The following is a 72,089-nucleotide window of genomic DNA, read 5'->3' on the forward strand; positions in this document are numbered from 1 at the left end:
CGATGCTGAGGATTACCTTGGACCAAAAAAATATGTCCTCAAACTCTAAACTTCTGTTGGTAGTGCTCATCATTGGTGATATTTGAAACCAGGATTGATTCCGTAAATATGACTCCTGAAGGTCTTGATGCAATAGAAAAGTAATTCTTGTTGAGGCGCATACAAGACCCTAATTGATTAGCTGATGGACAATGATCAAGATTGAGAAGATTGAAAAAATATATAGTATCTTAGAACGGGTTACTACAGATGGATTTTAAACCATATCATAGACGGTTATAGGTTTCATTTCTGCAAAAGTGTATGTGATATCGACCTTGTTACAAATTGTTTTAGAACCATCTACAATACACTTACACATAGATGGAGTTTCTAGATAATTGTCTGTGCGTAGTAAGAGTCATAGATAGTTTTTGTTTAAACCCGTCTGTCAGTACTAAGAGTCACATATGGTCTTTGGTTAAAGCCATCTATGACTACTAAGAGTCACAGATGGGTTTTTTTTTTATATAAAACCGTTTATGTCTCCCTCTCCCCCTATAAGCAAATTTGCTTCCTAGCTGCACAGCCAGGTAGCAAATTTGTTGCGTAGCCAGGAAGCAAATTTGCTTATAATGGGGAAGAGTTACACAAATACACACTTTATGATTCACAAATTAAACACATTGACACAATGTTCAAAACATCGATCACACATTATTCAGCAAACAAAATACAGGAATTTAAATATCACAAATGTTAAGAACATCACACATCGTTCAGAACACATAAACCTAGCTAATTATACATCATTATTGGTCGATCGACACCATATTCCAAAAGGATAAATTGATTGACATCATGGCGATGCTAACTTCCAAAAGGATGAAAAGTGATTGACAAACATAGGTTGATCGACGCCGTCTTTCAAAAAGATGAGATGGTAGACATCATCTCAGCCTTGTGCGTTTCAACACAATGTCAACCCAAGAATCATCTTCAATTACCATCTCGTCGCCATTTGGATTTGGCTACACCTTGATGATTTCACACATCAGTTAGAACCAGACTGTATTGCTGCCAAACTGCCAACCATGATTCAGCACGAAATGGCATTCAAGCCTATCTCACAGTTGACAAAAATGTCTCCATTCTGACGAATAATAATGGACAAATTTCCATCCGGTAGAACCAAATAGAGAACATAGTTGACGGCATACACAAGGTCGATGGAGGGGGCCTTCACAACAGCGAAGAAGACAAACTCTACTAGGCCAAAGTCAACACCAAGCATCTACATTGTCAAAGCCGCTATAGGGACAACCCTATCCTACTACCTCCTGATTGCCGTGAATTGCACCATTGCAGACCTACGATGAAAACAAGGTTGTGCCATTAGTTGCATAGATCGAAGCATTGAAAACCTCTGTGCAGTGAAAGGAACAACATGATACTCACCTCGGCGCAGTTAAAAGGATTTGGCCCCTAGCGAGATCCAGCTTCTCCGACACGAATGGCGAGTGAGGACAGAGAACACTCCTTGAATCTTAATGCGATGGAACACTTGGATATGGTGAGTGAGAAAGAAGAGCACTTTTCATTGCATTATGTTGAGGAGAGACGAGGGGTTGTGTGTGTGTGAAACCAAAAGATCCTTGGGAGACAAGCAATTTATGTATGTTGGAAGCCAAAAGAGCCAAGGGAGATGGGCAATCAAATTTGAAACATTCACGGGTCTTCAAATATAGATGGGTGTTTATAAAATCCGTCTGTGTCTACCAAATAGACATAGATAGATCTTACAAGAAACCATCTGTGACAATATCTCAGACAGATTTTTCTAAAAGCTATCTATGTCTGTATGATAGAAATAGACGGATTTATAAAAACTATCTGTGAGTTGATTCACACCTAGACATTTGGCTTGTTATATACATGTCTGTCTTGGCAATTATCTAAGGATATTTAGTCTATGATAGCTCCTAACAAACCGCGTGTGACATACAATATCCTTTCAATGATTTTGTGGTAGTGATATGTGCTTAAGATCACAAAGAAACACACAATAAATTGAGGGAGTGGATTGGATTGATTCTTTGCCACCAACAATATTTTTTTGGGAAAATCATGGATATGTTGGGAGAAGGACAATGAGGTGATGAGTTAATTATTGGAAAAAATAGGAGAATCGGTTGTTCGGTCATCACCATCTTACCCATAAGCACATATCTACTATAAGAAGGAGGAATGATATTATATCAAAAAAAGTCATAGGCTGATCCTACCATACATATTTCCATCTAGAATATAATGAGTTGATTTCTCGAAGAAAACACCCTATTGTACTTGGCTAACTCTTGCTCTCTACTATCGAAGTTAACTAAAAATAATTTATAAGCATAATCATATTGTTAGCTCTGATCTGATGGCCTCTTATCCCTAATGTCTACTGCAGAATGAATCATCCATGCCCTCTTTTCACCGCTGGTTTCAAAGAGGTAATATGATAAGTCGATTTGGTGGAGTTTTGACATTGATGATCCAAAGGCTCCGACCATGACAGATCGAGAACCCACGCAACCACTACACCAATACTTTGTGGTTACCAACCGTCCCAAAACATAGTTGAACTTACCAATAAGGCTTTTCCTGTAAGTGAATCTAAAATACAAGCAAGAACACGGTAGACACAATATGAATATTTCTAGTTACAAATGAATAACTCAAAATTGGGGTCCCATAAACTGATATACGATAAAACTAATCTAAAATAGAATAATCTAAGCAAAATCGGAGCCTAAACTATGATGGCTATTGTATATATAGGGGGATTTGAGGAGGTCGACCTAGGGTTGTCCAGCCATAAGGGGAGGTATATAAAACCTAGGCTTTGACCCCAACACATTTACAAGAACCAACAAGGTCCAAAATAATGATGTAGCACCTTATTTCAATGACTCTGATTAATTTTTAATGAATTTAAGGGTGAGACTTGTCGATGATTCATAAATTGCTAATCTAACAAACTTGTTAAAGAATAAGGGGATGCTTTGTGTAGACAAATCATAAGAAAATTGTGCAGGGGTTTTTAGAAAGGTTCGGATATACGAAGATAATAACCCTATATCATGTTTGTCTTGTATTTCTCTGAGCCTATTACAAGGAGGTGTAGCCAGCCTCAATGGATTTAAACCTAGTCGGCGACTTCTTCATTTGTTTTTGTTGGCTTGTATGGGCTTGTGGAACTTGTATCGCTCGAGACAAGTTGTTCTCCTTCGCTCTCGACTTGTCCTCCGCAGGGCCTCTTGGATCCATACATATATGGGTGTGTTGTACATCCTTTGGACTCCTTTTTCCTATTCTTGGAGATAGATCTTCCTGGTTACGGATCGCCTTGGATACCTACGAGTAGTTCTCTTTCCTCTAGGAATCCCCTTCCCAGGGATAAAGATATGCCCCGAGTATTATAAGAAACCCTAGGGTATCCGGATAAGGTAACTATCTATTATTCATCGTCAAGCCCCCATCAGTACATGAAATGAGGCTTCGACTGTTCAAATATATAGCCAGCAAATATAAGCATTCTGTCTGACCAAATCATCGAGTAATCTTGGTATTCCTATATGGATAGATCATCTAACTAGATTTCCTAGGTTATAAGATCACCTACTCAGGATTTTGAATGCCTAAGTCCTCACAAGAGTTCTCGAGGAAGTGGTCCGTCTGAGTTGTTTTTCTTGTAGGCCCGAAAAAATTATCCCTTCCTTGCCAAGTACAAGGGAGATAAGGCTCATCGTTGGCTAGGGTTCAGAAGTGGAACCGGGGCAGTGGAAAGGTTACCTAGTGGTGAAAAAGATTCTCCATCATAAACATGAAAGGATCATTTCTCCATCCTTTCAACTGCTCCCATGCCCAAAAAATCTCAATAGGTAAATGACTGCACTATAGTCCACCTCTTTGTACATGTCGGTTAGCTGAAGAGATGTAGCTTTGATGAATGAGTGTCCCTTGGGTGCCCGTGACACATAATGTAGCCGCACCCGAAGTTAAAGCTCATTAGGTTAGGCGTCTCGCCTCCTGACCCATCCAGCTATATAAATCCATGGGTGCTGGAACTCAGTTGAACCAAACTCAAGACTGATCATGGAATTCTCCTCATTCTCTTGAATACACGCCCTCTTCTCTCGACTACTCACTATCTTCCCCTGAGTACACCCCCCTTACTCCTCCGTCATCTCCCACACATTCTATTTCAGTAGTGTATGTCATCGACGTCTCCTCTGATGAAGAGGTTAAGGAAAAGATTGTGACTCGCATCATCCCTGTTAAAGACCAAAAGTCCCTAACACTTCAGGTCCAAGATGAGGTGGACTAGGATTTTTTGGAGGCAGAAATAGAGGAGGAGGAAGTGGCAGTTGAGGCAAAGTAGAAGGAGGTGTCCAACGATGCCGCCATTAAAAATGGCACGATGCCCACAACTTCCTACTCTTCGTCGTCATGTTATTTTGACGAGGGCTGCTGGAGAGAGTAGCCAGAGCAGCAACACCAACAATGACAGTGGAGAGGCAAAGCCTCTCTAAAACCATGATCGTAGAGCAGCAACCCGAGGTGTGGAGCCCAACTCATAATTGTTGAAGATGTCAATGATCTTGGGCTACGACACCGGCTAGTTTAGCCGTGAGTTGGGATGCTACTGACCTTGATCTCCCATTGGGCAAGAGAGTCAGAGTAGTCTCTTCCACTTCGCCAAGTAGCACTTTTTGTAATCATCTCTCCATTTGTTTGTCTGTAAAAGAGCTCCAAAAATCTTGTTAAATGAAAGATTCCTACTTCTACTAGAATACCTGTGTATGATTGTAATCCTTCTTTTGAATACAAGGAAGTTTTAAGAAGTGTCTGAGATCTCTTTCGGATAGTTTCGAGGTTTGTGAAGTTTCTTATCGGGATATTTGTTGTGACAACCTTAGGCTCGATTCCAAGCAGAAAACATTTGAGTTTTTATGCACTCGGAGATTCGACAATGTCTTGTGCCATCCCTAAAAGAAAAAATTCTTCCCTTCTTAATAAGAAAAAGATATGCACAAAAGTTTTGTACTCTCATTACATATGAAGCCCCCTGACTAGCTATCGGGGAATAATTCCCAGATGGTTAGTCCAAAAAATCGAGTGTGCACGTAGGTACAATTTCCTGAATTGCAGCTTATCTCAGTTCTTTAAGGTATTCATTCGAGAATAGGCGAAGATGTATATTAATAATATGAAAACTAGTATATATAAAATTTTCTAAGTACTTGTACATAGAAGTTACAAAGTTGGTTTATATTCTAAGAATTTTTAAGGACTTGGCCATCTTCCATAGCTATCCTATACGACCCTGATCGATTTGATTCAACCAACCTATTTGGAGACAGTTTGTTGTTGTTTCTCTGGCTTTATATGAGATGTAGAACTAGATCTCTAGGTTTAAAAGAACTTTTACAGATGTTCTGATCATGGTAGCGTCAGAGAGCTTGTTGTTACCATGCTGATCTTATCAACGCTTGTGTCCTTTTTTCTTCAAGAGCATTAAGGTCATCTTGTCTTCTTGGAATTTTGTCATATCAGCGTATAACTTGACTCAGGGAGATTCGATCTTTAGTTCACAAGGCAACATTGCTTCAACCCTGTAGACTACGAAGAAAGGTATTTCGCCCATCGCTCTATGGGACATTGTTCCAAGTGCCTAGAGTACATTGTGCAACTTGGAAACCCAGGCTTTAGCGTAAGTGGATAAGGTGTTGAAGACGCGGGTTTTAATTCTGTAAAGTACTAGGCTATTTTCCTCCTGACCTGTTCATTGCTTTGTGGGTGTGGTATAGATGCAAAGCAATCTGTAGTGTCGAGTTCCCTACAATAATTGATGAACGTCGTGCTAGAGAACCGAGTATCATTTTTGGTGATGATTCTACTTGGTACACCGGATCTTGTCATGACGCTTTTGATGATGAATTTCTTGGCGGCTGTCAACGTGATTTTTCTTGGCTCAGCTTCAATCCACTTGGTAAATGTGTCAATTGCAATGAATGGGAACTTAAAGCCCCCTGGTGCTACTGGGAAGAGCCCCAGAATATCAAGCCCCCAAGTCACAAATGGCTATGACAAAGGGATCGTTTGTAAGGTTTGAGCGGGTTGGTGTACTCTTCTAATGTGAAATTGATATCTTGTACACTATTTTACAAGTTCGTTTGCATCATGGAGAGTCGTAGGCTAATAGAAACTAGTATGAAAGCCTTTCTGTCTAGGGTTCGTAAGGAAGCGTGAGCTCCAAACACACCTCCATGGATTTCTTCTTGTAGTTTTCTACCCTACTTCTAAGAGATACATTTCATGAGCTCTCTGCGAGTGCCTTTTTGATAAAGAACGCCATCCACCAAGGTATACATCTTGGATCGACAGGAAATCAGCTCAGTTATTGCATCATCCTCATTCACAACTCGATCTTGAAGGTTCTTGCGATTGCAGTCATCCACAAAACTTTACTTTTGAGTTGAGCCATGAGTTCACCCGTTACTCTATTTGGAGTGTCAATCTCTAGCGAGCCCTTGAGTTGGTTATAGGTCTTGTGGATCACCACTCCTTTGGCTGTGTTCTTTGATGATTTCACAGACGGTTTCGAGAGTTTCTCTATAGAAATCACAGATTGCCAGGAGACTATGACGATGCTGTGAGGGCAAGACTATCTGTGAGGCAGTTATCCTTTCTTGGGATATACTTGACTTCGAGTCCAACAAATTTCTTTTCCAGCTTCCTCACCTCCGTGAGATTGTCTATCATGGTCTTATATGAGGTTTCATACTCTTTGCTAATTTGCTTCATCACCAACTGTGAATCCCCTTTCACAAGCAGGCGACGGATGCCAAGAGCAAAAGCTACTTAGAGTATAGTGAGTAGACCCTCTTATTTGGCTACGTTATTCATAGCCAGAAAACCTATCTGCAAGGTGTATTGCAGTCTTTCCCTTATCAGAGATATCAGTATAATTCCAGCTCCCATGACTTGAAGCATGAGCGATCCATCAAAGAATAAAGTTTATACATCTCATAGATTATTGTTGTTATCCTAGGGTTGATCTGGTTCTATCCATTCGACCATGAAGTCAACAAGTGCTTGTGACTTGATTGCATTTGAGGTACGAAATGGACATTGAAATCTCTGAGCTCAACTGACCACTTGGTACTTCTGACAATTGCATCTCTGTTATGTAGGATCTTGCCCAATGGGAATATTGATGGTATAGTAATCTTGCGAGGCTGCAAGTAATGTCGCAACTTACAAGAGGCCATCATACCGCATATAACAACATCTATACTTCCGAAAACATTCTTTAGGACCATGGAGCACTTCATTAATGTAGTACAACAGTCCTTGGCTTTTTTCTCATTTATCTTGCACTTCCCTTTCCACCACCAATACCTCACTTACATCTCGTGGACTGGCCGCGATGTATAAGAGTAAATCTTCATTAAGGTTGGGAGCGACCAGCACAAGGTGGGGGGATAAAAGATACCTCTTTGAATTATTGAACACCTCATCTATTTCTTTTGACCACTCAAACTTGTCAGATTGTCTTAACAACTTGAAGAAAGGAAGTCCTCAATCTTCGAGCGGGAAATAAATCGACTAAGGGCTACCATGTATTCGGTTAGTCTTTGAACTTACTATACTGACTTGAGGGTTGCATTTCTTCAATTGCTTTAATTTTTTGGGGATTAACTTCTTTTCCCCCATAAGACACTATATATCTGAGCAATTTCCTTGCATTGACTCCAAATGCACACTTTTCTGGGTTTAGCATGAGCCAATTCTTGCACAGACTGTTGAACATTTTTTGTAGGTCAGAGATGAGACTTCTCTTCTTTTTATTTTTGATGATGACATCATCGACATAGGCATCTACATTCTGGTCGATCTGTTTATGGAGTGTTATCTGCATTCCTCTTTTGTATGTTGCACCGACATTATTCAATCCGAAGGGCATTTTAATATAGAAATAGACCCCAAATGGGATAATAACGAAGTTTTTTTCCTTGTCTTATGGATTCATGCTAATATGTTGATAACCAGAATAGGCATTAAGAAGGCTTAGATAGTCATAGACAGAGGTGGCATTAATTATCTAGTCTATTCAAGGTAGAGGAAAAGCGTCCTTAGGCAGGCTTTGTTGAGGTTCGTGAAGTCAACACACAATCGCCATTTTCTATTTGATTTTTTTTAACCATAATAGGGTTTGTGAGTGACTTGGAGTGATCCACTTCTTGAATGAAGCTTGCCTTGGTAAGCCTTTCAATTTCCTCTTTAATAGCTTCTTTCCGATTGGGTGCGAATCATCAAAGTTTTTGTTCAACTAGCTTTGCATCGGGCTAGATAGCTAATTTAAGCTCAATCACTTCCCTGGGGATCCAGGGCATGTCTGACGGTTGCCAAGTGAACATGTCAGTGTTTGCCTGGAGGAAAGTGGTAAGCACGAGTTCCTGTTTGGGATCCATTTTAGAGCCAATTCAGACAGAATTAGATAGATCCATTGGATCTAGAGGGGCTAATTTGACTTCGCCATCAGACTTCACAATTGCTTTTGGCCTCGAGCTCTTCATCCCTTTATCGGGTTGATGCTGTGTGGCCATATCTAAAATTCATTTGTCACAGCGCAAACCTATTTTTGTGCACACATGGATGGTGATGTCTCCCTCAGGTCCTGAGATCTTTATGAACTGATAGGCGTAGTGTGTGCCTATTTTGAATTCGGCAAGAGTAGGTCTTCCTAATATGGCACTATATGGCATCTTAAAATCGACCATGACAAAAAGGATTTTTTTCTGTTCGGAAATTGTCTTGCTTCCTGAAGGTGACGGGTGGCAATATCTGGCTGATGGGAGTGGCCAAAGATTCAGGTACTATACCATGGAGGGCTTGAGGAACCGGTGTGATTGCAGACCATGAGATCTACATCCCTCTGAGTGCATTAGCGAGTAGGATGTTCAAAGAACTTCCACTATTGATAAGGACTCGGGTTACCCTGCAATTGTTTATTGTAGGCTCGGCTACCATCAGAAAGTGATCCGGTCATACAAAATTATCAGGGCAGTCTTCTTGGTTGAAGGATATTTTTGTATTTGACAACTTCATGGCTTGTATTGCCGTTTGGACTCATAGGACGCAGAACCACCAAACATACTGTTGATCATCCTCTCGCCCTACAGAAAAGACATCATGTCTGTGTCATCCCCGTTGCTATCCGAGTTTGAGTACCTATTTTGGGTCTCGACTTGGACCATTTTTCCTTTTGACTTCCACCTTGACCAACTTTTTCCAAAGGCAGCATCCATAGATGTTGTGGTTGTTGGTTTGGTGGAAGTCGCGCCAAGACATCCCTTCATGTTCGCCCGAACCTGATGTAAAGCTTTTGCCCCGATAAGGACTAGAGCGCTGGTGTTCTTCTTGTGCTTGTTCTGCAAAAACTCCATTAGATTTGGTGGAGTTTCGACGTTGATGATCCAAAGGCTCTCACCAAAACAGATCATAGACCTAGGCAATGACTACACCACTACTCCGTAGTTATCAACCATGCCAAAATGTGGTTGACCTTTCCAAAAAGGCTTTTCCTGCAAGAGAATAAAAAACACTAGTAAGAACAAGGTAGATGCAAGAACTCGAAGTGCATCATTAGTGTGCTTCTCATAAGTGTAACACCTTAATTTTCAAATTTCTCAATTTCTTAAAAATTTTGTAGAAATTAATAAGGGTTTGAGTAAATAGACTATGATAAACCTATTTTATAATTAAATCTAATTAGACATAGGATATATTTTGCTTGAAGTGCATTCATGCTATTATTAATCATGTAGGGTTTTATTGGCTTTTGTTGGCTTTTGTTTGAAGGTTTTGCTCAATTTGGAATAGAATAGTGTTGGGGGAAAAATAACCCAGCCTGAGGACAACGATTGAAGATCACCATCTAGGTCCCTCCGGAGCCTTGATCTCTGAACCCTTTGTTAAAAGCTCTATCTTCGATATCATCAGATCCTTTCATGGTACCCCTTCGCACCTATGAAGCCCTCCCTTGGCTGTGCCGGTTTGACCTCCCGAAGCCTTCCAAAACATGACCTCCCGAAGACTCGGTCCTCCAAAGCTTCAGCCTTCCTAAGTCCTGGCCCTCCAGGGTCCCGCTTCCCAATGTCTTCACCACCATGTTCTATGCCTCCCGATGCCCCCGCATCGGGATGATCAGGCTACCTTCCTGAAGGCAGCGAGGTGAGCCAGCAGGCCCTGGAAAGATCAGCCAAGAGGGGAGCGTCGGTCGTTCTTTGTCTGCAAGGAGGTGACCCGCATTAAAGGCCTTGGCTGAATAGACGCCACTCTGACACCTCGGTGTGATGATGGCTCTGCTGACACTCCTGACAGTGTGGCGCCAGGCTGCAATTGGTGACCGGCTCGTCCCCTTTAGGGGGCAGGCACCACGATAATTACCACGGTGGATATTTATCTCCTGATAGAATAGAAGGTAGTCATCTGGGATAAGGCTCGGTAATTTGTCTAGATCTCGGATATTTGTACATCATGATAACTTGTACGCCAAGCTATGCATGGCCGTATAAATAGGAGGCCATGATCCTCTGGGCAGGGGATGGACACAGAACACACATCATAGTGAACCTATGATACTCCCCCCCAGATCGATCCATTTTTCCTACCATAAAGACATTCGTGGTGTTCCTTCCTCTTAAACTTCATCTCCAAGCTTGAGTCTCCTCCTTAGAAGAAACTCTCGCCATACTTGCTGGGGCAAGGTGAACTCTTGCTCCAACAGTGGCGCCGTCCGTGGGGACTCGAATACAGAAGTGCTAAGAGAGGTAGGAATCCACCAGGAAAACCACTAGAGAATCGGCTAAAGCCGCCATACCCACCATTGCAAGCATGCAACCATATACATGGCGGTCTCAGCCATACGCACCGTATGCATGCTCCAGCCCCGCTGCCGTGTGGGATGGCGTTCCTATGACTTTGGCCAACCCAGAACCCTGGGTCGCTACAGGAACTCCAAACGGCGTAGAGGCCTTCCAGCCCTTCCACAACGAAGACCTCACCGCCTCAGGAGAGGATGCGTTCGAAGCCACTGCCAAGCAGGCTGCCTTCCAATGGTTCTAGGCGGTCCAACCCAGAAATGCTCCCAACTGGGCTAGGTCCCTAGGTATCCCCTTCGACCACATCTGGGATACCCCGAGCGAGCCAACATCTTCGGAAAGTCTTTCCATCCAGCACCCTCCTTGGGCCCCTCAGGCAAAAAAGGGTTCCAAGGAGACAGAGGGCTTCGGGGGGGGGGGGGACCCCGCTAGCGCCTCAGATTTCTCCCTCGCAACGCCAACCGCACGCAGGGAACTCCAAGCCTGCCTCATCCAGGGAGGCATAGTTAGAACCACTTCGGCACCAAAAGCCGGTTCACCAGGCGACCTCGATGGTTTCCCAAGAGGGAAGGAAACCCTAGGGAAACCACAGGCTCCGAGGCACACTGCCTTTGGCAGCGACCCCAACGACAACTCCAAGCTCCGGTGCCCCCGGAGGCACACGGGTGCGTCCTACACGAACCAGGGCGTGGCCACAACACTAACGAATGTCGCACCCTCATGACCTTCCAGGAGGAATACCTCGGAAGGCAAGCAGAATACCGGGCCACAGAAGGAGTCAGTGAAGGACGACGCAGAGATCGGAGGCCTGGGGGAAACTCCCAGGCGAATCCTCGACCCCTCAACCTAGCACCATCAACACCAACCCTACTACCAATGGTACCATACCCAGCAATGAGAACTGAGTCGGGGACACGCCGTCGCCAGGCTCCGGACGAAGTATCTCTGGAGCCAGGCAGCGGCTAGGGGCCGAGGAGATCAAGGATCGCCTCTCCCGACCAGCCTTTGACCACGCCTCCCACGTGCCACTGCCAGGCTCCGGACGGATTACCTCCAAAGCCAGGAAATGGCTAAAGGCTGAGGGGGTCAAGCACCGCCTCTCCCAGCCTTGCCACAGGCTTCAGGGCCACCAAGCCTCATAATAAAGGCCTTATTCCTACCAAGGTACGCCCACTGTTAACTACCCAGTAGTTTACCTAGTGGTCCGTCTTTCATGCGCAAGGTTAGAGTCCGTTGGAGGCCTCCAACCATATTGTAGAAGTATTTTGCAATATGATAGCTACTAAGTAGATGCAGTAGTACTTAAGTTACATTCTCATTTAGCATGAGTAGTTGTTTAACCCAGCTATGTTTTATACTACAACTAGCTTCTTATTGCCAACAGTAGACTGCAAAACTTAGCTAGTATAAACCATGCAACATCCCTGCACTCTCGCTGACGCATCATGCCTAGGTCGCCTGGGGGGCGAGTCTGCCCAGGTTTCCTGGAAGGCATTGTGTGGCCTCGGAAGTGTAGTTGCCACGTATCAAGGGATTTCCTTGATAGACCGTGTTGTGGTGCCACCTGTGCGATTAGTCGACAATGCCCTGGATCAACTTTAGGAACAACAAGACCAGGAGCAAGAATACAGTGAGCAGCAGCAAGGAGAAGGCAAGTGTCCTTGATCATATTGAACCTATGTTTTTAAATGTTTCATTTTATAAAACTGCATGCAATGTTTGTCAATTTGATGGGTAGTCACCTGTGTTAGGGTTTTTACCTAGATATTTCCTTATCATCCCTTGGAGCCTAAGTGGTTAATGGTTAGGTGTCTTATGGGTAGAATTGCTTAGCCATGCTTTTGGGATGTTAGGAAGTGTCATATACATGTTTAGTGGATATATGCAATGGTGATGATGAACTTATTTTAGCAACATGGAACCCTAGGACTTGGGCAAAGAGTTGGTTTGATTATGGTGGTTTATGTGGCGGTCTTGTGGATACATTCCATGAAATTTGTTGGTTTGATAATGGTAGTGGGCTTGTGGATACGTTCTGAGCACATATGTTAGGTTTTGCTGGTTATTTCCCTGTTGGATAGTTGGAAAGTCCTTGCCCAAGTATGACATATAAGGACCGGTTCGTGGAGCGATAATCCAAGAACTACCGTACCAACTACGAGGCCGATATGGGTAGGACTTAGCATATTGATTAGACACCTGGCTAGCATTTGTTGGAGTACCAGGACCTGATCAATGGACAATGCTTCGTAGTGATCTCCTGGCGGCACACCACTGGCGTGTGTTAAGTGTGTCATACACACGGCAACATGGAAATCACGACTTGTGGGTAAAGTTGGACAATTTCTACAAAGTGTAAAAACTGTTATAACAGCCGTGCCCGCAGTTATGGGAGACTTGGATCCTCACATGATTAGATGGTTATGGTTATGTACTTGTTGGTACAGGAGGTACTGGATGGTGATGGCTTAGGGATGGTTACCTTGGATGGATAGTTGTTGGAAGGTTTGGGAATAACTTTCATTTAACAAGTGCTTAATGATTTTCAATACTTTACTATTTCACTTACTCGCATTTACGCAAATATACCATGTGTTAGCCTATTCTTGATATAAGACTGCATATCATTATTTTCCCACACTTGCTAAGTACTCTATGTGCTCACCCTTGCTATCTCCTACAAAACATATGCTGCTCAGTGGAAATTTGGGAGATTTCCAAGACGATGACCTGGTGTTCTAGCAGAGTGTCTTCCGGTCAGGGCCTGTGGAGTGCTTGGTTGCCGAAGCTTTCATCCCGCTGCCGTCGTTTAGGTACCATCGTTTAGTTTTTAAAGTTGTTTAGGTGAATTCTTTTGTAAGAAATGAACGATTGTAAGTAAAAGTATTGCTTTTGTTACTTCACCTATGATGTCCTTATGTATGTTGAACTTTCTGGCCACACATAAGCCACACTTGGTTTTGTCAGTTAAAACCGGGTGTGACAGATGTTTTCCGGAAACTCCGTCAGGCAAAATGGTTCTGAAAAGACCTAACAGGAAAAGTACCCCGACATCTTGAAGGCAAAACGCCTCCATGCCGAAGGGGTACAAAACCCTCTAGCCTCTAAAAAGGCACAAAAAACAAATTAGAGGGGTATAAAAACCCCCTACCTATAGGGAAAGGTATGACCCACGTGACTCCAAACACGCATGGTAAAAGGTAAATCATTACCCTACCATCTCCTTTTAAAGACACATTTCATACGTCATTTTCATTATACTAACATTTAATAAAAGCCACCGCCTCATTGCACGGGAAACATAGTGGAACCCTCGACTATCCATTGCAGAGACAGCAAGGCCGGGCAGCAGCTAAGGGCCGAGGTGTCATGGACCCTCTCTTTCGCCCGGCCTTCTGCTTCACCTCCAACGCGCCGTCACCAGGCTCCAGATAGAATACCTCTAGAAACAGGTAGCGGCTAAGGGCCGTGGGGGTCGCAGACCCTCTCTTCCTCCCAGCCTTTGGCTTCGTCTTTGACGCGCCATCGCTAGTCTCCAGACGGAATACCTCTGGAGCTAGGCTACGGCTAAGGGCCGAGGGGGTCACAGACCCTCTCTTCCACTTGGCCTTCAGCTTCGCCTCCAATGCGCCTTCGCCCGGCTCCGGATAGAATACCTCCAGAGCCGGGTAGTGGCTAAGGCGAGGGGTTCGCGGACCCTCTCTTCCCCCCGGCCTTTGGCTTTACCTCTGATGCGCCATCGCTAGGCTCCGGACGGAAAACCTCTGGAGCCGAGCAGCGGCTAAGGGCCGAGGGTGTCGCGGACCCTCTCTTCTGCTCGGCCTTCGGCTTCACCACCAACGCGGTGTCACCATGCTCTGGACAGATTACCTCCAGATCTAGGCAGCGGCTAAGGGCCGAGGGGGTCACGGACCCTCTCTTCTACCTGGCCTTCGGCTTCGCCTTTGACGCACCATCACTAGGCTGCGGATGGAATACCTCCGAAGCCGGGCAGCGGCTAAGGGCCGAGGGGGTCGCGAACCCTCTCTTCCACCCGGCCTTTGGCTTCACCTCCGACGTGCCATCGCCAGGCTCCGGACGGAATACCTCTGGAGCCAGGCAGCGGATAAGGGCCGAGGGGGTCACACACTGCCTCTCTTGCCTAGCCTTCGGCTGCGCCTCTGACACATCATCACCCTAAACCCGGGCAGTTGGTAAGTACCCGAAGGGTCAAGGACCACCTGAGGAGCTCATCTCCAAAGGTTCAAGAGGGACTTTACTGAGTCGGAAATATGGAACAAATTAGGAAGGAGTACACAATAACCAGAGATGACGAGATCGCCACTACTCCACCCAGTTCTCCTCAGTTACCCTAAGTATCCACTGGTCGTCAGAAAAACTAGCCATCACCTTCGAAAGGGACGAAGAAGTACGGTTTGGAGGCATGAAAGCACACGCGCACGCGGCCACCCATTCAAAAGGTCCTCTTGCATTGCGATACGGAAGGAGACACGACCGTTCCCGAAGGAGCCATCAAGATCATCGATGTCTCCGAGGAGGATGAGGAGGAAGACGATGCCATACTCAAGTCATGGTTAACTGCTTGCTCATGGACTGTGGAGACTCCAACCGGGTAACCCTGGCTTTATACCTGAGCCACGGAGCCACGTAGGTCCAGAAGATGAAGCTGGACGAACATTGCTGTGTTCTTCCATTAAAACTCCTAGGGAGGGGGCCATGGCCATATCCGGTTTCCCGCCATCACGTGGCAGCACTCCACGATGAAATGCCTCGTTTTCTCGCATGGATGTCCTATCACATTGATGACCCAAACCCCTTTCGGCGCATGACAAGATCGTGGGCACAATACCCTAGTGACCCCTCGCATTATCCAGTCAGAATGTAGCAGCGGCACGTCTTGTCCTGCTAGGCAAACGTGTGGGATTCTCCAAACCCACACAAAACTTCTACTCTGGCGACTTCGAAGGACAGAGAAACGCCACGTGGCATCCTTGACATGGTACCAGGCTGGGGTTGATTTTTCCCCTGCATCCTCTCCCCCCTCCAAAACATTGGGGCCCAAGAATGAGGGGGTACTGTTGGGGGGAAAATAAACTAGCCTGAAGATAACGGTCCCTCCGGAGCCTTGATCTCCGAACCCTCTATTAAAAGCTCTATCTCCGATATCATCGGATCCTTTCAATGTACTCCTTCGCACCTATGAATCCCTCCCTTGGCTTTGCCGGTTCGACCTCCCAAATCCTTCCAAAACACGGCCTCCCAAAGCCTCGGTCCTCTGAAGCTTTAGCCTTCCTAAGTCCCGGCTCTCCAGGGTCTCGCTTCCCAACGTCTTTACCTCCCTGTTCTATGCCTCTCGAGGCCCCCACCTCGGGATGATCAGGCCACCTTCCCGAAGGCAGTGAGGTGAGTTAGTAGGCCCTAGAAAGATCTGCTAAGAGGGGAGCACCGGTTTTGCTTTGCCTGCAAGGAGGTGACCGGCATTAAAGGCCTAGGCTGAATAGACGCCACTCTGACACCTCAGCATGATAAGGGCTATCCTAACACCTCTGATAGTGCAGCGTCGGGCCGCAATTGGTGACCAATTGGCCCTCTTCAGGGGGCAGGCACCACGATAATTACAATGGTGGATATTTATCTCCCGTCAGGATAGAAGGTAGTCATCCAGGATAAGGCTCAGTAATTTGGCTGGATCCCAGATATTTGTACATCATGATAACTTATAGGCCATACTACGCATGGCCCTTTAAATAGGAGGCCATGGTCCTCTAAGCAGGGGACAGACATAGAACATGCATCACAGCGAACCTGTGATACTCCCCAGATCGATCTATTTTTCCTACCATCAATACATTCAAGGTGTTCCTTCCTCTTAAACTTCATCTCCAAGCTTGAGTCTCCTCCTTAGAAGAAACTCTCACCGTACTTGACGGGGCAAGACGAACTCTTACTCCAACAAATAGAAATAGATAACAAAAAGGAATAAATTAGAAAAGAAAAAGACCTAAAACCTTGTTGGTAAGGGCAGGCTACACTAGCCTAAAATAATTTTTTTTTACTGCATTCACCCAGGAAATCATGTTAGTAGGAGATCATAGATAGTTACTGCTTGACGCGCAATGCAGATGAAGAAGAGTTGGAGTAGATTGTTCCAAAGTAGTGCGTGTCAAACTCCTCGAGGAGCTTCTCGATCAGATCCACGACTAGCCCCGCGCAGGTGGTCAAGCTCCCAGACCAACTCTGAGCATGTGGTCGTGCACCTCGACCAGCTCCTAATCAGGTCTGTTGCATCATCGGCCAGTTTTGAGTGGTGGTGTCATGTTGTCCAACTAGATCCAAGTGGTTGCGTTGTGCTCCGTGATCAGACGAGCATGTACTTCGACCAATTCATCACGGCCGGCGACCAGTCCTGAACAAGTCGCGATCACCTTGCCTAGAAGATTAGCATCGCAATAGTAGCAGTGCCTCTACGGTATCCACACATACTGGGCAAAGGTGTCGAGCACCAATGTGCTAGCACCGCACATGCGACTAGGGTTTTGGGAGATCGTGTAGAAGGCTGCGGCTAGGGTTTCGAGTGGGCTCAACCTAAGCACGCCCTAATCACAACTCTCCTTATATAGAGCTCGCCAATGGGCTCCCATGTTGGAGGCCCTTTATGACTCTAAGTTCTCTTGGATCACAAACCAATCAAAACCCTTTCCAGTACAAATGGCTACGACTCGGAAACCCTTTCCAAACCGAAATCAATAGCGGTCCCTAGTAGGACATGTTGACTCTCGAGTATACACAAAAAATCAGATTGGCTGAACCCTGATATACACATGCATTGATCCCTTTGCCTCAAGATACCCGTCAAGCTCAAGGCGAGATACGTGCCACCCTTGTGATAGCTCGACCATTCACTCGATCAAATAGTGGATTCATCACGATTAACTCTTAAATCATATTGGCATGGCCATGCACATTCTCGATCCAACTACCTCGAGGGGGCTAGAGATATCTCTCCTGTTATCAAGGTGGGGAAATTCCATCTTGATCGCTCAGACCCCAAGACATGTTTCATGACAAGCCCAAAAACTACCTTTATGACTATCCAGTTACGAAATAGCGTTTGGCAGCCTCAATGTATGCCACTACACATTCTGGAATCAATAAGGATCTCAGGTCTAAGGATCCTGCAGGTAGACCATTTGAGATAACAACTGATGGCACATCATAAATAACAATTCTAGCAGTATCTCAAGGTGGGTCTATCCAACATCATGTTCTCTAACATAAATTTCCACATTATTGACTTATTATCTCTATACCTGTGATCCATGAAATGTGATCATCAAGCAATACATGTGCTGGTCTTATGTATCATCACAATGATATGTGATGAAGGATCGACTAAGAATAACATCATGATAGAAACAAAGAGTTTCATGAACAAGTAACATACTTGTCAATCAATGTAAAAGGTAGTCATTCTTGGAATAACATATTATTCAAAAGTACATTAACATAGAGATGTGATATAATCATCTTTATGATTGCCTCTGGGGCATATCACCTTCAATCTCACACTTGCTCTAGAGGCAGTCCTGTAAGTATCTAATACACATAGCTCTCATGTGCTCCTCATTCTTTGGCCATGGGAGTGGCTTTGTCATTGGATCAGAAATATTCAAATCTGTGTTCACCTTGCATGTCTTCATGTCACCCCGATCTAAAATCTTTCGAATAAGGTGATAGCGCTGCAGTATGTGCTTGGACTTCTGATGCAACCTAGGTTCTGAGAAGAACTATGGATATGTTCCTAGTCTATGGAGGTGAGGAGGAGCTCGTTGCAAATGGTTACACCGATGCTAGCTTCCAAACTGACAAGGACGATTCGAGATTGCAATCTGGTTTTGTGTTTTGCCTCAATGGAGTAACAGTGAGTTGAAAGAGTTCCAAGCAAGAAAAGATGACCGATTCCACAACGTAGGCCGAGTATATCAGCTTCTGAACCTGCAAAGGAGGATGTTACCCAGTGAGCTTCACCCCGGTTTGATTGGTATCTACTTGTAACACTTAGAGCATAGGAGACATCTAGGCATGTACAATGCATGGCATACATGACGGATCCGATAGCAGAAGCATATGGGATCGCACTCATTTTCTCAAGCTCATCAGTGGTCGAAGGACGCTGACTCTTGCTGAGAGTGATGCCATGTGACATCGGCAAGAAACTCATTTTGGAATCCTGCATATTGAACTTTTTCAATACCTTATCGATGGATGTACTCTGGCTTAATCCGATCAGCCTTCTCAACCTATCTCTTTATGCCCAATATGTATGCTTCCTCTCCTAGATCTTTCATTGAAAAACTCTTTTGCAATGAGGATTTGACAGCATCAAGCATCTTAATATCATTCTCGTTCAATAATATGTCATCTACATACAAGACCAGAAACACACGTGCGCTCCCACTTGCCATTTTGTAAACACAAGGCTCTTCTTCATTCTTGTTGAAAGCAAACCCTTTGACCACCTCATCAAAACGAAGATTCCAACTCTGAGAAGCTTGCTTCAGCCCATAGATGGACTTTTATATCTTGCATATCTTCCTAGCATTTTTTGGATCGACAAAATCTTCAGGCTGTATCATGTACACATCCTCACTTAGGTTTCAATTAAGGAAAGCCATTTTGAGATCCATCTGCCATATCTCATAGTCATAATATGCGGCAATTGCTAGGATGATTCGGATAGACTTTAGCATTGCGACGGGAAAAAATGTTTCATCATAATCAACACCTTGAATCTACCAGAAACCTTTTGCCACCAATCGTGCCTTATAGATGTGAACATTTCCATCAACATCTATCTTTTTCTTAAAAACCCATTTGCACTCAACTGCTTTGACACCATCAGGTGGATCAACCAAGTTCCAAACTTGATTATCGTGCATGGATTCTATCTCGGATCTCATGGCTCCAAGCCATCTCTTAGAGTCTAGTCCCACCACCGCTTCCGAGTAGGTCTTAGGTTCATCATTGTTGTCACACCCAGTTTTAATGGATAAAATCAAGTGCGGCTTATGTGTGCCCAGGAAGTTTAACACACATAAGGACGTCATATGTGAAGTAACAAAAGCAATACTTTAACTTACAATCGTGTACTTCTTACAAAAAGACTTCACCTATACAAATTTAATAACTAAATGAAATCATCTAATTGACGACAGCGGGACGAAAGCATCGGCGACCAAGCACTCCACAGGCACCGACCGGAATATACATTCCTAGAACACCAGGTCGTCATCTTGGTAGCCTTCAAAGTCTTCCACTGAGCAGCATATGTGTTGAGGTAGATAGCAAGGGTGAGCACATGGAGTACTCAGCAAGTGTGGTAAAGTAATGACATGCAAGCTTATATCAAGAATAGGCTAACACAAGGTATATTTGTGTAAATGCGTGTAAATGAAACAGTAATGTAATTAAAAAGCATTAAGCAGTTGATAAGTGAATGTAACCCCAAACTACCCAACAACTAACCATCCAAAGGTAACCATCCCTAAACCATCACCATCCAGTACCTCCTGTACCAACAAGACTATGTCTATAACCATAACCATAACCACAACCATAACCAACTAATCATGTGAGGATCCAAGTCCCCCATAACCACGGGCATGGTTGTTATAACAGTTTTACACTCTGCAGAGGTTGTTCAACTTTACCCACAAGTCATGATTTCAATGTTGCCGTGTTCATGACGCACTTAACACACGCCAGTGGTGTGCCACCAGGACATCACTACGAAGCATTGTCCATTGATTAGGTCCTGGTACTCCAACAAATACCAGCCAGGTGTCTAACCAATATGCTAAGCCTTACCCATATCAGCCTCGTGGTTAGTACGGTAATTCTTAGGTTGTCGCTCCACGAATCGGTCCTTATATGTGATACTTGGGCAAAGACTGGTTACTACGGAAGATATTTATCTCCCATGTAGGGTAGAAAGTAGTTATCCAGGATAAGGCCCAGTAATTCGGTCAGATCCAAGATATTCGTACATTATGATAACTTGTACGCCAAGCTATGCACAGTCCTCCTATACATAGAAAGACACAGAGGTGAAAAAACACCGAGTCACACTGTGATCCTCCCCCAAGATCGATCCATTTTTTTCTACCATCAATACATTCGCGGTGTTCCTTTCATAAACTTCGTCTCCAATCTTGAGTCTCCTCCTTAGAAGAAACTCTCACCGTACTTGCTGGGGCAAGACGAACTCTTGCTCCAACAACGCGCTATCCATGAGGATTTTGAATGCAAAAGTGCCAAGAGAGGTAGGATGTCACCCAAGAAGAAGACCACCAAGGCCGCATCGACGGTGGCCGACCCCCCAGTCACACCTGCGCGGTAGTCCAGCCGGCTATATGCAGGCATCACCGATGATGGCACCCCAGCCGGGGGGAACCAGAACCTTACAGCCACCGCTGACCCAACCATAACCACAGCTACGGGCGGCACCAAAGGGTTCTCTAGCCTAGAGACCTAGCAGCAGCAAGGTGAGGTCCCCGTCGCACCCGTAGGGGCTGCAGCTGGTGCTACCGCCGAAAACACCGTTCTGCTCGGGCGGCAATCACGCTTGGTGGCACTCCTGGCCTAGATGAAGAAACTACAGGCAGCCCTGCGGGTCGAGCAGTAAGCTACCCACACCTTCGCCGGCGCGATTCTGACCCAAGCTCCACGAACCGACGAACCCTTCGATGCAAGGACCTGGCCCATTCAGTCTTCGGAGCCTCGGAGCCGGCGTCGTGAGGACCCCCTGCAAGATCAAGACTCTCCCCTGTGGGCTGATCTGCAGAACACGCCCTTCCCAGAGGGTTTTCGGACCCCGAAGTTGCCCAAGTTTAAAGGCGATTTGGACCCTAATGAGTTCATCTGATCCTACGCCCTATCCATAGAGGCTAGTGGGGGCGGACCGGCCACCATGGCTAAATGCTTCCCCTCGCCTTAGAAGGGGTGGCCATACGCTAGTTCTAGGCGCTGGACCTTGGCACCATTCACACCTGGTCCCAACTCCGAGACCTCTTCCGCAACAACTTCCAGGGCACCTTCATGGAGCCTGTAATCTCCGACAGCCTGTTCACTATCACGCAAGTGTCAGACAAAACTCTCCGGGACTACTTCCGAAGGATCTCCCAGACCAAGGCCCAGATTAGGGGCATATTAGACTCTTCGGTGATTAACGTCGCAATCCAGGGCCTGGTCGAAGGCCCCCCTATACGATCGGCTGAACCGACGTTCAATGCGCATGGTAGAAGTCCTCATCAGAAAATTCGAGGAGTATGCGCGGGCGGAGGAGGAAAAACTCCGCCGGAGGTGCTCACAAGCTAGTGAGGCTTCCCATACCAATTCTGAGAGGCCGCACTCACATGCCAAATCGTCACACGCCCCCGCTCCTCTAGCAAAGAGGGGCTTTAAGGAGGCTCTTACCGCTGGGTCCTAAAGGGGGTGGCAACGACAACGCCGAAACATCAGCAATATCAGCCTGGGCCGTGGGGCTCCAAACAAAAGCCACCCTAGGGGACACAGCTGAGGACGCTCTAGAGGCCTCCCGGAGCGAAGCCATGCTCCAAACCAGCATTCCGAAGAAGAATCCTGGTGCATTCTACACGGCGTAGGGTGAGGACATAATACCAACAACTGCCAAATCCTCACCACCTTCCGAGAGGAGTACCTCGGGAGGCAGGCAACCTTTACCTCAACTGATGGGGCCGCCAAGGGGCGGTCCAAAGATTGCTGGCCATCGACCACCCGGCGGGTCGACCATCTAGCCCTGCAGAATCCTCTGAAGCTAGCCCTACCTTTGCCACCCCAATCATCCCTAGAGCGGTACAACAACGAAAGGGAATGGGGCAAACAGATCGTCCTCGCCATAACCGGTGGAGGGAGCTCTAGTTACACTTCAAAATGATAGTGGTGGGACTACGCACGCGGGGTACACCACATCGGAGCAACTAGCATACATCAATAGGCCCACAACTGGGCCGACGCCCCTGTGGCATTCACCATCGATGACTCCGAGGTGGTGAAATTGCCCCACTCCGATGCCCTGGTCATCTCAGCCAACATCACCGAAGTCAAGGTCCGAAGAATACTAGTCGACGGAGGCAGCTCAGCGGACCTTCTATTCGTGCATACCTTCTACCAGCTCCAAATTCCATGAAGCCGGCTCTCACCATGCAGCAGACCCCTCCAGGGATTCAATGGGGGCCCCCCTCAACGCCCTAGGCCAGATGGAACTCCCGATCATTTTCGGCGAGGGCTCTGCATCATGATTCGAGGTAATCACCTTCAATGTTGTGGATGTATTGTAGCCTACAATGCCATCCTAGGACGGGGACCTCTGAACGGATTCGGAGCTATACCACATCACAATTACCTCTGCCTGAAAATGCCTGGACCCCAGGGGCTAATAACCATCCACGGTGACCAAGAATTGGTTGACACATCGAGTGGGCACCCTACTCCGCTCCCTAGTCGCCACATCCACACTATGACACAGGAGGACTCGGAGGACCCTCCGTCGGCTCATCCCGTGCATCGCTGCCCTCCGATGCCACAACCAAAGGGGGACATAAACCTGGTCCCCATGCACCAAGACCAACCTAACAGGACCTTCCGGATAGGGGTGTACCTCACCACCAGGTAAGAAGCCCAAGTTCTAGCCGTCTTGCAGGGTAACCTCGACACCTTCGCATGGTCCCCGCAGGACCTCCCAGGAGTCGACCGCAGCATTATCGAGCACTCACTTCAGGTCGATCCGAAGGCAAGGCCCATACACCAAGGGCTTCGCAAGCTGTCTCCAGAGCGAGCAGAAGCCGCAAAGGAAGAAGTCCAGAGGATACTAAAAGCCGGTGTTATCCGAGAGGTCATCCAAGATTGGCTCTCTAACACCATCATGGTCAAGAAACACAACAGCAAATGGTATATGTGCATTGATTTCACATCACTAAACAAAGTATGCCCCAAGATCCGTACCCCCTTCCTTGCATTGACCAGCTAGTGGATTCCACCACTGGCAGCAAACTTCTGAGCTTTCTCGATGCTTACTCCGGGTACCACCAGGTGTGGATGGCAACGGAGGATGAGAGCAAAATCAGCTTCATTAGCCCCTTCGGAGTGTACTGCTACGTCCAGATGCCCTTCGGTCTTCAGAATGCTGGGGCCACCTTCTCTCGCCTAGTGCACAAGGTACTGTAGCGGCAGTTGGGCGCAACGTTGAGTCCTACATAGACGATATCATGGTAAAAAGCCAACTAGAAGACAACCATGTTGCTGACCTGCAAGAAACGTTCAACAGCCACTCGGCCGCTGGTGTGCGGCTAAACCCAGAGAAGTGCGTATTTGGCACTAGGGGTGGAAAGATGCTGGCATATCTCGTCTCCCAAAGAGACATCAAGGCCAATCCGAGCAAGACTCGTGCCATCGTAGAAATGTCTCCTCCCACCAATCCGAAAGAAGTACAACACCTGGCCGGCCACCATGAGCCCCTCAGCCACTTCCTCACAAAATCTGCTGAGCGCAGCCTCCCCTTCCTCAAAACGCTAAGGGGCTCAGAACCATTTAGCTGGACGCCAAGATGACAGGCGGCATTCGAGGCCCTCAAGGCACACCTTTCCCACCTTGAAACACTCGTGACGCCCCTCCCCGGCGAAGGACTACTCCTATACCTATCCATCTATACATCTGCCATCAGCGCTGCCCTGGTACAGGAGGAAAAGAGTAACAGTCGCTCCACTCAAAGGGTTGTATACTACATCTCGGAGGCCTTAGGTGGGACCAAGACACGCTACACCGAGCTCAAAAAAATAGCCTACGCCCTGCTGATGGCCTCACGCAAGCTCCGGCACTACTTCCTTGCCTACAACATCACTGTCCCAACCTCGTACCCACTTGGCGACATGTTTTGCAACTGGGAGGCGATGGGACACATCGGCAAGTGGGTGATAGAGTTATCCCCCTTCGTGGTAAGGTTTGTGGCCCGCAAAGCCATCAAATCCCAAATCTTGGCAGACTTCATCGGCAAATGGACTCTGGCACCCACCGAACCCACCACAACACCCTCCCAAGACATCTAGACTATCTACACTGACGGAGCATACAGCTCCATAGGCATCGGAGCTGGCGCCGTCCTCATCTCTCCCACAGACCAGCAAGTGCAATACGTTGCTCGCATGGATTTCAAGATGACCAACAATATAGCCGAATACGAGGTTGTCCTGTTAGGCCTCTGAAAGGCCCGAGCCTTGGGGGCAGCCAGAGTCATCATCCGTACCGACTCTCAACAAGAGCTTCAAAGTTCGGCATCTGGACATGACAAGATAACTCAAGGCCATTCGCAAGGCCAAGGCACACTTCCGCAACATATCAATACGAAGCATACCGTAGGCAGACAACAGTCAGGCAGACGCGCTGGCAAAGGCCGTAGCCACGGGCAAAGACCCACCGATAGGCACCTTCCTTGAGACCCTACACCGGCCGACCACCAGATCTCTTGAAGAGATGGCCGCCGCCATCCTCCCCATCGAAGCCACAAAATGGAGGGCTCCCCTCCTATCCTTCCTAAGAGGAATAGAAGAACCGGACGACCCGATTGTGCTTCGTCACATTCAACATCGCGTCAGGGGATACCGTCTCATATATGGTGCCCTTCACAAAATAGGTATCTGCGCTCCCCTCCTTCACTGCATTACTAAACAAGAAGGAGCCAACCTCCTCTGGGAGACACACGAAGGCATTTGCGGCATTCATCTGGTGCCTCGTGCCCTAGCCGGTAAGGCACTTTGCTAGGGGCTCCATTGGCCTACGATCATGTCCGACGCAGAAGACCTCATCCGCACCTGACAAGGATGGCAATGGATGGGACGCTGAAGCCACCGACCCCTAACTCCCTTGCAACCAATCGCCCCTATTTGGCCATAGCTTGTTGGGGTATGGACCTCATCGGTCCATTCCCCCGTGCCAAAGGCAACCTTCAGTACGCAGTGGTGGCATTGGAGTACTTCTCCAAATGGGTCGAGGCCCCTGGAAGAAAATAATCTGCCACTTCGGCGTCCCACGACAGCTCATGGTGCACAACGGAACACAATTTGACTCCGGCCCTTTCAGACAATTTTGCGACGACCTCGACATTGAATTATGCTTCGCAGCTATTCGACACCCTCAGTCCAACGGGGCCGTCAAAAGGGCCAACAACAACATCCTCTCTGGTCTAAATTGTTGCTTCATCGGCTTAGCTCGAGGCCTATGGGTCGAAGAACTTCCCAAGGTTTTGTGGTCCCTCTGCACCACTGTCACGTGGGCCACCGGGTTCACACCCTTACGCCTCCTATATGAAGACGAGGCCATGACCCCCACCGAGGTCAAGGGGTGCTCACTCAGGGTACAACTTCCACAAACTGACGGAGAAAGGGAGCTCTCCCTCGACCTCACCGAAGAAACGCGGCTCCATACCAATCAAAATCTCGATCACTACATCAAAAAAACTAAGGCCTGGTACGATCCAAGGGTTGTGCCGTGAAACTTCAAACTTGGTGAACTAGTACTTCGATGAGCCCTAGCTCCAGGAAAGCTACGCAACAAATGGGAAGGCCCATACCTGGTCCTCAAGTCTAACAAGCCCAGCTCTTACTGCCTAGCCGATACAGAAGAGACCCCCCTCGAACATAGTTGGAATGCGGAGACCCTCCGCAAGTACTATGCGTAGGGGGCCCAAGGTTCAGTCCTCTCTGAAGGTACAGGAAAATAAAAAACCATTAAAAAAACTCCACTCAAAACCCACGAAGAACCTACGGCACCTTGAAGGCGTAAGTCTTCGTGCGGGACAGGCATTCCGTCCGCCATCTTTAAGGTCTCACTATCCTACGTGGCGGATAGGCAAAGACCGCTCCAGCATCTTGAAGGCGTAAGCCTCCGCACTGGACAGTCATTTAGTCCGTCGTCTTTAAGGACTCGCTAACCTACATGGCGGAAAGCTAAAGACCACTCCAACATCTTGAAGGCGTAAGCCTTTGTGCTGGACAGGCATTCTGTCCGCCATCTTTAAGGTCTAGCTAACCTACATGGCGGATAGGCAAAGACCGCTCTAGCATCTTGAAGGCGTAAGCCCCCATGCTAGACAGGAATTCCATCTGCCATCTTTAAGGTCTGGCTAACCAACGTGGCAGATAGGCAAAGACTGCTCCAGCATCTTGAAGACCTAAGTCTCCGTGCTGGACAAGCATTCCGTCCGTCATCTTTTGGGCCTAGCAAACCTAAAATGGCAGATAAGAAAGTACCGCTTTGGCATCTTGAAGGTAGTGCCTTCATACCGGACAAGCATAACACCCTCCATCATTTCTAAGGCCTGGTTGACCTAACATGGCGGAGGGATAACCCCCCGGCACCAGTAAGACTAAAAGTCTCCATACGAAAAATCATCCAACCCTTCCGTTATCTTGAAAACCTAAAACTCCGAGCTCCCCACTCACACCTAATGCAATGCAATGCCCCTTGAATCTCGCACCCTGTGGCCGCTAAATAGCCACAGGATGCGAAGGGGCTGTGATAATGGGCACAGGCGAAGCGTCAATGCGATAAATCATAAAAACAACAGAGAGAAAGAAAAAAACAACAAGCTAACACAAAGCAAGTTATGCATAAATAACATACAAAGAGTTTTTGCATACAGCTAGCTACTGTACATCGAACCTATGCCCAACAAACTTGCTAGCCTGTTGTGCCTCCCCGTAACACTACGGGTGATGGAGTCTTGGTCCCGATCTTCACGACATAGGATCCCGGTCTTGATAACTAGCCGAAGAACGGCCGATAACTTGCTGCAAGCAGCGATAACTAGTGCAACCTGACGACGTGCACAAGGAGCCAACCACCGTCTCTATACGGCAGCCTGAACCAAGGATTCGCCCAACCACACTCTCAAAGAAACCAACCTACGCAACCTGGAATCGATGGACCAGGAGCACGGATTGGGTGCCGATGACGCGGCCGCTTCGGTAATCTCCGCGAAGGAAAACACAAGAGCTAAGGGGTAGAGATCTCTCTCTGGATTTGTTAGCACACAGCTGAACAAAGAGGTTTGTATTTCGATTATCAAAAGTCTATCATTGCTATGAAGCAATGGAGTATTTATACAAGGAACAACCCTCCTTGATAAGTGAAAACACGAAATGGAAATGAAAAGATAGACTATGTGAAAGGGTCTCTACGAAATCAGCTTCTGGAGAGTTTCCGCGTAGCTGTTGGTCTTCGGCGCAGTCTTCAGTGTTTAGGCAATAACTCCACCTTGGAAGCTTCAAATGACGTGCGGCTGGATGCGTTGGAAACCTAACTTGATAAGCTTTCACACCATGTATAGTATGCATCTCGGAACTTTGTAGAATGATACAGTTTTACACGGCAACTTTAGCTTCATGCAGACTGTTGAGCTTCTGACCAGTATGCACTAAAACTGGTCGGGCGCCATAACGGTTTCTCCAAACTGGTCGGGGTTGGTGTCATTGGAAACTAGACTTCAAGAGCTTTCCAACAAGTACCCATTGGCCTTCATAGCCTTTGGGAATCAAAAGTTATGATTATTTCTTTCAGACTGTTCTGCAGGACTGGACGAATTCGAACGTGGTTCTTCTTTGTATTCATCGCCTTGTGTGTTCTTGTCATCCTCCTTGGTAAACCTGAGTAATAGCAATGTACTCGACTTAGGCAGTATATAATTCTCATTAATATTTAAATGAGCTTCACAAAGTAGCGCGTTCACCTCTTGTTGTAGTTCCTTTGCCTGACTACGTGTAATTGGTCCTTTAAAGACTTGGGCTGGTGTAGTTGTGCTCGGCATGGTCGGTGTGGAGGTCGGCGATGTCGGAGTAGAGATCGGTGAGGTCTGCGAGGAGGTCGCCGAGGTCTGCGAGGAGGTCACCGAGGTCTGCATGGTTGGGATGTCCTCATCATCCTCCCCCTCTTGAATAGGAGTCGTCCTCGACTCTGATCCTTCTAGTCCGAAGAATGGTGTTAAGTCAGCTACATTGAAGGATCTGCTAACACCATAATCTTCAGGGAGCTCAATCTTATAAGCATTATCTTTGATCTTGGACAGCACTCTGAATGGACCATCTCCTCGTGGCATCAATTTGGATTTGCGCTTTTCTGGAAAGCGGTCTTTGCGAAGGTGTACCCACACTAAATCTCCAGGCTCAAATGTCACCTTCTTGCGATGCTTGTTTGCCCATGCAGCATACAACTTGGACCTTTTCGCTATTGCTTCTTTGGTCTTCTCATGAATCTTCTTGACATAAGACGCGCGCTTGGATGCTTCCATGTTACTCCTTTCCTGCAATGGTAGAGGCAACAAATCGACAGGAGCGAGTGGTTTGAAACCATATACAACTTCAAAGGGACACATATTAGTTGTAGAGTGTACTGCCCTGTTGTACGCGAATTCCACATGTGGCAAGCACTCTTCCCATTCTTTCAAGTTCTTCTTGATCAAGGCTCGCAGCAGCATAGAAAGTGTTCTATTCACTACTTCAGTTTGCCCATCCGTTTGAGGGTGGCATGTGGTGGAAAACAGCAGCCTTGTCGCTAGCTTGGTCCACAATGTCTTCCAGAAGTAGCTCAAAAACTTGGTGTCGCGGTCGGAAACAATCGTTTTGGGCATGCCATGTAATCTCACAATATCCCTGAAAAATAGAGAGGCTATGTGGGAAGCATCATCGCTTTTATGACAAGGTATAAAATGTGCCATTTTAGAGAATCGATCAACAACAACAAATATTGAATCCCTCCCCCTCTTTGTCCTAGGTAATCCTAAAACAAAATCCATGCTAATATCTTTCCAAGGAGCATTAGGAACAGGCAAGGGAATATATAATCCATGGGGGTTTAGTTTTGACTTAGCTTTGTGACAGGTGACGCATCTTTGCACAAGCCGTTGAACATCTCTTCTCATCTTCGGCCAATAGAAATGGTCAGCAAGCATCTCATATGTCTTTTTCCATCCAAAGTGACCCATCAGACCACCTGAATGTGTTTCCTGTAACAACAAGAGTCTAACAGAGCAACTTGAAACACACAATTTGTTAGCTCTAAACAAAAATCCATCATGAATATGATATTTTTCCCTTCCTTTTCCAGTTGTACATTTGGCATAAGGTTCTGAAAATTCATGGTCAATGGGGTATAATTCTTTTATGTTTTCAAGTCCCGGCACCTTTACTTCAAGTTGATTTAACAAAACATTTTTACGGGACAAAGCATCAGCAACAATGTTTTCTTTACCTTTCTTGTATTTCACAACATATGGAAAAGTTTATATGAATTCAACCCATTTGGCATGTCTACGGTTCAGTTTTGCTTGGCCCTTTAAATACTTCAAAGCCTCATGATCTGAATGAATAACAAATTCTTTTGGCCATAAGTAATGTTGCCAAGTCTCAAGTGCTCTTACCAAAGCATACAACTCCTTGTCATATACCGAATAGTTCAGTTGTGCTCCTCCCAACTTCTCACTGAAGTATGCAACGGGCTGTCCGTTTTGCATGAGAACGCCTCCAATCCCAATCCCACTTGCATCACATTCAACCTCAAAGGTTTTAGTGAATTCCGGCAACACAAGCAAGGGGGCTTCGGATAATCTTTTCTTCAATTCTTGGAAAGCTTTCTCTTGTGGTTCACCCCATTGGAAGGCAACACCTTTCTTTATCAACTCATTTAATTGAGCAGCTATGGTGCTGAAATCTCTCACAAATCTCCTGTAAAAACCAGCAAGTCCATGGAAACTTCTCACTTGACTTACATTTTCAGGAGTCGGCCAATCCTTGATTGCTTTCACCTTTGATTCATCAACTTGAATTCCTGAACCTGAAACTACAAAACCAAGAAACACAACCTGATCTGTACAAAATGTGCACTTCTCAAGGTTAGCAAATAATTTTTCCTTTCTTAGCACATCCAAAACTTGCTGAATATGAGCAACATGTTCCTCCAATGTCTTGCTGTAAATTAGGATATCATCAAAGTAAACAACAACAAATTTTCCAATGAATGCTCGCAAGACATGGTTCATTAATCTCATGAATGTACTAGGTGCATTAGTCAATCCGAAAGGCATAACTAACCACTCATATAACCCAAACTTTGTTTTGAAAGCAGTTTTCCATTCATCTCCAAGTTTCATTCTAATTTGATGGTAACCACTTCTTAAATCAATTTTAGAAAATATCATAGATCCACTCAATTCATCTAACATATCATCTAGCCTAGGAATAGGATGACGATATCGAACAGTGATGTTATTTATGGCTCTACAGTCCACACACATCCTCCAGGAACCATCTTTCTTTGGCACCAAAATCACAGGTACAGCACAAGGACTTAAATTTTCACGCACGTAACCTTTATCTAAAAGTGCTTGTACTTGCCTTTGAATTTCCTTTGTTTCTTCAGGGTTGGTGCGGTATGCTGGATGGTTCGGAAGTGCAGCTCCAGGGATGAGATCAATTTGATGTTCAATGCCACGCAAGGGAGGAAGTCCAGCAGGTGTCTCCTCTGGAAAAACATCTTCATATTCCTGTAACACACGTGCAACAACACTAGGGACAGATGTTAAGTCGTTAGCTGAAAGCAATGTGTCCTTGCACACAAGTATGATCAATACTTGGTCTGGGTTTTTCCTCACATCTCTCATTTCAGATTTGGTGGCCATCATCACTAAATTCTCTCCCTCTCGTTTCTTGTTTTCTCTCATGTTTAGCTTGTGGCTCTCACTCACCGATTTGTGGAGGGCACTCGAATTCTTTTTCTCTCCTTCTTTTCCACTCTCATTCCTCACATTGGAGCTCTTTTGTAAGTGCTCAGCGAGGATTTGCTGCGGTGTCATGGGTTTAAGAATCAACTCCTTGCCCTTCCACTTGATGGTGTATTGATTGGTCCGACCACAATGTAGAGAGGACCGATCAAATTGCCATGGTCTTCCTAGCAGCATATGACACACTGTCATGGGTGCCACATCACACTCCATGGTGTCAATATATTCACCAATCTTGAAAGGAATTTTCACTCTATGTGCAATCTTAATTGAACCTGAATTATTTAGCCATTGCACATGATAAGGATGAGGATGTTTCAGCAGCTTTAAACCAAGCTTTTCAACCATTTCCTTGCTAGCAAGATTGTGGCAGCTTCCACCATCAATGATTACTTTACACACGTTGTCTTCAACCTTGGCTCTGGTTTGGAAAAGATTGTGCCGCTGTCCATTTTCAGCTTCACTCATTTGCACACTCAAAATTTGAGTTACAACAAGAGCAGCTCCAGTTTCAAATTCACAGATGTCCTGCTCCAGATTACCTTCCTCTTCAATCTCTTCATATTCTTCATCACTAGCAGATTCATACTCTCCTTGGTCATTTACAATAATGGTCCGATTATTTGGACACTCCTTTATAACATGACCACGACCACCACACTTGAAGCATTGAATCCCACTACTCTTGGTGGAAGAACCCACTGAAGTAGATGATGAGTTTGCTGATTTGTTCCTCTCATTTGGAGCAGCCAACTCTTTACCACTAGAAGCACCAAAATTGCTTGAGCGTGCACCACCACTTGAGTTGGAAATTGAACCTCTACTTGCACTACCTCGTGGTGTGAATTTGCTTCCACTTGGGGCACTTCTCGAGCTGAAAGATACTCCTCTATTGGACTTCATGTCCTGCTGCAACTGTCGTTCAGCTTTACTTGCTTGATGGACCAACTCAATAAGATTGCGGTACTGCTGAAATTCAACAATACGCTGAATATTACGATGCAGCCCTGACATAAAACGTGCAATTGATTGCTCTTCATCTTCATATACATTGGCTCTAATCATTGCCTTCTCCATTTCTTTATAATACTCATCAACACTAAGGCTTCCTTGCTTCAGATTCTGTAGCTTGTCAAAAAGATCACGACGATAATGTTTGGGGACAAATCTTGCCCTCATTTCTCTCTTCATTTCAGCCCATGAACGGACATCACCTTGGCCAGCTTCTTCTCTATCATTTAGCATTTGCTCCCACCAGATTAGAGCATAGCCATCGAACTCAAGAGCAGCCATGGCCATCTTCTTCTGCTCAGAATAGTTGTGCAAGCGAAAAATTTTATCCACCTTCAACTCCCATGTAAGATATGCTTCAGGATCAGACCCTCCATCAAACTTGGGCATGGTGAATTTTAACTTGCCAAACCTCTCCTCGTTGGGCTGATTACGCCCACGATTCCCGCGGTGACGTCGACGGTCATCATGATGGGGCTGATCAACCTCATTGTCTTCTTCCTCTTCACTCCCACTTTCCTCTAGTCCAAGACCTCTCTCATGGTCACGACCAGCACCTCTACCACCATTTCCACGTCCTGGAAGTGGAGGTCTTCTTGCATTTGCAGCAGCTCGCTCTCTACGTCTTCGCTGTTCTCTTGCGCGTCGAGCAGCAGCTTCTTCTTCCGTTTCATCAACTTCATCTTCATGATGACTTCCATTTGCATTATCACGAGGTGGATCCTGCAAACGGGCCATAAGTGCTTGAAAATTGTTCGTTAGCTCTTCCATGCTTTGCTTCAACTCGTTGAATTGTGCCATGGTGACACAATCATCAATCTGAACTTCGTCACTCATCTTCCTGTGAAATTAGTGACAGCAAAGCAACAAATATATGTGGAATAGGAAATTATATGTGGAAACTCACAACCTCACCTCTGTTACCAACCGAAGCTCTTATGAATTACTGCGGATTACAGAAGGGCCAAAGCGCGGTGGTAACACGAAAGTGATGGTTAAGCGAATACAAGATCAGCGTTCCTATGACGGTGGCTTTTAAGTGGAGCTTGGTGGGGAATGATTCACAAGGAATGCAATCTGAATTCTAGATATTGTAAAGCTAAATCACAGTCCAAACTAGAAGATCAAAGTCTAGTGCTGACCACAAGATATGAATGATGTAAATGGATCAAACACACGCGCAAAGATAATTTCAGATTTGATACAAACAAGGAGTATGCTTAGGATGCAAGTGTTGCAATCAAACCCAAGCAAAATTTTGCACCAAAAGATGGATAGCAATCTGGTTGTGCAACTTAAAAAAAATTCAGAACTTGTGCACATAAACAAACTGATCTTTCTACTTTTTCTTTCACAACTTTTCTCAACTCTTTTCTTTCTTCTTTTTTTTTGGACACTTTTTTTTTTGATATATAGAACTAAGAACAAGATTAGATATAACACTTGCACACACTTTTTTTTTTAAACAAGACACAACCGTCAGCAATAACTTGATAGGATCAAAGTTAACGCGAAGGATGATACCGGTTTCAGATTTTTTTGTATAGGGATTTCAGATAGACAAAAGAGGCACAAAGGACACGCAAAGGATAATATGATCAGCAACTAAAACAAGGACTCTAATGGACTGAAACTTAACAAAACTCACTAGGATAACAGATTGAAACAACGGGCTATAACAAAATATTTTTGTGGCTTTTTGGTGGATAGTATGAACACGAAATATATGTAGCTAAGGGTAAAAATTCCTACCGTGGCAACTGAGGCTCTGGTACCAGATGATGGAGTCTTGGTCCCGATCTTCACGACGTAGGATCCCGGTCTTGATAACTAGCCGAAGAACGGCCGATAACTTGCTGCAAGCAGCGATAACTAGTGCAACCTGACGACGTGCACAAGGAGCCAACCACCGTCTCTATACGGCAGCCTGAACCAAGGATTCGCCCAACCACACTCTCAAAGAAACCAACCTACGCAACCTGGAATCGATGGACCAGGAGCACGGATTGGGTGCCGATGACACGGCCGCTTCGGTAATCTCCGCGAAGGAAAACACAAGAGCTAAGGGGTAGAGATCTCTCTCTGGATTTGTTAGCACACAGCTGAACAAAGGGGTTTGTATTTCGATTATCAAAAGTCTATCATTGCTATGAAGCAATGGAGTATTTATACAAGGAACAACCCTCCTTGATAAGTGAAAACACGAAATGGAAATGAAAAGATAGACTATGTGAAAGGGTCTCTACGAAATCAGCTTCTGGAGAGTTTCCGCGTAGCTGTTGGTCTTCGGCGCAGTCTTCAGTGTTTAGGCAATAACTCCACCTTGGAAGCTTCAAATGACGTGCGGCTGGATGCGTTGGAAACCTAACTTGATAAGATTTCACACCATGTATAGTATGCATCTCGGAACTTTGTAGAATGATACAGTTTTACACGGCAACTTTAGCTTCATGCAGACTGTTGAGCTTCTGACCAGTATGCACTAAAACTGGTCGGGCGCCATAACGGTTTCTCCAAACTGGTCGGGGTTGGTGTCATTGGAAACTAGACTTCAAGAGCTTTCCAACAAGTACCCATTGGCCTTCATAGCCTTTGGGAATCAAAAGTTATGATTATTTCTTTCAGACTGTTCTGCAGGACTGGACGAATTCGAACGTGGTTCTTCTTTGTATTCATCGCCTTGTGTGTTCTTGTCATCCTCCTTGGTAAACCTGAGTAATAGCAATGTACTCGACTTAGGCAGTATATAATTCTCATTAATATTTAAATGAGCTTCACAAAGTAGCGCGTTCACCTCTTGTTGTAGTTCCTTTGTCTGACTACGTGTAATTGGTCCTTTAAAGACTTGGGCTGGTGTAGTTGTGCTCGGCATGGTCGGTGTGGAGGTCGGCGATGTCGGAGTAGAGGTCGGTGAGGTCTGCGAGGAGGTCGCCGAGGTCTGCGAGGAGGTCGCTGAGGTCTGCATGGTTGGGATGTCCTCATCAACGGGAGGATGAGGGTGCCCGACCGCCACGCCTCCTGGGAACACCGCGGGACCTAGAGAGTCATCCCCGGCAACTGCGCACAGGAGGCCGACACTAACCCCCTCCGTGAAAAGAGCTACTGCCCAAAACGGAGACTCAGCCTCAAGAAAACAAAGGATCCTCAAGGAAAGGATACGAGTCAAAGGCCGAGAAATCCAACTCTTCCTCCTCCTGCCCCTCCGGCAAGACCTCTGCGGCCTGTACCTCCTCCATCTTCACCTCGTCCAGGATAGGCTCAAGATTTTCCGAAGGCACTCTTCTGTCAAAACCCCAGGGAAGGACAAAGCGTTGTAGGAAACATGAGCTGGCAACCTCTCGTGTTGTTCGGGCTGCACACCAGTCGTCCCTTGCAACAAAATATACATTTAGAGCAGACACAAGGGGATCCTCCGGCTCGACCTTTACCAAGACATCAGCGACCACCTGCGGATCAATACGCCCCTCGGAATCGCGGGGCATAATGAAATGACTCCGCCGTAGAATAGATCGAATAGCCCCCGACGCTCTGGATGCACTTGATCCCCCCCGGAGGAACTATCCAAGATACGGATGAGGTCTCCTCCAGCCTTCTGGCCGCCATACCTATACACGTAGATCAGACTCCAGTTAACCTCAAAGGCACAAACATTCCAGAAATAACATTGGCAAACCACTAGAAGACAGACGTGGTTCCATTAAAAAAGGAAAAGACCATATACATGAAGCAGAAGAGGGTACTCAACATGCTAAAAAACTTTGCCCCCTTGGGAATGAAAAGAAAACAAAAGACAACCTACGGCAGAGATACACCTCCGGAGCATCCACACGCGGAGACTGCTCTGGCGGGCCAACAGCACCAGACGAAGAACCTCCAGAGGGCCACGGTGCGCCCATAGGTTTTGGATGAACGGTCGAACCTCCCAATGAAGAACTCGGGTGAAGCCTCCCCGAGGCACCCGGAGTCCCCTGACCTGCCATGTAGCGCAACGTCACACTCCGGTCATGCTTTGCCCATATGCCACGGCGGAAGCTCTCCAGTGATGCGCGAATCTCCGCCGGAGGTGCCTCTGGCCGAAAACCCTCGACCATGGAGTCTGGCACCTGCTGCTCCAGTGCTTCGAGGGGACCAACCCCCGCTTGGTGCAGCAGGGTCAACTGAAGCGCAGCCGCCACACGAGCGCTGGACCTCGCATAGACCTCCGCGGCTCTAACCATGACCTTCGCAGCAGACCGAAGCCAGAAGAGTGGTATAACTGACACCTCCGAGTCAGAGGGTTGTGGTGGGCACTGAGTTGCAAGGCTGCTCAAAGCATCAGAAGTAATCCGAGCCACCTCCAACGCAAGTACAGTTAACTGCTGGCCTCCAAACGCAGTGCCCCCTCTCATGCCATACATCCTTACCAGGTCACATTATAGTTTTAATTGATGGCTATGAGGTAATTTATTCTTTTGACTTTTCCTATCCAAATATTTGGATGATTATTTTGGTATATATATTGCTTCAAATGAAAAAGTTCTCTACTACAAAGTTGTAGACCATATCGAGGGCTATAAATTTTATATAAAGTTTGTCTCCATCCAACTTCGTATAGAAAATTATAAATTTCTGAAGATGAGTTATCTCTTATTATCATTGTCATTTTATAATAAAAAGCTATAGTGATACTTTCTCCACTATTACTGCCTGTTAAAAATGAACTAGCAATAAAAATCTATTTTCACGGTGACGGTTATAGTATTAATATCAATTTTTAGCATGAACCAGCAGTGATAATTATTATCAGTGTCGGTTCTTTTTGGATGAACTTTTAATACCGGTTCTTAATAAAAATGAGCAATAATACACTACCATCGCCGGTTATATCTATACCGGCAGTGTAACCATCATGCATGATCAATCCGAGACGGCCGCTCGAACAAAGGTGAGAACAAGAGCAAATCTGGTCACAGCCATTCATCTTTCACTACTACAGAACGATACTGTACAGGCGGGTGGAAACGCCTTTTCACAAGCGTTTAGCGCACCCGCCTGCGACCGAAGGCCTGTGGATTTCCACAGGCGCAAAAGTGATCGCCTGTGGAAATCTATTTCCACAGGCGGTTCCTAATGTCAACCGCCTGTGGAAATCTATTTCCACAGGCAGTTGGCTTAATAAACCGCCTGTGGAAATAGTTTTCCAAAGGCGGTTCTTTATGTCAACCACCTGTGGAAATAAATCGATTTCCACAGGTGGTCCACATTAGCTGTCGTCTTAGATATAAAGATTTCCACAGGCGGTTCGTATGTATTTCTTTCAAAAAAAAATAATTAGAATATATTTTATTCCATCCAGATTTCACACAGTTTTAATAACAATATGAATAGCATCACAGAGTTCAATATTTAACACAAGTACAATAATATTCACAACATCACAAGCCTATATAGCTAAGAGTCACTCTCCTACACACAAAGTCTCGGATGGCTAGCTAATTCGCCTCCGCGATCAAAGAATATGCCGTTCTTGTGGATGACTTCGTGCATAATAAACCGGCACATGTCACGTTGGACGTTTTGGATTTCTTTGTCGGTGAGAGCTTGGTTGGCACATTGGATCATTCTTGAATGGATTGAAAACACAACTAAAAGAGTTAAAATACTACTGACAACGGAAACATAATCGAATAAGAATGTGCAGGAGCAATGATGACTTACGTCCTCAGGGTTCGTTGTGTACCTCCCGTTTATCCTAAGAAATTGGAAAACATAGTATCCACAAAGAACGCTATTGAAACCTTGCTTGTGGCACTACAAATAAAAACGCAACGTATTCGTTAGTTCAATAAAACTCTTTGTCATTAATAGTGGGACACAAGAATTAGAAGTGTGTTATTACCGGAAAATATGTACAGACCGTCATCGCATCCGGATTGTTCGTATCGTGTATCCCACCTTTCGTTACGTACCACTTGTAGGCCCTATTCGAATGCCAACAAGTAATTATCAGTTCATAAATAATCTATAAGAATTTTAAGTATGGGGGATTTTCTTTACCTCTGTATAACGTCAATGAAATCTTGGTAGGATTTTTGTTGGAAATCGGCAGAGTCAAGGACCACGAGTCTGCTCGACTTCGGCATCAGCATTATACAAATATAGTGATCACTACATGAATACTTATGTTAGATTCTTGATCGATCAACTAAGTTGAACACTTATGTTAGATTCATAACGTATCACACTTACTTAAAGTTGTAGGGAGCGAAGATGCAGTCCTTGTCCTGCATTTCTAGCATAGCCCTTCCTATGTAGGTTGACATTTCGAGCCTTTTTGTTTTGGTTGCTTCTTTTATGACTCGTGCTTTATCCTTTTTACTCTTCCCCTTAATCCTAGGGTCATCAGTCCTTATGTTCACGACCATGTTGGGCTGGGAAATTCGTTGCAGATCAATAAATCCAACAGGCCTCTTCAACTTTTCCGCATTGTTAAATTGCATCCTACAAAACAAGTTAATAGTCATTAGCTTCTATAGCATATATTGGTACATATATGAACGTAGGGGTAGATTATAGGCATTTACAGGCACCACACGCTTATGAGATTGACGAGTTTTTCGAGGCGGAACAAAGCGTGTATGTCCTTAAAATCCAACGTGAGCTAGTTGTCTCCGCTTAGATAAATGATAGAGGGGACAGAAGTAGTGATTATGGAGAGCCCCGCGCGACATGCCCTCATGTACCATTCGTGGAATTTCCTCATCTCCCACGGACCTTCTTGGAGTTGAAACAATGGCAGAAATGGCTTGCCATGCTCATATTTCTTGGGAACATCCAGTGTAGGAACGAAATCTATCTGTGAGGTACTTAATGCTTTGATGATCTCTTTCATGAGATCGCCCTTCGCTGGAGATTCCTGAGCGGATGAAGCCTTTGGTTTTGATGAGGACAGAAGCCACCTCTTCATCGGATCAGGTAGATCAATCTTCTCATATGGGGTAATCATTTTAGGAACTCTTCGATGCTCAAGTGATGGATGTGCCTGAGGCGGAGATGCTGGAGTCGGAGACGCTGGAGGCGGAGGTGCCGGAGTTGTAGACAGTGAAGCACGATGCGAAGTTGCCTGAGACAGAGATACCGACCGCGGGGGCGACGGTGCCTGAGGCAGAGAGGGTTGGTGCGGGGGCTGAGGTGCCTGAGGCGGAGTGGGTTGGCTCTGGGCCAGAGGTGCCTGAGGCGGAGTGGGTTGGCTTTGTGGCAGAGGTGCCTAAGGCAGAGATGCTGGGCGCTGGGACAGGCGTGACGCTGGCGATTGTGACTTCTGACAGCTGAATATGATATCCCGTCTAGGCCACAGAATGAAGTTGCCAACAGCCTCATCGAGAATCTCAATACCCTCAGGTGTGCTGATTTCAAGCTTGTACTTCATGAAAACCGGCTGCACCGAGTCCACTTGTACCTTGGTGTAACCGGCTGGAATATCTTGACTGTGAAACACACAGCCTGGAATGGCCTGGCCAGTGGCAGACTCGATCGTGAAGTCTCCCTTGCCGATCGGAACACAAAGAATGCAAGGGGTAGCCTCTATGATTTCATCCACAGGATATCTCTAGCTATTGAAATGTGTGGACCCGACGCTGCTCCGAAAGCCTGGGCTAGTTGGTTGCTCTATCAGCATTAATGCCGCCCTTTCCTTCTCCTTTTCATTCCACATCTTCATGAATTCAACCTTAACCTGTTCTTGTATCTGTTCCTCTAGGGTCTTCTTATATCTATTTGCGGGTCTTGTACTGGCCCGTAGTGTCTGGGAACCCATGCTTCCAGCCCACTTTTGATCCAATGCCTCAAATGCGACCTGCGTGTTCCTTGTTCCCCAAGGCCTTGGTAAGCAGGTCATTCTCCCTGTCGGGCTCTAGAGACCGTCCTTAGCAAGCCCTTGGATGGTCTGGGTCACCTCCATGGTCTCGGGGCTATTGAAGGCTAAGTCCCCAGACTCGGTTCGTTGTGACCGAGCGTAGACCCAGTTCCTGCTTCGCTCGTCACAATTTTCTAAAGGGTTGAGTTTCCCAGCCCGGGCAACCTCTTCTTCTTGCCTCCTCCACTCAGGAATTTTGGGGGCGTACCCAGACGAGCCGAGGTGATGGTGGTGATTGTTCTTCTTCGCAAGGAGCTTGAACGATTCACCCAGTTTGATAGCATCAGGTGTGGTCTTCTGCCTAACAAACTCTGCCCATTGCTCTAGCATAATCTTTCCGTATTTATTAAAGGGTACCAGGTTCTTCTTCACGAATTCCTTATTGAGCTCACTCTTCCAGCCCCGGAAGCTCTTTCCCATAGTTTTTAATGCATTCTGTTTGGCTGCTTCCTCTGTTCCTGAGGAGAATGGGATGGTTCTCTGCAATGTTGCCCACAGGAACTCCTTCGTCTCATCCAACACCAACCGCCAATCAATTACAGTGATTGGGACGTACTCCTTGACAAGGAATCCGCAACTGTTGCGGAATTTGGCGCAGGCCTCACGAGGTGCAACATGCTCCCCTTCAACACCGACCTGTGTTATTGTATAAATACCGGATGGCAACTTGTTTCTGCTACACTCGCCCCTTCTTTGTTTGAGCATCAGCCCAGAGGGACCCGAAGTTTGAGGCACAGATGTAGCGGTGGGTTGTGGCGCAGAATGTTGTGGCGTAGATGATCGACGCGAAGATCTTTGCACCCTCACCCTCTATAGAGAAAAAAAAGGAGAGTTGACATGAACAGAATATATTCCTCCATTTAAGAAGTATAAAATGCATTGACTCAACTAAATACCTCTTCGGCAGGATCGTACTCGTTTTCACTTTCCCGACGTCGGATCTCCCGATCACACGGAACAGGGCTCGGGCTGTGATACGAACCCGAGCTTTTGCTGTTGTCGGAGGAGGACGGCTGGTGAGGGCTTGGGCCCCTATCCGACTTCCTGCTTTCATCCTCTTCTGCAAGCGACCTCTGTGCCGGGGAGACCTCTATTGTGAGCATCCTCTATGCCGGGAAGGCCTCTATTGCAACATCTGACATCCTGCTTGCTTCTGATTTCTTAGGGGTTACTGTCCTCTTCTGCCCCATGGTACTTAATCGACCGCTGGATTATTGTTTCCTAGAAAAAACTAACAAGTGTGCAATGGTACATCAATGAAATTTCTCGTTCCAGTATGCCATTGTGAAGTAAGATGCAACAAAGATCAGATTGCAATGGGTAATATTATTTAAGAGGAAAGAAAAGGAATCAAGGAGAGGCTTTTGATGCAAATATTATTTAAGCTAGGAAGCAACTAATTTGCACCGCTGAATGCATAAATATGTCATGACTACACTTTGGAAAATTAATTCACCAGAGTCATCAGGCTACACTTCGGACAAAGAAATATACTAACATTGTATTCATAAGCAAAACCATATCTATTATCGAATGCAAAGAGTATCCCACAAAACCTTGTATTCAACTTTCTTATAATGCAGAACAAGCACCATCGATCTATTAGATGAAAAATATGGAGCCAAATTTCAAAAAGTGGTCTTGCTAGACAGTACTCTCTCATGTATATGAGAAGGTAACTTTTAGTATAGATCAGGTGCGTGTCTCCCTTATTTTGCTCTCCTCTAAGATTGACCAACAATTTGACACCTCTCTTTCACAAGATGTGAATGTGTATGTGTATGTGTTAATTGTTAGAACATACTTGTCACTTTGTGGTAAATTCTCTATTTAGTTATTTTGCTTATTAGTCATTTGTTTTCCATCCCCATTCCATACCCTCTTTCTCAATAAGAGCATATAACATCAGTAAACAATGCATAACCTCCGCTGATAGTGGAAGTCCTTGCTCTATCAGTATTTCTGTTTCAACTAGTCAGATAAGACGCACACACTGCTGGTTTCCTTGCTTTGATACTGCCACACAACGCTGTCCGTAAGTGAAGTTTATCCCCCCCCCCCCCCCTTTAAATCCTGCTAGTCTATTTTCTGGTGCATGTTAATAATTCTCTTTGTATCATTCTGTGCCCAGATTTGACCTAGAGTTTACAGTTAGCACGAATTTAGTCGCTGTCAGCAATGGTGACTTGCTTTACCAGGTACGCATTCAATCTTAATTGACGATGGGTTCATAAAGGCATAATACGCAATAAGTTCTTCCTTTTGGATAAAGAACTCACTTTTGCGCTAAGTGACTATGAAGCTTTGTTACGAACTTGGTATTGTAGTTTGTTAGCAAATGTTCTTTGCAAACTTTACATGATGATCTCCTTCTATACTGTTTCCTGATCTTGAAAGGTCTTTTTCTTTCACATTCTGCTGATGCTACATCATGCAGGTCCTAAGCAAGGAAGATCCTTCAAGAAAAACTTACGTGTATAAATTGAACACTCCAGTTAGTGCACAGTGGATATGTTAGGATAAAAGGATGTTCCTGCACCCAAAATTTCAGTATTATGGGTGGACTGATCAGTGATTTTACTGTGCTAATTCTTGGTCTAAGTGGGATATTCCTCATCAGTAGATGGAGAAGAAACATCCAAAAGCGACTACGACGGAAGTATTTCCGGAAAAACCAAGGTCTACTTCTGGGACAATTAATATTATCCAATGAAAATGCTTGTGAGAAGACAAAGATTTTTTCCTTGGAGGAGCTTGAAAAGGCAACAAATAACTTCAATTCCACACGCATACTTGGTCGTGGAGGACATGGCATGGTGTATAAAGGCATCTTATCTGATCAACATGTGGTGGCAATAAAACGGTCTAAGAAAATTGAGGAATGTGAGATCAATCAGTTCATCGATGAGGTTGCTATTCTTTCTCAGATAAATCATCGGAATATTGTAAAGTTGTTTGGATGCTGTCTTGAGACTGAGGTCCCACTATTGGTGTATGATTTATCCCTAACGGTTCGCTGTACGGGATCCTTCATGCTGATTCAAGCAATGAATTACTTTTATCATGGGACGATTGTCTCCGAATTGCTGCAGAAGCTGCTGGAAATCTTTGTTATCTTCATTCTGCAGCCTCAATATCTGTTTTCCATCGTGATGTGAAGTCATCTAATACCCTCTTGGATTCTAACTACACTGCTAAAGTGTCAAATTTTGGTTCTTCAAGATTGGTTCCAATTGATCAAACACATGTTGATACAAATGTCCAAGGCACATTTGGGTACTTAGATCCGGAATATTACCATACTGGGCAATTAAATGAGAAGAGTGATGTGTATAGTTTCGGTGTGGTACTCTTGGAATTGCTTGTTAGAAAGGAGCCTATTCTTACAAGTGAGTCAGGCGTCAAGCAAAACTTGTCTAACTACTTTCTACGGGAGATGACGACTAGGCCTATCACAGAGATAGTAGCTACTCATGTTCTTAAGGAAGCGTCTGAGGAAGAGATCAAATGTGTTTCCACTCTTGTGGAGATGTGTTTGAGACTCCAAGGTGGCCAAAGGCCTACTATGTAGCAAGTGGAGATGTCATTACAATTTTTGAGGACAAAAAGAATGGAAATGAAGGAAGGTATTGTTGGAAAAGATGATGAGATGCAAACCTTGCTAACAGAAACAGATATAAATAGCTATCAGTTATCAGTTATCAATTTTGGCAAAAAATCTAAATTTGCATCACCTCTATATAGCCGACAATTGTACAGCTTAGAGGAAGAATTTCTGTCAACTACCGGTCTGCCACATTAGATACGCCTCTCAAGTTTCATCCATTGGTCGTTCTTCCTGATTATTTCTTAGCATTTAAGTGTTGAGAACCAAATTATCATCATTATTGTACAAAAATAGCATACGTTCTATTGTGTTGTCAGTATGCCATTTCATGAATGTTTATCTCTGTAGATATATGTAATACACTATTAACGTCAAATAACTATCATTGTGTGATTTTTGTTTTTGATTCAGAATTTGTATTGACTGACACTTAAACATGTGTGACATGATAAAATGTATCACTAATTTAATGTCCTTGTTAGTGCACAATATTCATATTATATTGCTTAATATCTCATTCTAATTGGATCGATATTGAAACATAAGAGACGCATCAGAACTGTATATAAGCTAGTAAGCCGTGCAGAAATAGAGCCGGCCGAATAATAAACTACTTAACCAGAAGTCCAAGCAGGATCCGATTTCTAGTAATCAAAGCATACATAAATACTATTGCATCCCAACGGCACGATGGCCGGCATCACAAAGAAGAGCGGGGCATCACACGGCTGGCTAGAAAACCGACTACGACGGCTCGGCCGGGAGGGGGATATGGAGCTACTCGCCAGCGGCGGCGGTTCCTCCTCGACGCGGTCCAACTCGGCGGCGGCGGCTCCTCCTCGGCGTCGGCGCGGTCCTCCTCGTCGAGGGCGGGGCCGTCGTGCGGTGGCCCTCCTCGTCGGGGCCGGCGGCGGAAAGGGAGAGCGCGGGCGGCGGAAAGGGAGAGCACGGGCAGCGGACGGAGGGATAGCCTGACGGCGCGGTCGAAAGTTTGTCAAAGCCGTAGGGTTTTCGGGGCCGCGTGCGGTTATATAAATAGAAACGATTTCCACAGGCGGTCAACGTAAGAAACCGCCTGTGGAAGCCAACCGCCTGTGGAAATCATTTCCACAGACGTCAACCGCCTATGGAAACCTGTGACATGATTTTTTTCTTGTTTGGGAAATACTATTCTATTACATATTAAAACATCTTAAATATTCTATTACATATTAAAGCATCTTAAATTAAAGCATATGCATGCCCTAAATTAAAGCAAAATCTCTCTTACATCATGCATACAAGTCCTTAATACAAATTAAAGCTTATCCTAATTTTATACAAATTTCAGGGTTCTGTCATATTGGAAAATAATTCGCATAACATGGTACTATTTGCCTTGAACTGTTTTCCCTACACCATCCAGACGCATGTATGGCATCACAGATCTATCGAGGGTTGCTTCTACAAGTTTGATCTTTTCTGGATCTCCAAAAGGCGGCACGTCGTCGAACTGATTGTATTCTTCCTCATCCTCCACATTCTTGACTCCGACTATTCTTTGTTTCCCGGCAACAACTACGTGCTTCTTTTCATTCGCGGGGTCGATTATATAGAAAACTTGTGCGACGTGATCAGCGAGTACCCACGGGTCATCTTTGTGGCCTACAATGCTGAGGTCGACAATTGTGAAGCCGTAGTTGTCCACCACCACGCCATTTAGGTGTTTGACCCATTTGCACTGAAAGACGGGGATCTGCAGATTCACTCCATAGTCGAGTTCCAAGATTTCTTCTACGAACCCATAGTAGGTGACCTTTTCCCCTGTTGTGTCATAGGCTTCTGTTCGAACGCCGCTGTTTTGGGTCATGCTCTTCTTGTCTTTTGCTTTGGTATAAAACGTGTACCCATTAATGTCATACGCTTGCCATAACGTAACTAAACTTGATGGGCTACAAGCCAACATTTTCATATTTTTTTTATCTATAGATTCACCATCCGGAAGGTTTTGGTTCTTGAACCATGTGGTGAAGCGACGCTTGTTCTCTTTCAAGATCCAATCATACGAGCGGCCTTGATTTTTTGTGTAGAGCTCATTTAGGTGTTGCTCGACGTACGGCGCCACTAACTGGATCTGCTGCAAGATGGTGAAATGTGCTTCTTCCACTGCATTGTAATCATGATCGATGAATCTTTTCTTTCCTTTGGTCCCTCTCCCAGACAACCTCCCCTCATGTCGAGATACAGGTACACCAATCGGATTAGAATCTTTTATGTAATTGATGCAACACTCAACGACTTCCTCGGTACTGTAGCCCTCGATCATGGAACCCTCTGGGTGAGCACGATTCCGTACATAGCCCTTGAGAATGCCCATGTACCGCTCAAACGCATACATCTGATGTAAGAATACAGGGCCCAACGCAATTATCTCATTCACGATGTGAACCAAGAGGTGTACCATGATATCGAAAAAGGATGGAGGGAAGCACATCTCATGTTGGCACAAAGTCTCTACCAAGTAACTATGTAGAGCACCCAGTTTTTCAGCATCGATCACCTTCTGAGCAATTGCATTGAAGAAGTGACACAACCGTGTGATGACCACCTTTATGTATCTTGGCTTGATACCCCTGATTGCAATACGGAGTATCTGCGTCATCATCACATGACAATCGTGAGACTTCATGCCGATTAGCTTCAAATCTTTCATCGAGACTAGGTTCTTAAAGTTGGATGAGTAGCCAGTTGGGACTCTCACCCCACGTAAGCACTTGCACAGTGCCTTTTTCTCCTCAAGTGTCAGAGAGTAGCTAGCCGACGGAAGATAATGTTTCCTATTTGGTCTGTCTTCAGGGTGTAGCTCTGGCCTAATTTCAAAATGCACCAAGTCCTTACGTGACTTGATTCCATCCTTTGTCTTGCCCGGTATGTCCAGTAAGAGGCCAAGGATGCTATCACACACATTCTTCTCAACGTGCATGACATCGATGCTGTGATGGACGTCCAAGTCCTTCCAGTAGGGCAAATACTTAAAGAAAATTGGCATCTTCTTCCACAGTGTGCTGGTCGGCGTCTCACTTTTCTTCCTCTTTTTACCCTTCGGCAGCTTCCCAAAAACAACCTTGATGCTACTGACCATTTGAAACACTTGTGCCCCGCTGCGAGGTTTCAGGCCAGTATCTTCCTCAACCGTGTTGTCAAAATGTTTCTTCATATTGCGGTATCTGTGAGTTCTGAGTAAGAACCGTTGGTGTCACGTGTACACTACCTTCTGTGAGTACGGAAGGTACACAGACGCGATTTCATCCAAGCACATTGCACATCCTTGCTTCCTTTTAACCTATCCCGATAGGTTAAAAAGGGCGGGATAATCATTGATGGTAACAAAAATCATTGCTTTCAGTGTGAAGTATTGTCGTCGAAACTCATCCCACACCCAGACCCCCTCGTTCCACAGTTTCGCCATATCTTCCATCAATGGTTCCAGAAACACATCTATATCGTTGCCCGGTTGTTTTGGTCCTTGGATAAGAATGGACAGCATAAGGTACTTCCGCTTCATGCACAGCCAAGGAGGAAGGTTGTAGATGGCCAGGACCACTGGCCAAGTGCTATGTGAGGTGTTCATGTCGCCAAAAGGATTCATTCCGTCGGTACTCAACGCGAACCTTACATTCCTTGGTTCTTCAGCGAACTCTGGATACATGGCATCGAACTTTCTCCATTGCCTAGCATCAGCAGGGTGTCAAAGCTTAGTTCCATCCTTCTTGCGCTTATCGAAATGCCAACGCATCAGTTCAGAGTCCCTAGGGTTCGAGTACAGGCGCTGCAAGCGGGGTATCACTGGTAGGTACCACATCACCATCGCAGGACTTCTTCTCTTCTTCTCCGCGTTGGAAGAAGTGTCTTCTTCGTCACGACCAGCATTACTCTTCTTCTTCTTCGCGTTGGCGGACCTCACAATCATCATTCCTCTTGTACCGACTCGCATTGCACACTGGACATCTATCCAAGGCTTCGTACTCTTTATGGTAGAGGATACAGTGATTCGGACACGCGTGTATTTTTTGCACATCCAATGACAATGGGCAGATAAGCTTCTTCGCCAGATAAGTGGTGGTGGGGAAGGAGTTAGGCTTCGGAAGCATGTTTGCCAAGAGACTCAACAGATCCGAGAAACTCTTGTCGGACCATCGATTGGTGGCCTTCAACCTTAGAAGTTCAAGCACCGAATGCAACACCATAAACTCCATGTCACAGCCCTTCGATTCCTCATATAAAAGTTCCTTCGATGCCTTTTGTAACGCCTCAAAATTATCTAAACCTCTCGTGTCCCTTAAAACATGCGGTTCTGTGTGGCGCAGCATTTCCTCCAGATCAAAATCAGCATCATCATCCATCATAACATCAGTGTCGCCTTCGACTGCTCCATCATCACCATCTACTTGATCAACAGCGATGTCCTGGTTTGGTTCGCTTGTACGTTGTTCGCCGTGATTGGACCAACATTTGTAATCCTCAACAAAACCTCTCAAGATCAAGTGTGATTTGATTATACTTGATTTGTTCCATAATTTCTGGTTCTTGCAGTCAGAACATGGACAGTATATTTCCTTTGTCTTCTTAGTTAAAGCGTCCTTCTCTGCGGCTTCAATAAAAATAGAGAGTCCTTTGATATATATTTCTCCATGTCTTGGCGCATCATACGTCCATGCTCTGTCCATCTTTAACTTTAACCACAAAATTAGATACATTAATTAATTAATTTGAAAATCAGAATTAAAAAGATTTTTTTAAAAAAGAAAATATGAGCTTGTTATGATTATAATATGTCTACGCAATTGAATCTACATTAACGTAAATTTATGACTCAAAATAATGTGAATTCATTACTCTCTCTCCCTCTCCCTCTCCCTCTCCCTAGATCTAGATCTAGATCTAAAGAAAAAATCCTCATTCATGATGAAACCTCTTAAGGCTAAAAAACATCATATTCTAGCTACATTTTTATAATATAATACTAGAATCATGTGAATCTACACAATTAAATCAATATTGCAACAAATTTGAGCTAATTTGATGATCTAAATGGCAAGAACCATGAGCATCTCTAGATCACATTGAAACTCTAATTTAGCTTTAAATCTAAATCTAAACTTCAAAAAAATGCAAGCTAGGGATGAGATATACATACCTTATTTAGCTCCTCCAAGGAAATCAAAAACAAAACCTTCCCCACCTATTTTCCAAATCCGCCGCCACAGTAAATGCTTACTGTTTCGAACAGTAAGCCTGTCTAAATGGAGCTGGCCCAGACGAAGGAGTATTTATGGACTATTTGCATAGACGGTCGACATAAGAAACCGCCAGTGAAAATTAATTTACACAGGTGGTTCCTTATGTGGACCGCCTGTGAAAATGACATCCATTTGCACAGGCGGTCCACATAAGGAACCGCCTGTGTAAATGCTCCATTTCCACAGGCGGTTCAGGCGGTCCACATAAGGAACCGCATGTGTAAATTACTTTTCGCAGGCGGTTCTCAGCCGCACGGGGCCGCAGCCACTTTCTCAGACGGTTCGTAGGACGAACCGCCTGTAGAAATGAAACCTAGGTGTCTCAAAAAATAGGTTTGTAGTAGTGTTTCAGCAATTAATCTTGGACGTGGCTAAAAATAACTTGCCATATACAAATCTGAACTCCATGTGAAATTATCTGACACACTTAGGACAATCCATTTTAATATCTTTTCACCCTTAAGATGGTTTGATAGGTGTTTTTCCCATATTATAGCAACCATGTCAGTTTCAGCTGAGATGGCAGGCTACCCATTTTTTATGCTTTATGCTGGAAACATAATTCAAGACACAAATTAAGAAAACTTATGACGTTGGACCTCATGATTAATTCTGAGCAAAAAAATTATATATGCTCTCTCCACATATCCCAAAAATAGTTTTGGGAGATAGAAAAATTACTTTATTATGGATAGCGAGTAATTTTGAAGCCTAGCCCAATTTTTTGAGGTAGAATAGAAATATAGCATGACATGTTGCAGCCGGTGGTTTGCAGCTAAAATTGACCAGTTAAATATATAGCTGACAAGTTCACGTGGATAATCTTAGTGCTACATAGTGCTGGTGGCTTGCGCGATGCTGCAGTTTGGGACTATATAAGCAAGGCACGAGCACGGTAATTTTTAGAACAACACATCATTGTCGGCTCTAAAATCACCTTCACTACCAGTTTTGAAGCCGACACTGGGTAACGAGCAATAAAAGTCGGGAACTATCACTGCCGACTCGGAGGACCGACAGCAAAAGAGTTACCACTGTCGACAGAAACCACCAGCTGACAGTGATGATAAAGGAATCACTGTCTCATTGGAGACTTCAACCGGCAGTGATTGCTCTATGATCACTGCCGACTGAAGCATTCAGCCGGCAGTAATTCCCAAAGTATCACTACCGGCTGAAGCATTCAGCCGACAGTGTTTTGCCTCTCCTCTCTCCCTCCCTCTCGTTGTCCTCTCTCTATGTCCTCAATCTCTCCACCTCTCTCCCTCTCAATACATGTATACAATGAGACATATATTTAATGTAAATCAATAATGAAGGCACCTGATACGTAGTAATTCATGTCATATTCGAGTGAACACATATTACAAGTTATAGTCATCGACAAATAAAAATATATACATAATGGTTTTCACAGGTCACCCACCCAAAAGTCAGTCGAATTGAGCCAGTCTAGTATCCATCTACCTCTCCCGTAATGAGAACCACGTCTCCGCATGGACGACTGATGGCGTGTGTATACCCGGGGATGCCAGGGGACCTATGGTGGTGGAGTGGAGGACCCGACCATGCCTGATTTACCACATCGTCGCCTTAGCTTTAGACTCACCGGCGTGTCATAGACATCGAAATTTGATGCCTGAATCAAGTTACCAATATAAAAATTGCAGGAATATCTCACCATAACAAATTAGTACTAGAATTAAGTTACCCATAAAAGGAGAACACCCTGGTACGTAAACACGTACTCAAAGCTATAGGGTAAAGTACGAAGGTATTGTGTTGATGGTGAACCAGACACTTCAATAAGTAGTCCTCGATGAAATCTAGATTTGAACATATAATTTTCTGGTTGACAATCCCATGATCGATGAATCCTACTTTATTATCTAATTCTTGTCTGCACGCTTGAATCTCCATTCTATGAAATAGCGAACTTAGCTTTGTGATTTCAATGTACAAGATCATATAACATGAATTATATGCATAAGTCACTTACAGAGTTCACGCTCTGATTATAGCCACGTCGTGGGAATCTTCCTTGTCCATTTCATACAAGCAATTGAACTTCACCCAGAAGTAGTCGTCCCCGTTGAGGAAATATACATCCGATCAATACCTTACGGGAAACACCTATATACCCTACCTGGACTTCTCCAAATACCAATAATGTAATTGGCATATTTGAGTTATAAGGTTTCTTTCTATATCTTGTTTGACCAAAGATTTGCCAAACTCAAACGACCATATAACATCTGACTTGATATATCCACTCCTATAGTAAGTCGTGCTAGTTCTTCTGTTGTTAATCTAGAAGAAGCTAGGAAGTCCCCAATGTTATTAATCAAAAAACAATGGAGGGAAACATGCATCAAATTTTGATAGAGTATCAATTATATCTTCCTATAGCTTATCTAGCCTGGTCAGATCGATGGCCTTCTGTGTTGTCACGTTGAAGAATAAGCACAACTTTATGAATGTGTTTCGGACCTTTAGTGGTAGAATACCTCTAATTGCAATTGGAAGTCAGTTAATTTCAAATCTTTCATGTTTACTAGACTCTTTATGTTGGCAGAGTAACCGGATGGAACTTCGATTCCATGCAAACACTTGTACACTACAATTTTCTCTGCCTTGCTCAGACTATAACTAGCGGGAATAAGATATTTATCACCTTCTTGCATATCTTTGGAATCTAGATCATGTCTGAGTTTCAAACGTTTCAGGTCATTCCATGCTTGGAGTGTATACTTTGTTTTGGTAGGTATGTCTAGTAACGTACCAATCAAGTTATCACACACGTTCTTCTCAATGTGCATGACATCGACTGCATGTTGAACCATCAAATCCGACCAATAAGCTAAGTCATAAAAAACAGATTTCTTTTTGAACATACGAGCTCTAAGATTAGATTTCAGAACTGGTGTACTCCCGCGCCCCTTTCCAGAGATAATCCTAAGTCTCTTTACCATCTCATATACATGTCTCCAAGTGCGATGCTTAGGAGATGATCGAGTCTCAACTTGCCCATCAAAAGCTCTCATGTTGCTATGGTAAGGTGATTCCTGTGAAGAAATTTACAATGACCTAGGTACACCATTTTTTGGCTGTTCTTTAGCCACAAGCTCTTTGTTTCATCCAAGCAATGAACGCATGCACGTAGATTGTTACCAAGGGCTAGCCAATCCTAGATTGTTACAAACAACATTGCGTGTAGCATGAAGTTCTCTCTTTTGTATGCATCCCATACCTACCCACAATCGTTCTACAGTATTACAAGATCTTCTATTAATGGTTTTAGGTAGACATCAATATCATTGCCAGGTTACCTCGGCCCTGGTATCAGCACCAGCATCATAATATACTTCCGCTTCATACACAACCAAGGAAGAAGGCTGTAGATAGATAGAGTAACAGACCAAATGCCATGACTACTACTCATATTGCTGAATGGATTCATCCCATCTATACTCAACCAAAATCTTATATTACTCACATCTTCTGCAAAGGGCTCCTTGTATTTCCTATCGATGTTTCTCCATTGTGTAGAATCAGTGGGGTGTCTCATCATTCCATCATCCTTGCACTCCTCGGTGGTCTATCGCATCAGTTTGGCATGCCTTTGGTTCGCAAATAAATGCTCCAAATGAGGGACTATAGGAAAATACCACATCACCTTGACGGGAGGCCTTTTCTTTTTTCCTTCACCATCGATATCATCACTGTCACGCTTGTATTGTGCTGCACCACAGCCGAGACACACTTCCAAGTCTGCATGCTCTCCACGATACAACATGCAAACATTTGGATATGCATGTATTTTCTGCATTTCCAACCCCAATGGCCACACAACCTACTTGGCCTGGTAAGTGTTTTCTAGCAGCACATTTCCCTTTGGAAGCAATTTCTTCAAGAACAGTAACAACACTGTGAAGCTTGTATCAGACCACCTGTTGCTTGTCTTCAATTGTAGTGGCAAAAGCACGGCACACAACTTTGTGTGCTCCTTCTCACAGCCTGGGAATAACGGTGTTTAGAGTCCTCTACTATACACTGGAACTTTTGAAACTCTCTTTTATTGGTGAAGTTTCCCTCCCCATCGTGCAACATCTACTCTAGAACATCAGCGTTAGTGTCGGCCAACATCTCCTCTTGATCATCATCGACCAATGTATCTTCGACAGGGTGCATATTGGTTTATTCATCAGCCGGCATATCGGTGCATAAGGCTTTATCTTGTTTGCCAATGTATAGTCCTTCATGTATGATCTCAGCTTCACTGTGCTCGGTCCAACGAGTATAACCTGGCATAAAGCCCCTTGGCATAAAGTAGGAATGTATCTAGTGAGTGGTGAAAAAATGCTTATTTTTCTCACAATCGATGCATGGACCTCACATTTATTGAGGCTATGTATTTGACTTGTGTGCCACGGCTACTAACAGGAAATACTCAATGCCGTTCTTGTACTCTGCGCTCATCCATCTTCTGTCCATCTACAATAATATTATTATTGTAAATCCAAATTCATAACATCTAGAAGATTTTGCAATCACCAACAAATAAATTACTTCGCCATCTCCTACCAAGAATTGGCCCAGGTTGGAGGAGCCACCTTTTGTATGCTTTTGCGTCTTCTTCTTATGAGTATTTGTTGGTGCCCTAGGAATTTTCATTATTACTCAACCCTTACATGCATGACATATATAGAGCTATAATTTATCAAAATTAAATAGCAAATTCATCCTCGGGATCAACCTCGTGACACTCCATGACGTCGTTCTCTCAATAGTGATAAAGTGCATCAAAAAGACACTAAAATGAAATGTCATGAGATGTGATCCAAATGACATGAAATTTGGTAGATATGTAGTGCATGAGGTTATGAATACAGTAGAGGAAGAATCATATGAATTGAAGTTCATTTGTCCACTTAATTAACCAAATTATATGCTTGCTATTTTTAAATCCAAAATTAAATGAGGTAGTCCAAACAAACTCACATGAGGGAAGTACTCAACATGGCAAAAGGTATTTTTACTCTGTAAGGTATACATAGATAAGACCAAAAAATTAGTTTTACATTTTATGATTTTTATTAATTTCTATAGAAATTAATCAAGTTTAAAAAGTTTAATCAAGATTAACAGAGAATTAGTGCTAAACAAGCATTTCATGCTTGAAATATATTTTTCTTGTATAGAGAATGACAGAAGAAGATTAGCAAAGTGTGATTGACCAATTTTGGATATTTCAAGATTTAATTATGGATTAACAAGTTACATCATATTAATGAAATAGAGGTATTTCAGTGAACATTTCATGCATGCATGTAATTTATCATGCAGATCATGATAAAACAAAAGTAAAAAACTTTGTTTCTTATTTATCTGAGATCTAGATATTTTTCTACAAATTATAGATTATTTTTTTCAATTTATCAATACAAGTAATATTGCTTTCAGAATTTTCTAGATTTTATGATCGTTGTTAATCGACTTTGACCGATCGCCAGCAGTGACTGGCAATGGAGCTTGGCCAGGGAGGGGTACCAAAATACTCAACAAACTGTGGCATACTCGTTTGAGGGGTCAACAGCGGCATGTACGGCGGCAAGCACAGCCAGCGATGACCATGGTGGGCGGTAGAGCTAGGCCAACAACGGTGATGCACTGCAGAGCAAGAGAGTGGAAGGGAAGGGGCGGCGAGGTTCCCTGGACCATTGTCAAGCTCACCGTGCGTTCGGCTCGGGCAGAGGCAGCTTATAGCCCGGAGTTCATCGGGGAGGTGGGGGAGCTCGTGGTGGCGACCGGCTGACTTACGCGGAGCACTGGCGATGATGGGCTACAATCGAACTAGCGTGCACAAAAGATTAGGTGTGGCACTTTGAAGCCCATCGGGCAATGGAATTGGATGGAGAGGGCTCAAAAGCGGTGGTGCGTCGGTGAGCGCGAGGAAGGTCGCTGGGGCCAAAAACACGATGGTGTACTCAGGCTCAGGGGAGGCCACTATTTTATACTGTACACATAATTATCAGCTCATACCACCAGCCAGCAATGATGTATTAGTATCACTGAAGGCCGGTGGATTTAGCCGGTAGTGATGATGGAGCTGGGCATCACTGCCGGCTCAATGACCCTTATCACTGCCGGTTCATAAGCCACGATTCCAGATTTTTCACGGCTGATGAACGTGCAGTGATGCCACATCACTGTCAGCCTATTAGTAATTGGTAATGATGGGCCAGCATATAAACATATTTCTATAGTACCGACATATCTATGGTAATCAGAAATTTTTCTAGAACTTATAATACAAGATCCACATCTATATTTACATATATTGATATAAAGTTTTCTAGCATTTCTTTGGTTCTATCGTTGCATATTTAGTACCTATTGTGGAAGATAGTGTTTTTAAGAAATATTGAAACTATTCCATCAACTCACTATTTCATCTTTTTTTTGACTCGCTTTTCAAAGTATTTGTTTTACCACACATCTCTATTGTTATTTATTATAAGATCAAATAAAATTTACGATATTGCAAAGTATGTTATGAGAAAAATCTCCCAATAGTATCTAAACTGACAATGAAATCCAAAGTTTAGAAAAGTTTGCATGTGTATCCGAAGCAAAATGTTTTTATGATAGGAAGGACCGGTTTATGCCACAATTTAATGAGGCGTGATTTTTGGGTAGGGTTGTTGTACTCCAATTTTCATTTGAGCCGTATCAATGGATTTTTCTAGAGAATATGATATAACTCGATTGCATCTAGCTGAAGTGTGGATAGGTATTTGGATAAACAACTGGTCATGACCTGACATGTATTTACCTATAGTTATCATGGCACTACATATTCTCTAGGATACCCCATTCATACAATTTTTTTTATATGTGTTGTCAGGAGATGCCGGCGTATGCGAGGGTGTGAAGACAAAGAGCACTGTACAAAGGGCTATGCATTCACGACTATGAGAACTGCGCCTTGGCGGCGAGTGCAGCGGCTGGCACCACGACTGAATGTTTACCAAATCCTGCTAGGCGGTCCGATTTACGTAGGAAGGCAGCCTCAGCGCTGCTGCTGCATGGATGGTACTTCGAATAAAAGTCCTGCTTGACAAAAGGCTCTTTAATTACGTCCGTTAAAAACAAACACGCATTATTTGCTTGCAGTAATAAGAAGCTGTAAGGGCTAAGAGATGGACCATGCATGCAAATGTTCATCCGATCATATTAAGCTTTTGTTTTCTGAAAATGTTTTTAACGTTTTCCCTCTTTGTACTTCTTAAATTGTTCAAAATGACTCGTGTCATTTCTTGCTGTAAGCTCTTGATTCTTGTAACGTCCGGCACAATATATGAACCCTGTGCCAAATTTTCAATGAGGTCTCTTAAAGTGTCAATTAAATTTTTTTAATGCTATAACTACATAGTTTATGTTTTTCTTTGCAATTCAATGTTAGGGCTACAGACTAAAAAATAACCAACAATTCCGGAGTGTTTCATTCTAAGTGGCCAATGGTGTAGTATATTTGTTATAATTTTTTGACTATAAAGTCTTTGTTGATAATTTTTTTCAACATCCCTAAACCAAGATGACTAAAGCGATCATGCTAAGTGTTGAATTTATAAAATTCTAAAAAATTATTGTATATGTAACATATGATACATGTTTGACGTGTATATAGTACAATCCATAGGATAAAGAAGGAATTATCTCAAGCACTTGCTTGTCATATCCGTCATTTTTGTGTGATGAAGAGATATTCATCATTGTTGCCATTATGAGTTTCCACATAAAAATTATTTTTACGGATATCTAAATAGAGTACATGTAGAATCAGGATACAAGAGTGGTGCATCCTCCATTACTATTTGAGTACATATAGGAAGAATGATATGACTCTTCTTGAACCGGCAAATCAAGGCATCGCGTCTAGTGAGAGTCATAATATTTTATTTTCTCTTTTTAAATATATGGAAATATTTGTTCTCCCTTAATATTATGTTAGTGGTATAACTGTTTACTAAGCATATTTCCTCCTGATTTGATTGTCTCCCACAGTATGAATCATATATAGAATACATAACCCATATTATTAAGTATCATTTGGAGATACAATATTGTACATAATGACAAACAATAAAAATTACAACACTTAGTTGTACATAGAGTGGCTGGTAAAAATTTATGAGGATTTTGAGGAAACTAATTCATGTCTCCAAACATGTCTTGGGAAGTGTATTCCACCACATGTCATCTTTATTTAGGAAGTCGTTCTACTTCTACTGGATCATATTATTGTTATGCTATTGAGGAACATCTTGAGAACAACTTGCTTTCATATTGATTTCAGGTTTTATGTGGAAGTGAGCTTCAAACTTGTCCCTAGAACTTATTTTCCTTTTCTAACAGATTTCTAGTATAAATCAACCAAATGCTTAGAGGAGTGTATTTCTTGATATGATGATTCATACAACTACACTATGACAAACTTGCGAGTTGTCATTGTGGTCATGTTTCTTGAACTTGCCTTTACTTTTGTTGGATCTATTGAATTTCTGCTTATTATTATTGCGCTTCCACTTTCCTTTGGACTTCTTTTGGTGCCTTTTTTTACCACCAAATTTATTCATATTTTGAAGTTCGAATACAGTTTAGGCAATGGTGTTGCACCCGTTAGGCTCTGTGGATGATTCTTCATTAGAAGCTCATTATGTTTTTCTATCTAGAGTAGAATCACTACTACAGAAATGGGGTTCATTGCCTGCTCTAAAACCACATTCACTGCCGATTTTGGAGCCAATAGTGGGCGATCGGCATTGAAGGGGGTTATCACTGCAGGCTGAAGAATTTAGCCGGCAGTGTTTTCCCTCTCTTCTCTCTCTCCACCCTCTCTCTCCTATCCGTCCTCCCTCTCTCTCCTCTCTATCTCTCTCTCCCTCTCAATATCTCCTCCCTCTCTCTCTCCTCTCTCTGTCTCTCTCTCCCTCTCAATTCATGCATACAATGAGACATATATTTAATGTGGATCAATAATAAAGACACATTCATTAATACATAGTATTTCATATCCTTCATTAATACATATATACGCTGTCATTTGAACATATATATGCTATCAAACCCCCTGGTAGACTTCCTCTTATCGCATACTCTATACTAGAAGGTATGGTGTCATCTAAAGGTCTCCCACACATCGACGGCACAATCGGTTCATGGAACTCGTTGTTGGGTTGATAACATGTTCGATGAAGAACCCGACAATCTGTTCTTGAATGACATGTATTTTCGTAGAGAGTATCGCACTTGTGCATTGTTTGAAGCACCGCAGTTGAAGAATCGAAAGAATCAGTCCTTGAATACGTATAGAAATTGAAAAAAGGTATCGATATGTAATTTCATATCTCAACATCATTAAATATGACAGTGTCGCCATCTCCGCTGAATGTGCCACCGATAGAGAGAGGCCGCCACCAGTGTCTTGTGACTAGTGTCACCGGATAGGAGGGGTCGCCAGAGGGCTAGTGTCAGCGCCTCCATAACATATCTAGGTTATGACCACTCGATGTGTTGAGCGCGAGCGCCTCCACTAAAGGGCTGGCCACCGTGCACTGTTGGATGGTTGATGCACCAAAAAAGGTGTGGTTGGACACCACCGAGGCCTAGTTTTCCTGTGTGTCATTGGGGTGCGCTACTATCGCCACAGGTGGGCCGTCGGCGGATGGAGCATGGTCGATGCCTCTACTAGGCTCTGCCCAAGCAACCAGCTTTCTGAGGCAATGAGGTTGTTCACTATTGCCTAAGGACTGAGCGGCTAGGTCTGGAGGGCACCATTGTGGGCCCCCTCTGCTTGAGGGCCAGGCAGCCAGCACAGTGACGTGACAAGGTGGGCCACCTCTGCCCTAGAGCCAGGCGACCGACATAGGGAGGCGACGAGGTGGGCCACCTCCACTTGATGGTCGGGCGGCCGGTCGATTGGTGCCGCCATCCGAGTGCCACCGGTGCGCCTTCCGAAGCGCCACACGAAGAAGACGGGCTAGCCCATACAGATTGATTCAGCCATCGCCTCGGATAGGGCATGCTTAATGGTGCTGGCCATCGCCATCAATGATGACATGGAGGGAGATCTGGTTGCCGCCAGTCGACTGTGCTATTATGATGGCACCTAAAGAGAAACCGCCTGTGCCATAATGGTTGTCACCGCTGACAGGCTTCTGAGCAATCGACCGGTCTCTGCCTGGATGTCTCACCCCAACGGAGGGTATGTCATGCGGGTAGGCTGTCCATTGATGAATAGAAGACCGATGAGGATGCCCCATGGGCGATGACGGTGGCAGGCACCGTCTGCCGGTGCTGCTGCTAGGGCATGGCGACGTTTGTGTCTAGAGGGCGTGTCATGAGCACCAAAGGGTGAACAGGGCCGGTGACGTCTAGCTAGGATGGCGAAGATAATTGCGTTGGCCGATGTGCGAGCGAAGAGGATGGCGTCGCAGAGGAAGGATAAGATGAAGGGCAGTTTCAAGTGTCAGCGGAAAGGTACGTTCTTCATCCTCCATGCTTGATCCGTCGATGGTGTTCTTGCTGAAGTGGTTGGTATATAGCATACTGATAACATTTTTGAGTATGACAGTAGAGAATCGAGAGATTGAAAGTGAAAACGAGCTTTGTTTCATTGATTCAACGTTTAATTTATACAGGTTGAATGGATGCATGTTCGTTAGGGAGTCATCATTTCCTCAACGGACGGACATAACCACCGATGGCGGTTATTTGATCATCTCTGGTTCGTAACAATTATGTGGCACCAAATAGATGGTAGTTGACTTTCTATTATTGTTCTGATTAAATAGAGAAATTACCTATTTAGGCGAGCATAGTAATTTGAAGCCTATATAAACCTATTTTCTGAGGTAGAACAACAGTTTAGCATGGCGCGTTACAGCCGGTAGTTTGCTTCTAAAACTAGCCAGTTAAATATAGAGCTGACAAGGTCATGCATGTGGACATACGTAGTGCTGGTACCTTGAACGACGCTGTTGTTTGCGACTATATAAGTAGGGCATGAGCACGGTATATATCATCCTCCATTCAGCAACCTAGAGAAGTGTAGAGCTATCAAATAAATTAAGGGAAATCAATGGAGTCGTCGCGTAAGTTCTTCCCGACTGTCGTCGTCCTCCTGCTGCTCGTCGTCGTGGCCACTGGTAAGTGTACATGTCCAGTGTGGGCATTGGCGTAGAAAAGAATAGAGGCAGGCTTATGCCGATATCAACCCTTGCATTCTACCGGGACTATGTGATTTCGATATTTTGTTTTGCTACCTAATATTTTTTCCGGAATGCCGTAAATTCATGGAATTATGTACATGGGTGAAATAACACATATTATTTTGTACTTTCTAGGATATTTACAGATATATTAAAATCAGAACTTTTTCAAGAATTTATTATCCAAGGTCTACAATTATATTCACATATATGGATTTCTAACTCTTTTGGTTCTAAGGAAGTATATTTAGTAATCAATATGGAAGAGAGTGTTCTTCTTCAATCATTAATATAATCTCTTCAATATGCACTGTATCTTAGATTGGTTTAAACTCCACACAAGATTGTAACAAATATCAGAACTACTCCAACTCACTATTACATCTTGTTTTAGGCATTGACTCAGTTTTCAAAATATCACTTTTTCCACTAATTCCTCTTGTAATATATTACAAAATCTAATAAAATTAAGATATAAAGAAGTACGTTGTGAGAAAATCTTCCAAATCCAAATATTTAAACAGATAATGAACTCCAAGTTTAGAAAAATTGCATGGATATCCAAAGCATCATGCTCTTATGAGCGGAGGGACCGGAGCATGCAACAACAAAGCACGATTTTTGGATGGGTTCTTATACTCCAATTTTTCATTTGAGCCACATCCCATGACTTTTTCTAGAGAATATGATATAACTTGGTTGCATCTAAACAATTGGTCATATGACGTTGATTATCAGACCTGATATGCATTTACCTATGATTAATACATTTTTTATATGTGTTGTCAGAGGTGATACCGGCGCATGCGAGGGTGTGCGAGACAAAGAGCACCCTGTACAAAGGGCTATGCATGAAGGACCATGAGAACTGCGCCACAATGTGCCGTTCCGAGGGTTTCCTTGGCGGCGAGTGCAGCGGCTGGCACCGCGACTGCATGTGTACCAAGTCCTGCTAGACGGTCGGCGATTTATATTCGAAGGGCAGCCTTCAGCACTGTTGCCGCATGGATGGTACCTCGATCGAATAAAAGTCCTGCTTGACAAAAGGCGCCTTAATTCCGTCAGTTAAAAACATACACGTACTATTTGTTTCCAGTAATAAGATGCTGTAAGGGCTACGAGATGGACTATGCATGCAAGTGTTCATCCGATCATATTAAGCTTTTCTTTTCTGAAAATGTTATTAACGTTTTCCCTCTTTGTATTTCTTAAATTGTTGAAAATGACTCGTGTCATTTCTTGCTGTAAGCTCTTGATTCTTGTAACGTCCGGCACGATATATGAACCCTGTGCCAAATTTTCAGTGAGGTCTCTTCAAGTGCCAATTAATGTTTTTAATGCTATAACTATATAGTTCATGTTTTTCTTTGCAATGCAAAGTTAGGAGTACACACGAAAAAAGTTAGGAGTCCCCAGCGTTTCTGCAGTAGTGATCATCACTGGAACTCTAGATCCACCAAGCTCTGACGACCCAAGCTGCCGTACACCATCACCAGATTCAACCGAGCCTCGTCGACTATGGCGTGCCACCTTGGAAAGTTCACCGAGCCACCCTGGTGCTTTTTCGTTGCTCAACGTCGAATCCACCCACAGAAACCCACTTCCGACGTGTTTCTTGCCATGCACCATCCCAGGATAGGTCATGGTCGCCGCCGTCCCGTCGGAGGTCAAGGAGGACGAGCCGTAGCCATTCAATCTCGATTGGATGGGTTAGATTAGATCTAAGATACCTATTTGGTTAGGTTAGATCGTTGTTGTCCGATCCATGATGAAGCTTTTAGATTTTATTTAAACTTAGTCCAATCAGTCACCCAGTCATCTGCCACATGGTTGTTCACGTAAGCCCTAGGATTCAGGTGTTGTCCAGTCAGCACAGAGTCATCCTACTATGTCAGCCGCCGCCTCATCTGACACCTCAGTGGCCACGCAAGGGTGATGTCAACCCGTAGCCCACGTGGCAATGCAAATCGGCAACATAGTCAGCTTATTATTTTCTTTTTGATTTTTTTATGTTGCTCACATAATAAATAGGATAATTGCGCAATAAATGTGCTTTCTAGTAAAAAATAATTCTAGTAATTAGGATTAAATTTATAACAGTTTAATAATGTTTATTAATTCAATTTAATGTTTTATAGTGTTATATAATTCAAAAAAGTGTTATTAAATTTTAGAAAAAACCTAGAAATTCATATATTGCTTCTAAAAATTCTAGGAAAATTCCTAATCACATATTTTCACCTATAGTTAGTTATTTTGTTTTGTTTTAATTTTTTGGAAAGCATAACTTGTCAACCATAGCTTCATTTTGATTTGTTCTTTCGCTAAAATTTGCAAAAAACTTAAATATTGAGTGATGTTGTTTGTCGTATCCTATTTGGTTCTTTTTTTATCTTGATGCCAACTTTCCAGAGGAGTGAGAAAGATTACAGCATCATGACCTTGCAAACCCAGCTGAGTATGGTGAAGACAAGTTTTTTCCTTATCCATATTGATCTGAATTTTCATAAAAAATTTTGTTTTACAAACATGAATGCTAATAATATTGTTGGGAATCCAAAGTGAGGCATTACCCTGGTTTTTCATTATCATCCTTGTCTCCATGGTTATGGTTTTGGTTATGGAAGGGTAGGTCATGCTTAGCCTTGCTTTGGGATGGTGATAATGATGATGACTCAATTAAATGTGATATTGGTCATATGCAACTATGATAAACGATGATGATATAATTTGATCAAGTGATTTGGATGAGACCGGTACAGGTTGTATGGTTGGCTTTTTGGTAGTCTTGCTCAAATCTAAGGACTGAAACGTGGAGCAATAATTTTAAGTTAATAGTATAATCATAAGCTTGATATGGGACGGGTCAAACCGATTAATTTGCTTTACTTTGAACATTATGTAGACCATTTTCTTGTACGGAGTGTAAGGGTGTACTTCTTTTGTTTCTGTAAGGCGTAGGAGGGGGCATCCACTATTGAGGTGTATACACACTATGGTGAAACCTTAGCAAGTATGCACATGTGGAGAAGGGCTTTGTAAAGGTTTTGCAATGGATTCATAGTGCACACCTTGGAAGTGTGTGAGAGTTATCTGCGACCAAAGGATGCTAAGTAAATACGGATGATATTTCTTGTGGGTAAAGTGTACAAACTTTGCAGAGTGTAAAACAGAATATTTAGCCATGCTCACGATGAAAAGCGGCAAGGAAAACCTCAAATAATTTTAACTTGATGGTTTGGTTAGTTTGGTCAATAACTATTGGGGGAAAATGCCTTAGCCCACAGGCAATACTAGGAAGTCGCCGGCTGGTGCCACTCCAGAGCCCAAAGGCTTCAGGCTCCCCACCGAGATTACAACGTCCGGAGGCCATAAGGGCTCATCAGGCTGCTCCTTCTCCATGCAGGGGAGGAAGCTATTCTTTGAAGGAAATATTAGCAAAGAAAAGACACCCCCTATAGTCATATGATACGAAGTGAATGACAGTTAATGCCAATCCAAGTGGAGGCCATCCTGACACCCAGGACAGTGTGGCGCCGGGCCGCAATTGATAACTAGCTTAGCATCCCACCCTTACGGTTGCTTGCACCAATGTATTTGCCATAATAGATAATATTGTCTAGGTAGGGGTAAAGTATTTTTACTAGGGCTCAAGCTATGTAAGTTCGACTGGTCCTAGGCCCTGCAGTATGGTGATAACTTGTATCGTTATTTCTATAGGGGCAAACTTGGATGTTTATACCCAGAATGGCACTATAAATACAGACCCCTAGCCACTAGAACAGAGGGGACACAAAATATCCTTTAACGGTCAATACACAAGGTGTTCCTTCCTGTCCACTTTTTCTCCAAGCTTGATTCATTCGTGTGAATGTGCTCTCACTGTGCTTGTTCGTGGAAGATATTTTCTTTCGCCAACAGTGGCGCCATCCGTGGGGATCTGAATAAAGAAGTACAAAGAGAAGTAGGACACCACCAAAGATCACCGAGACGCTAGCCCAAGCAGTCGTAACCATTGCCACACCCATGAAGAAATATGCATGGTAGCTGGGACCAAGCGCACATGTGCCCCCGCCAGCTTCGCAGCTTGGCATTTTGGCGACCCTTCGGCAAATGAGGACCCAATAGGTTGGGTTGGCACGGAGGTCCAGGTTGGCGTGGAGGCTTTCTAACAACGGCGCGGTGAAGACCTCACCGCTCCGATGGTTTTGGGCACTCGAACCCAAGGGTTTTCATGTTTGGGCCTAGCTCCGAGGCACTCGTCTGATAACACCCGAGACATCCCTTACCGAACCAACATCTTCAGAGAGCCTGGCTACCCAGCATCCTCCTCAACCCCCTCTGGCAAAAGAGGATTCCAAGGGGGACTAGGACTTTGGGGCACGCAAACCCCGCCAACGCCATCGATGTAGCTGCCATGCAAGAGGCTCTAAGTCCATCCCCATCAAGAACACATAGTCAGGACTACTCCCGCTCCGAAATCCAGTTCGCCCGACAGCCTTGCTGGCCTCCCCAAACGGAGAAGGGCTTTGGGGAAACCACAGGCTTCGGTGTGAACAGCCCCTACTGACATTGTTGACGCCAACCACAGGCTTTGGTACCACCGAAAGTGTACGAGTGTATCTTGCAGAGGCCCAGACATGGCCACAACACTGATGACTGAAAGACCCTCATAACTTTCTAGGAGGAGTACCTCGAAAGGTAGGAAGGACACCTGACAGGGGAGGAAGCCGACGATGGGTGACACAGGGGTCGTAGGATTAGAGTGGGCCCCTACGCAGGTCTCCAAGCCTTTGACCCAGCTCTGCCACCGCCAACTCCGCTGCCGATGATACAATAACCCAGTGATGAGGGTTGAGCCATCCTGACAGCCCTGAGCATAATGGAGCACGGTAGGTCGTAGACACAGGGGGGCCCTGCCTTAGCCTCCGGATGGTTGGAGCTCTCAGTGCGCCTCCCATGTAGGGCTCAGTACGGGTGCGGTCGGTTGGGGGAAAAGACACTGGGGCCCAGTAAGAAGGCCCTGGGTGCTTTGAAGGTCCACAAGACCAAAAACCTAAAGTAGGCGACTCAGGCCGGAGGGGCCAACCCTTCCGCCGCCTCAGAACTAAGAGGGCTTCTGGGCCTCCAACCTTGTGGCGGAGACCTTATTTTGGCAAAGGTATGCCTATGACCGCCTAGCAATAGTTTGCCTAGCCAGTATCTAGCCTAGCTGTTGTATGTCTCTACGACAGATAGCTACCAGGTAGAAATAGTAGAGCTCAAGTTATATCTCTGTTTCCATAGTAGATAGTAAAGCTTAAGTCATATTCCTATTCATAATAGACAATAAAACTTAAGTTATATCTTAGTTTTGCATGTGCTGAGAATAGCTGTCCGGCCTAGCCATCACTTGTGTCGCAGCTAGCATTTTGCTGACAACAGTAGATTGTAAAACTTAAGCTATATCCCTGTTCAAAGAGTAGGTAGTAAAGACTTAGTTTATGTTATGCCTTCTCTTAAATAGTACACATCAATGAAAGCCTACACACCTGTAGGCACAGCATGCCTAGATCACCTGAAAGGCATATTATGCCTAGGTCACCTGGAAGGCATTGCATAGCCTAGGTAATGTAGATGCCACACACCAGAGGGACACCTTGGTAGCGGAGATGCGACGCACCTGAGGGACATCCTCCGTGGCAGACACACCCACGCACCATTGGCATAGCATGCCTAGGTCACCTGGAATGCATTGCATGGCCTTGGTAGGTAGTGGAGCCTACATACCTGCAGGGGCAGCATGCCTAGGTCACTTGGAAGGCATATTATGCATGGGTCACCTGGAAGGCATTGCATAGCCATGGTAGTGCAGATACCAAGCACCAAAGGGATATCATCGGTAGCGGAGAGTTGACGCACCCGAGGGACATCCTCGGTGGCGAACACACCCACGCACCATAGGCATAGCATGCCTAGGTCACGTGGAAGGCATTGCATAGCCTAGGTAGGTAGTGGAGCCTACACACCTGCAGGCGTAGCATGCTAAGTCACCTGAAAGGCATTGCATAGCCTCGGTAGTGTAGATGACACGCACCAGAGGAACATCCTCGGCAACATGGGTCACCTAGAAGGCAATAAGAATTCAGCTTTGCTCACACCCAAATCGACAAAACACCCCTATAGAATCACACCCACTGGCCGCTATCGGCCGCAGAATGCGAGGGGGCCAGGAAAGGGAGATAGCTGATGCATTGGTGCGACAAAAATTTAAGGCAAAAGGTGAAGTCAATACAATACAGTTTCATCTTCACATATTCATATATCATACATAAAGAACATACCCAATATTAGGTAAAAGTCCACTCTGTGTGCCATGAAAGCTGGTATGGACTCCTCTGCTGCCCGCTGCCTGAACGTGGCTAAGGGACGAGGGAGTCATGGACCGCCTTCCCGTCCCCAGCCATCGGCTTCACCTCTAGCAAATGTCGCAGGGCTCCGGATGGCTGTACCTCTGGAGCATGACCACGGCTAAAGGTTGAGGGGGTTGCGGACCACCTCCTCCGGCCCAGCCATCGGCTTCACCTCTAGCAAATGCCACAGAGCTTTGAATGGCCCTACCTAAGGAGCTTAACTGTGGCAAAAGGCCGAGGGGGTCACGGACCGCATCCCCTGGCCCAGCCATCGGCTTCACCTTCGACAAACGTCGCGGGGATCCAGATGGCCCTGCCTGTGGAGCCTGACCGTGGCTACGGGCCGAGGGGGTCATGGACCACCTCCTGTAGCCCAGCCATCGGCTTCACCTCCGACAAACATCACATGCCTTAACATGGCCCTACCTCCGGAGCCTGACCGCGGCTAAGGGCTGAGGGGATCGCGGAGCGCCTCCCCTCGCCCAGCCATCGCCTTCACCTCTGGCAAATGCCGTGGGGCTCCGAATGGCCCTGCCTTTAGAGCCTAACCACAACTATGGGTTGAGGGGGTCGCAGACCGCCTTTCCCCTGGCACAGCCATCGGCTTTATCTCCAACAAATGTCATGGAGCTCCGAATGGTCTGGTCTCTGGAGCCTGACTGCGGCTGAGGGGCAAGGTGGTCATGGATCGTCTCCCCTAGCCCAGCCATCGACTTCACCTTTGTTAAATGCTGTGGGGCTCCAGATAGCCCTGCCTCTGAAGCCTGACTGCGGCTAAGGGCCGAGGGGGGCGCGGACCCTCTCACCTGACCAAGCCATCAGCTTCACCTCCGGCAAATGCCACAGGGCTTTGGATGAACCTACCTCTGGAGCCTGATCGCGACTAAGGGCCGAGGCGGGCATGGACCCTCTCACCTGACCAAGCCATCGGCTTCACCTCCAGCAAACGATGTGGGGCTCCGGATGGCCCTACCTCTGCAGCCTGACCACGGCTAAGGGCCGAGGGGTCGTGGACCACTTCCCCTGGCCCAGCCTGCGATGTCACCTCTGCTAAAGACCTTGGGGCTTCGGATGGCCCTACCTCCAGAGCCTGATCACGGCTAAGGGCCGAGGGGGTCGCGAACTGCCTCTCCTGGCCTATCAATTGGCTTCACCTACCTTAACTCCTCCGGCGCACCATTGTACGGCTCCGGGTGGCCCCACCTTCAGAGCCCGTCTGCTGAGCTCCGGGCAGATTGTTTTGAGTCAATAATCTAGAACAAAGTTAGAGAGAAGTCTGAACCGACATCGGATAGAAGAAAGGGTATATCTTGCTAAAAGCGTATAAAGATGTGTCTGGCCACATATTCAGAGAATCACCATACACTTCGATCCGAGAAAAAACCCTAAGCGGATCCAAGGATTTAGTTATATTACTGAAAACTTGCACATACAAAGAGGAGCACCGACATACAGGAAAAAAAATCCTGAGAGAGAAAACCAGAGGGAGAAAGAGTACAAGGTTACAAAAGAAAACTCTGAAGCCCTAACAGCGGCCGCGCACGAAGCGGCGTATGTGCTTCATCTGAGGCCTACCACTGTGGAGGCTCATGCAGTAGCCTGCCCCCAAGCTGTCGGAAGACGAGGACAATGAGACGTCCTCGACAACCCTCTTTCCCTCCTCCTTGGCCTCTTTTTCCATCTGGGCTGCCCCTTTCTTTGCCTCCGCCTTCTCCTCCTCATCGATCTCCTTCCTCAGTAGATCCCAGTCAACCTCCCCTTCATCATTGGAGATATCAATGATTTCGACGGGAGTGACTGATCGGATTGGAGGTTGAGCCAGAGCAACGGGAGGTGGCCCCCTCTATAAGGATGGAAGTACGATTGCCGTCGGTTCCTACCTTGCAAGCACTGGCTCTAGCCTGGCAAGCATGCCCACAAAATCGCTCACCTCTGGAGGACCACTGTCACTTCACGTCCTTAAATACTTGGGCAAAGAAAACTAGGAGAATACCTTGCTTCCGCACGCAATCTTCACTGTGATAATTTAAGTGGTGAAAGGAATCACTATCAGGGGGGCTGAAGGGCTCACTCCGGCCCCCACATGGGCTCCGAAGCACGGGCCTCTGTCACAACCTCAACGGCCTTCGGCTCCAACGATGGCTACGCCTCCGACCTCCACATAGACTCCGAAGCCTAGGGGATAGCAATTAGTTCCCTCTAGACAACATCATCTCTATTGGAGCCTCGCCACCATCACTCACAGTCACTATAGAGAGACTCCCCGATGGTGAGGGGTTGTTCAGGAGATCTTGACTATGAGACTGGGCTGGAGTTAATTTGTTCTAGACATCTGCTCACCCCTCCGAACCTCAGGGTCAACAGATGAGGGGGGTACTGTTCGGGAGCATTCCCCAGCCCACAGGCTTTACCAGGAAGTAGCTGGTTGGTGCCAATCCGGAGCCCTAAGACTCCGGGCTCCCCATCGAGATTACAACCTCCAGAGGTTGTAAGGGCTCATCAGGCTGCTCCTTCTTCAGGAGGGGAGGCAGCTAGCCTCTAGAGGAAATACCAGTAAAGAAAGGACACCCATGTAGTCATCTAACATGAAGTGACCGGCAGTTAATGCCAGTGCAAGTGGAGGCTATTCTGACACCTGGGACAGTGCATCGCTAGGCCACAATTGACGATCGGCTCGGCATCGCACCCTTATGGTTGCTTGCACCACTGTATTTGCCATAATAGATAATATCGTCTAGGTAGGGGTAAAGGTATTTTAACCAGGACTCAGGCTGTATAAGTTCAACCGGTCCTAGGCCCTGCAGTATGGCAGTAACTTGTATCGTTATTTCTGTAGGGGCATACTTGTATGTTTATACCCCGAATGGCACTATAAATATAGACCTCTGGCAACCAGACCAGAGGGGACATAAAAAATCCTTTTAACGATCAATACACAAAGGTGTTCCTTCCTCTCCACTTCTTCTTCAAGCTTGAGCCATTCGTGTGAATGTGCTCTCACCATCCTTGTTCATGGAAGATATTTTCTTCCGCCAACAATAATGGTGGTGGGAACTGTGATTAAGGTGTTGGTTTTAGTCAACCTTTGTGGTTGAACCCTGGTTGAGGTGTTGAAGATTGGTTAAGTCAAGATGGTTAGAATCTTGAGGTAGTTATTTATTTACTGTTGTTCACTTAATTATTTATTCTTTTTTCAACTGTTTCAAAAGTAATGTTTTTATATGCAAAAGAGCCATAATTACCATATTATTGTTAAAGCCTTCATATGCATATTATTTTCCTCAGAACTTGTTGAATACGACAAGTGCTCATACTTGCTATCACCAAACAAGCTCAGTTCGAGAAGATGTTGGAGAGTTCACGGAAGATGGATCGTTCTAATTTGTTTTCTACGTCGGTTTGCATGTAGAGTCATCCTGAAGGATAAAATCTATGTACTTCCAATGCAGTTTTATTTGCTTCTTTGTCCTTCGAAGGTCGCTTTTGTAAGATGATTTAAGTACGAATAAGTTGGATATTGTAATGATTATCATCAATGAAGTCACTATATGATGGGATTGGTTGCTAGGCTCAACACAAAGATTAGATTGGTAAGCTTCTCGAACCGGTCTCGACAAGTTCTTTCCTCTGGGGTCTGATTGAGGCATATGAGTACTTGATGGATATCCCACTTCAGAACCTTTCAAATTAATCAGGTTCCAGCTCTATATTAATCCAGGAAGGTCTTCAAATCATCACACAAAGCTGCTGCTATTTCTTCTAGGTTGTACACCATCTTTATGGGACCTTGGGCCATATAATTGTGTATGGGACCCATGCCCAAGTTGTTGGGTGCCTCCACCACCAGGGGCACCAAGGGATGCCCTTGAACGTCCTTCCCCTTGGCCGTCACCTCCATGACCGCCCCTTCATGTACCCTCTATATTACTATGTGTTGTCGCATCAGAAACTTGAGTTTTGTTGAGTTCTAATTTTCCTTCGTGAAACTGACATTCTCCATATTACTTGTATGGATTAGATCAAGTTTTCTGAATCACCCCCCCCCCCCCATTCTTGTTCTCTTTGCTTTATCCATGTTTGTAATTTCAGATTGTATTCTTTTACGTTCACTACTACAAAATCCCTAAACACAGTCGGTTCAAATACCAGGATCATAGTTGGTTTTGAAAAATGGACTATGATGGTTAACACAGTAAATTCTTTGCTTTATGGCCTTGTTAGAAATTCCCAGTCAATTTTTGACAACATATCACAGTCGGTTCCATGCTACAGCTGACTAGGATATCTTCATTATTTCAATAGGTTATATCCTTGAACCTACTTCAATAATACATTGATTACCAGTCAGGTGATGGCAAAAGCTGGCTGTGATAGATGGTTATCACAGTCATTTCTTGTTAAGAACTGACTGTGATAATCTAGCACAGTATATCTCCCCTGACAAGCTATGGTTCAGACCAAGCAGAGCTAACCAAACAAGAGCTGCTCAGTTTGAACAAGAGGTCTTAGGGGCAGTGGCCATTTTTCAATATTTGGGAGACGATGCTCAAAGTTTCTGAAGATGCTTTCATTTTTGGTGATCCAAGGTATGTAGCTTTGATCTAGATACCTTGATTCAATAGATAGGATCTAGAATGGTTAGTTCACTTCTAGGGTTTAGGTGTATGCAAGATGCATGTGATTCTAGCCATTTAAGGCCTCAATTATAGATGTAGTTTTTGTTGATGTTAGAGATCCATATGAATCTAGCAATCTAGAGATCCAAAATCTTTGTCCAATTTTGGGGTTGGTTCATGAATGGGAAAATTTAGATTTATTTAGGTGAATATGACAAGGAGCTATTTGATGAGAAATTTTTATCTCATTTGGATG

General features: G+C 44.8%; 1 protein-coding gene, 1 long non-coding RNA gene and 2 pseudogenes across 2 annotated transcripts; 3 read left to right on the forward strand and 1 right to left on the reverse strand.

Annotated features, from left to right (window-relative positions):
* Nucleotides 1–9,551: 9,551 nt before the first annotated feature.
* Nucleotides 9,552–33,573, reverse strand: LOC133888427 (uncharacterized; annotated as a pseudogene).
* Nucleotides 33,574–42,638: 9,065 nt separating this feature from the next.
* On the forward strand, nt 42,639–43,179 carry LOC133887743 (uncharacterized). The gene is made up of 3 exons (XR_009903645.1): nt 42,639–42,701; nt 42,798–42,864; nt 43,104–43,179. It is a non-coding gene; the product is annotated as an uncharacterized LOC133887743 (long non-coding RNA).
* A 38-nt stretch (nt 43,180–43,217) lies between these two features.
* LOC133887744 (wall-associated receptor kinase-like 22) lies at nt 43,218–44,679 on the forward strand (annotated as a pseudogene).
* A 16,016-nt stretch (nt 44,680–60,695) lies between these two features.
* LOC133887708 (defensin-like protein 1) lies at nt 60,696–61,781 on the forward strand. Its single transcript, XM_062327677.1, has 2 exons — nt 60,696–60,762; nt 61,615–61,781. Exons 1-2 carry the CDS (start codon nt 60,696–60,698, stop codon nt 61,779–61,781), a joined length of 234 nt encoding a protein of 77 aa, XP_062183661.1.
* Nucleotides 61,782–72,089: the final 10,308 nt, after the last annotated feature.

The sequence above is a fragment of the Phragmites australis genome, chromosome 13 (genome assembly GCF_958298935.1).
Source record: "Phragmites australis chromosome 13, lpPhrAust1.1, whole genome shotgun sequence".
NCBI classification, from domain to species: domain Eukaryota; kingdom Viridiplantae; phylum Streptophyta; class Magnoliopsida; order Poales; family Poaceae; genus Phragmites; species Phragmites australis.

Coding starts and splice junctions, on each gene's coding strand:
- LOC133887708 (XM_062327677.1), top strand. CDS start 60,696: ATGGAGTCGTCGCGTAAGTTCTTCCCGACTGTCGTCGTCCTCCTGCTG. Junction 60,763..61,614: donor GCTCGTCGTCGTGGCCACTG/GTAAGTGTACAT, acceptor ATGTGTTGTCAG/AGGTGATACCGGCGCATGCG.